The 60,948-nt window shown below is 43.9% G+C and overlaps 2 protein-coding genes across 5 annotated transcripts in view; both read right to left on the bottom strand.

Annotated features, from left to right (window-relative positions):
• Positions 1-5,463: 5,463 nt before the first annotated feature.
• On the bottom strand, positions 5,464-30,173 carry CASD1 (CAS1 domain containing 1). Its single transcript, XM_069959411.1, has 18 exons — positions 27,347-30,173; positions 24,368-24,464; positions 23,661-23,781; positions 19,618-19,662; positions 18,292-18,354; positions 17,552-17,596; positions 16,299-16,422; positions 15,417-15,631; positions 14,055-14,480; positions 12,456-12,545; positions 11,001-11,120; positions 10,496-10,652; positions 9,643-9,722; positions 8,892-8,993; positions 8,664-8,804; positions 7,714-7,791; positions 7,325-7,417; positions 5,464-6,390 (listed from the first exon to the last, which is right to left on the bottom strand). Exons 1-18 carry the CDS (start codon positions 27,753-27,755, stop codon positions 6,136-6,138), a joined length of 2,661 nt encoding a protein of 886 aa, XP_069815512.1. The 5' UTR covers positions 27,756-30,173; the 3' UTR covers positions 5,464-6,135.
• Positions 30,174-43,291: 13,118 nt separating this feature from the next.
• The window catches only part of SGCE (sarcoglycan epsilon), a 51,575-nt gene continuing 33,918 nt past the window's right edge, over positions 43,292-60,948 (bottom strand). For 3 of the 4 annotated variants that reach the window (XM_069959410.1, XM_069959407.1, XM_069959408.1), the window contains 7 exons: positions 57,617-57,815; positions 56,578-56,740; positions 55,987-56,198; positions 50,766-50,792; positions 46,467-46,655; positions 44,429-44,472; positions 43,292-43,760 (listed from right to left, as the gene is read on the bottom strand). In XM_069959410.1, coding sequence (XP_069815511.1) covers positions 43,744-43,760; positions 44,429-44,472; positions 46,467-46,655; positions 50,766-50,792; positions 55,987-56,198; positions 56,578-56,740; positions 57,617-57,815 — 851 coding nt within the window. In that variant the 3' untranslated portion in view covers positions 43,292-43,743. The remainder of the gene's footprint in view (positions 43,761-44,428; positions 44,473-46,466; positions 46,656-50,765; positions 50,793-55,986; positions 56,199-56,577; positions 56,741-57,616; positions 57,816-60,948) is intronic. The other variant, XM_069959409.1, reaches the window with a different exon arrangement.

Genomic DNA, 60,948 nt, shown 5'->3' with positions numbered 1-60,948 from the left:
GTGAGCCAAGGAGATGAGACGCTCCCAGTGGAAGCTGACAACTGGCTGCCCAGGAAGCTAAGACGGGGTCAGGTAAGAGTAGCCACCGCAATGTGTGTACCTCGTTGCAACATATCTTGTGCGATTCGGGTTGTGTGTTCTGCTGTCACTGCCAACTAGACCCCATAGAATGACCAAATTAAGGATGTCACCCCATTGATGTCCCTTTCTTGATGTGTTTGCAACAAAAAAAAAACGCAAAAGACTAAGAAACAAACAAAAAAAAGTTTACTTATGCTTTTAATCATGTGACAAAATTGCCCAGAAGCTGTAGGGTAATGCATCCTAAGGTTCTTCGGTAGACTAGGGTATGGGCAATGTCCAATTTCGTAGCAAAGCATTTAACTGGCGTACCATAGTAATAGGTAGTAGTCTTCCTTGGGAACTTGTGTAAGCCATGTGCATCAATAGTGATCCCCAAAAAAGTAATACTCAATATGATGAATTCACACTTTTGTCAACAAACCCCGGAGTCTGTACTTTTCTAATCACTTAAGGCCAGGTTGAGATTCAGTAGATCAGAGACGGGGAACGTTCGGCCCTACAGCTGTTGCCTGGACAGCCAAAACTTTAGCTGCCATAGATATGTTCCATTGGTTTCTCTGGTGTCAATGATGAAACCATTGGATCCTTGCATAATCTTGTAAATATCTGATTCACAGTTCTTTCTAGATAAGAGGAAACCACATACAACGGTCTGCTATAGGGACCGTCCTTTACGGTCTTCCTCCAATTCTACCCACAAGATTCATCAGCAATTTTTCTAAGACATTTCCCACCAGAAAGGTCCGTGAACACATCTTTGATGACTGGATATTGCTTTTTATTTGGATCACGTGTAGGGTTGTAGATTTACAGACACTGTTGGATGTGCCATCTTGCACCTTCTTAATAGTTTTTTTATAGGGAGGTAAGGCACCATCTGGAAGATTCTCCTTAGGCGTCTTTCTCCTGTATTTCTCCATGTTACAGCGTTTTCCTTCTGCATCCCTTTTCTTAGTTCTGTAACATCCACTTCTCCATTTCATACCATCGCCAATATTGCACCGCCATTGTATCCTTTTTGTCGTTTATAACTTTATGGTCACGTTGTAATCCGAGTCTGCGCATTTATCATTGTCAAAAGTTAAATTGACGACAAAACACCAGAAGGAGGTTAAAATGGATTTATTTCCTCATTGTTTCCCAGATACGTAATATACACTTCATAAAAGATAATTTAAATAAAGAATAACGCCAATCAGGGTGTAAACACATGCACACGTTTATAAATAACAGAAAATATTAGCACATCCTAAACTTTAGGCTTCACAAAGTTCATTCACAACAGGCCCAGACCCCGAATGGTATTGCGTGAGGAAAACCCGAGTTCCCAAAATCATCGACAGGCAGCAGCCGTCAAGTTCCACCACCCAAATGACTTAAATATAAAATGCATCGTCTATGCAGCGCACCCTAAGGAAATAGTGTATATGGAGTCTCCAGAGGGCTGCACTGGATACCTACATCACAGTCTATGCTACAGAACTAGAAAAGGGGTCCTTATATTGCTAGGCTTCACCTGGAGACCATCTTAACGGGGATCAGCTTCAATAGGATATTGTATCAATCATGTAAATAGAACCTTCTCAGATGGTCAACACTAAAGATTAGCGAACCTGAGAACACTCCGGTTTGTCCGAGCATTCGGCATTTGACTCTTGCTGCCTGGAGACGAACCAGAGTGTGCTTGAGGTTCACTCATCGCTAATAGACACCCATTAAAGCATTGTATCGCTACTTTGCCAATGGAACAGTAATAGACTTTCAGCAATGGCATTGGAAAAGACTGCCCAAATATCTGGACTAGAGATCATCAAACTTCCAATAGAAATGGATGAATCTCAGGCATTGGAGGTTGATCAGTTTTGTTTAGCAAAAGTTCCACTTCTAAAGGACTTTATCTGGAGTTCCAATTCCCTGGGAAATTCTGGTATGACTTTCTCGGGGAAGCAGCGCACTTGGAAAGCTCTTACTACTACTCTTATAGACAAATTGCCCACTAGAGATGAGCGAAACTCCAGCATGCTTGGGTCCATCCAAGCCTGAGCGTTCGGCATTTGATTACCATTGGCTGAAAAAGTTGGATGCAGACTTAGGGAGTCCGGGAATACATGGATACAGCCATAGGCCATAGGCTGTATCCATGTTTTCCCAGACTCCCTAGGGCTGCGGCCAACTTCTTCAGCCACCGGTAATCAAATGCCAAACGCTCCGAAACTTGCTTGAGTTTTGCTCATCTCTACTGCCCACCAATGCTTGGAGATTTGGTGATTGGACAGTACATTCACCCATCTGTAACCTAGAGCTTTTTCAACTCTTACATTAAGGGTGCATTCACACATACAGGATCCGCAGCAGATTTGATGGTGCAGATTTGATGCTGTGTTCAATTACTTACATGAAATCTGCTGCGGATCCGCAGCAGAAAATCAGCTGCAATGTGGTGTGTGTGTGTGTGAAGCTACCTTAAATAGTTATAATGCAGCGGACCGGCCCCTGGCGAAGTATAAAATATATACAGAACAGAGCAAATAACTTGTATATAAGCTGCCATTGCTGCATTTGTGTGAATGACAGAGTAAAATAAGGAACTTTCAGATCCCTTCGAAGCAAGTAGAGATGTAAGTGTCCATCACAGAGTTTCAGCTACTAAAACACTCTCAGGCCTAAAGGGGATTCCCATAGGGGAATCTGAAATCAGAAAACTGTATTACTCTTTTCCATAGGATGGGTTTGGTGTTGCAGCTTAGTCCCTTTACTTCCACGGGGATGAGCTACCAAACCAGACAGTGGATTGTTATTCGAGGGGAAAAAAAGGCAGACAGAATTATTTTTTTTTAATCTCCAAGAAGGTCACCGGTTTCTTTTACATAATTTCCTATATTGCTTTACACTTGATCCCTATATACAATACACATAATAAAGCTGGACATGGTCTTAAAGGGGTTATCTGGGATTACAAAAACATAGAAGATTTTTTCCAGAAACAGCACGACAGCTGGGAAGGGAAGCAAAGATGTATTACCACATACAACCTGAAAAGAGGGGTGGCGCTGTTTTTGGATGAAAACAAGTAAGTTTTTCTAATCCTAGATAAACCTTTTAAAGGGTTTCTCCAGCATTAGATAAATATGGCTACTTTCTTTCAGAGACAGCACCAGTCTTGTCTCCAGTTTGAAGAAAGTGGCCATGTTTTTCTAACGCTGGAGAATCCCTTTAAAGGAAGAGTTTGCAGAGAATTCTACTATTCCTTTAACACAACATCCTATCATTCAGAAATTCTTGTATAAGATCAGGCCTAAATCACATATAACCAAGGGAACCCATGAATGGCGGATTAAAGGGATTATATAGTATAATATATTCACTTCGGTGGTAAAACTAAGGGCGTGAATAAACTAGAAACATGAGTCGGAGTTTCTATTACGTTACGGCTATATCATTACATTACCAATAAACACACAATGTCTCGATATAGCCTAAAAGAAGAATAAAAACAGAACTTTGAAATAAATAAAACTTAGCTTTAAAATATATACATCATAAGATATCTATGTTCCTAGTTAACCAGTATTATACACCCAGACACGCTCACAGTCACGTCAGTACATCCAAACCTCAAATCATCAATGCCCAGGAAGAGAAGGACACCATATTCTAACCACAGGGGATTCATCTTCTCCAAGAGCTGAAAGTAAATGAACAACCAGAGAGTTCCCCAACCTATGGCTCTCAAGGCATGATGGGAATTGTAGTTCTGCAACAGTTGGAGGGCCGCAGGTTGGGGAATGTTGCTCTACTCTGATGTGTTGCAACTATTCCTATAGTTAGGAACTTTAACTTATTCCTAGTGATGGAGCAATGGTGACATACAGCTGGATTCCCAGAAATCGTTCGATGGTCAGGCCCTTGTGCGGAGACAAGAGTGAAGCCTGGGGGGTATATGCTTTATATAAAAGCAGGATGCGGAACCGCCAGCACTACAATTCCCATGATGCCTGCAGTAAAGCAGTGCTTATATTACACTGAATCTATTGCATTGTGTTATACTGTGTTGTACTATGGTGAATGGCTAAAAACTTGGATAAGAGGCACAAAGTATTTTATGTCTCCGTACAGAGTATAGATTTAATGTCTCTCTAGAAACATTTATGCATACAAAATAAAATCTACATTAGATGCTAGGTAATGATGCAAATACACTGTACTGATCATACTTCAGAGCTGCACTCACTATTCTGCTGGTGGGGTCACTGTGTACATACATTACATTACTGATCCTGAGTTACATCCTGTATTATACCCCAGAGCTGCACTCACTGTGGGGTCACTGTGTACATACATTACTGATCCTGTACTGATCCTGAGTAACATCATGTATTATGCTCCAGAGCTGCACTCGATGTTCTGCTGGTGGGGTCACTGTGTACATACATTACTGATCCTGTACTGATCCTGAGTTACATCCTGCATTGTACTCCAGAGCTGCACTCACTATTCTGCTGGCGAGGAGGGGTCAACATGTTCATATAGTACTGAGTTACGGCTTTTAGTATACCCAGAGCTGGATTCATAAACCTGTTGGCTGTAAATGGAAATTGTCAAAAGTTTTGGCTCAGTGAGTCCCTATAATAAAAGGCAGCTGCTTTTTACCAACATCACATAGCCTGTAAGCATAAGCCAGAAAAAAAAACAACGGCAGAACTTAGCTCTGAAACCTGCAGAATTGTGCATACGGCTCAACAAACAATAAGTAATATTTACTTAGTTACTCAACGTTGTATGTAAATTTATTTAAAGAAGTAGTTTACCCCCCAAAATTTTTCTTTCAAATCAACGGGTGCCAAAAAGTGCCAGGGATTTGAAATTTACTTCTATTAAAAAAATCTCAAGTCTTCCAGTTGATGTATGTCCTGCAGGAAGTGGTGTATTCTCTCCAGTCTGACAGTGCTCTCTGCTGCCACCTCTGTCCATGTTAGGAACTGTCCAGAGCAGGAGAGGTTTTCTATGGGAATTTGCCGCTGCTCTGGACAGTTCCTGACATGGACAGAGGTGGCAGCAGAGAGCACTGTGTCAGACTGGAGAGAATACACCACTTCCTGCAGGACATAAAGCAGCTCATAAGTACTTTAAGATTGGATATTTTTAAATAGAAGTAAATTACAAATCTCTGGCTCTTTCTGGCACCAGTTCTTTTGAAAAAAAAAAAATTATGGGTGAACTACTCCTTTAAGTAGAAGTACACAGCATCTTCTGCTGGGTCTGATAACCTTATGGATGATGACTGAATGATTGACATAGTGCAGGGATGGGGGAACCTTCGTCCCTCCAGCTGTTTGCAAAACTACAATTCCCATCATGCCTGTCAAGGTATGATGGGAATTGTAGTTTTGCAACAGCTGGAGGGACGAAGGTTCTCTATCCCTGACATAGGGGATAATAAAGAAGGTTTATATATACACATACATACTGTACATACACACCCACACACCCACCACATACACTAATTGCACAATACACAATTAAAACTCGTATTTTGACGCCCGTTTTGCACGCACCATATATACACTGTAATCCCCATACACCTGGACTCTCCTTTCTTCACAGCTTCAGTGGTCAGTAACACCTTCAAGGCTTTCGCTCCGACACTTATAGCAAAACACACGAGGTGGCGAGGACCATTCCGTTCCTTTGCGGAGAAACATGTAAACGGAAGTTATTCTTATTGAATTAAAAAAAAAAAAAAAGTTGCTGTCTGTACAGTTCCTTATTTTTCTTCATCGCCCGTCTTTGCTTCCTATAGCTCAGTGGTCTCCAACTTGGTGGTGCTGGGAGTGGTAGTGTTACAACAGCGGGAGAGACGCGGGATGCGGGCCACGCTTATAGATAAAAGTATTTACAACGATGACAGGGCCCAAGTGTCCTCCGGGGGCCCCGCACACTCATAGTTCCAGTTCTCATAGGCATCGTACCGTACAGGAGGTGACACCGCGGTCGCGTCCTCTGACGTGTCGCGATGTTAGGTAGACGTAGTTCCTGGAGTCCGACCTTCGGCTAATGTTGAACGGAGGATAAAAAGAGGAGTATAAAAAAGAAGCTGGTGATGCCCAGTAACCTCTTGGTGAGTGCCGACAGGTCCTTAGGGACTAAGATCTGCGCCAGGTCATTGGTTATGTGAGAGATTTCATGCGCTACGCACACGAATATGAAAGTGCTAACAATGATGTTGAGCATGGGGTTGCCGGGGATGAGAACCAGGATCCCCTTGGTGTCGGCCGCCAGCCATATGTGATACTGACAGATGAATAACTGCAAGATAAAACAAAGTATTATGTTATATACATTACATATACACGCAAAGTATGGCGGCCGCAGGACTGGTCACGACACGATCAGAAATTCTACTAGTCTGGAAGAATAAGGAAGGGAAACAAATCTTCTCCTTCCATAATAGGATAAAGTACACTAAGCTATAAGCATACCAAAATATTAAGGGGGTACTCACCCCAAAAAATTGTCTTTCAAATCAACAGATATACAGATTTGCTAATTACTTCTATGTAAAAGTGTCTAGTCTTGAAGTACTTATCAGCTGCTGTATGTCCTGCAGGAAGTGGTGTATTCTTTCCAGTCTGACACAGTGCTCTCTGCTGCTACCTCTGTCCATGTCAGGAACTGCTCACAGCAGTAGCAAATTCCCATAGAAAACCTCTTCTGCTCTGGACAGTTGTTTCTGACATGGACAGAGGTGGCAGCAGAGAGCACTGTGTCACACTGGAGACAATACACCACGTCCTGCAGGACATACAGCAGCTGATAAGTACTGATTTTTAAATGGACGTAAATTACAAATCTGTATAACTTTCTGACACCAGTTGATTTAAGAAAATAAAAAGATATCTTTTTGCTGTCAATGTGATGTCATAAATTAAGAAAATTAAATCAGAGATGTTACAACCAGGGATGGGGAACCTTCGGCCCATCAGCTGTTGCAGAACTACAATTCCCATCATGCCTGGACAGCCAAAGCTAAACCTCTGGTTGCCCAGCCAGGATGAGAATTGTAAAAGTTCATTCTCGGCACTCACCATCATTTTCTTACTGCGAGCACCACCCTAGACACAGAAGTGCCGTCTAAAAAACATTTTCCTAGGATGAGAAATGTAGCATAGCAGCAGATGGAGGGGCCGAGGTCTACCCATCGTTGTTAAGCACGATAAAATAATCACACAAAGATACTTACTTCCAAAGAAATTCTGCCGAACCAGGCAAAGAAAGAGCTGTACACCGAGCGGGCGTATCCGGGAATGTTCCTTATGAGAACGAACGCTAAAATCTGCACAAGATAGGAGAAAGGCATTAGTTCCTCCTGATTTCAGCCAATGTGTATAGGCAAAGCTGCAGTGTAAAGCATGGAGCAAAGATTTCAAACTAGGTCAGGAACAGAGTAAGACAAGAAAATCTGTAATCATGGCTGCGGCCAAATTTTGACACCCTTGTTAAATGTTAGGAAGGAATTGATAACTATTGGAAGCCTATTGGAGAGACCAAATAGACCTATGTAATCACCACAGTAGACATATTGTGAGGTTGGTATGTATTGGGTAGAGAGTTGTAGAGAACAGTCGGTACCTGGAGAACAGAGATTGACGGGTGCATCTCGTTGCATTCGGTCTTGTTTTTACAACTGCTGGCCCATATGGAGTAGGTCTGAGGAGAGAAGAAGAGGACACCTATTATCTTCTTGATCCAAAAAAACGTGAAATATCAGCCCCATAAATGTAGACTCTCTAAAAGCTTAGCGCTATATATTCTGCCCATACTAGTAACACAGGCATATTACAGCTATTTCCCAGCCTGAGGACCCTCTATGGAACAATATATTGTGATAAACACATTGCGCTAATACATCCTAAAAGATAAAGTAGCTTACAAAACAAAACAGCTCCTAAGCAGACTATTGATCTCCATGGTAACAGACTACAAACTAACTCTGTGTAGTCTGATCCTGCAATCATACCCTCATCTATCTACATACATCTATACACATATAACGGTCCATCCAATACAAGACTGCAGGGGCGCACTACTCAAAATCTATTGTCTGACACATTGGAGATGTATAGTCTGCACAGGCGCTATAGCACAGTTACCTTAAAGGGGTTTTCTACTTACAACTAGTTTATACCCTATCCACAGGATAGATTTGGGACCTCCATACCTCCCGGCTATCTTAAGATCGGCTCCCCAGCTCCTTTGTTTTGAATACAGCCTAGGATCTGCACTCAGCTCTTTCCAGTAACTCCGTACAAAATAAATAGACCGGGAAAACAACCCTTTAAATTTTTTCTCAGGATTGAACATCAACATCGATCAGATAGTCAGAGCTGGAACAGGTCTATGCACTGTGGCCATGGTGAGTTACTGCAGCTCACTGCAATGGGAAACAAGCTGCAGTTACTCAACATGGCCACTACACAATGCACAGAGCTGTTGGTGGGGGGGCCAGAAATTTATAGCCTATGGCGAGGATAGTCCCAGAAAACTGGCAGATTATCACAGAATGACCTGTAAGAACTTACTAGAAAAAGAACAACGGAAAAGAAGAGCAAAACATTGGAAACTTTGGTGGAAAACAGAGGTTCTCCTTTCCCCTCGAAGAGCACCTGACGCTTCTGTAACATCAGGTAGACAAATGCAAACAGCATGCCATAGAAAACAGCCTGCAAGCCAAAGGTGACATTATTAATAGGATTATGTGGTGTATTATGTCTGAGGTCACATTAGGGAAGCAGTAAGAAAGTACTTACATATCGGTCTAACTTCCACCTGAACCACCATTCATAGACTTCTCCATTTAACTCAAACAGCTTAGATATAGGCCAAAGAGAAAAGATATTCTCGAAGGAACCCTGGATGGAGAGAACGGCACGTTATCCTGATATACAATAGCAGCAACATGTTCCTGCAATGAGAGGTCCGCCTGAGGCCTAAGAACAAATTTTGCCATCGGATAGGGTTAAGTGGAAGTGTATCCAATCCATGTAGCTGACAATGGGGAAAAAAATGAGGTTCTCAACATAGTTTGGGCTCAGACAGAAGTGTTTCTCAGTCCTCATGGCCACCCACAGGTCAGGATGTAAGGATATCCCATACAAACAGCTGTGATACTACTTTATGCGCTGACTATAGTTCTATCACCTGTTAAATATTAAGGTAATTCTCAAAACATGACCTGTTGGTGGCCATGAGGACTGGAGTAGAGAAATACTGGCTCAGAGGATCAATTAAAATCAGTAGTGTAGCTACCATGGAGGCAGACCACGTAATTGCTATAGGGCCCGGGCGGCAGAAAGTGTGGCCTGCCTTCACATTACACTCGAGTCTTATGTTCGGCCATGTAGCAAAAAACACAACTGAACATGAATTTGTATGCAAAAACATTTGAGGGAAAAAATATCTATATATATATTTTTTTAAAACAACTGTTGTACAATGGCAATGTACGCCACTCTGTGCTTATACCCGTCTATTCTAGCTAAAATGTAGATTTAGCCGTACCTGAGAGCATGACAAGACGTAGATACACAGCAGCAGGAAAGCGAGCTTCAACATCAGGCCTAAATACCACATGTTATTTGCTGTAAGAGAGAAGAACCCCAATATGAACATATACAGAATAAGATATCCATATCCTTAAAAGACAACAACAAGACTTTGTTCAGCAGAGATATATACATAAGGGTCAGAAGTATTCAGCAGAGACTTAACTCCATCCACCCCAGTGTATACGTTCACAGAGAGATCGTCAGTAGGTTTATGGTGTCCTATTTCAGGGTAGTATATACTAGTGACAGAGAAGCTGAACAGAATAATGTATCACTTACATTTTTCTGTGCAGCTGATCCATAGATCTCCTGCTGAATAACATGGACAATAAGTAGTCCTCTCCATTATGTGCATAAGCCCAGTAGTCCTGGATATTCATGAGAAGCAGAAGACTCCGCCCACCAGCTGCTGATTGGCAGTTATCTATCCATGCTGTGTATAGGCAGTCACCTGTCATTTAGCAGCTGGAGGGCGGGGGGTGGGGCGTGGCAAAAATCCTATTCTACTGCACATTAGGAGAACAGCTGAACAGAACAAAGTTCTGTCACTAGTTTATAGCATTTCTGTCACTAGTTTATGCTGCCCTCATTTAAGACAGCATAACCCTAGTCACTGATTCCTGTAACATGGCCGAGAGATCATTCTTCAATGCAGAGAGAGGAGGCACGCGATCCCCCCATAGATGGCCAGTATGTCACGGCCGGTATGTCTAGATATAGCTGGGGGAAGAGTGTAGCTGAGTGCTTCTCTTCTTAGCTTGCTGTTCCAAATACACAAAGGTGCATAAGCCAGAGCTGATTCTCACCATTCGCCTTCTTCTGAGTAATCTGCGGCCATAATGCCAGTGATCCATAAATCACCATGAACCAGAAGGTAACCAAAGGGACAAAGTAGTAGAACTGGTACGGCCGATCCATCACTATACACAGGACCACTACCAGGAAGTTAAGGCGGAACAGGACCTAGGATGAAGAAAAAGGGGATAACAGGTTATATACTTAAACCTTCTAGAGCAGGGGGGTCACTGGAGGCTTTCCAGCTGCTGCAAAACTACAATTCCCATTGTGCCTAGACAGCCAAAGCGTTTTTGTCTTTTTCCCCAATATTTTTTTTTTTATTAATATTTATTCCTCTTCTTACAGGGCCTATCTAAGCAACGCCAGGGTTATATTTTTTTCATGCATGCTACTTCTGCAAATTCCTTGCGAAAATTTAAATACTAAAACACACAGCGCCCTCAAGTGGACAGAGGAATATCTACACAAGCATGGTTCATACGGTTACAGTGCTGTACATATCAGCAGAAATACCTGGGAAATGCGGTAGATTCCAAAATCCCCCTTCAGCCAGAAATAGGAAAAGTGTCCGTATCCGGTCTGGAATAGGTAGGCAGCCACCAGAACCCGAACGTGCATGTACACGGGCAGAAACTGCGAGGATGGGAAGAGAACAGTTACTGAAGGTTACACTGCATCATATCCAGGGAAAGAGATCTTCACCTCTTTGACAACAAATGACTTCAAAGGAAAGAATTGGATTATGATGTCCTGCAGCACCTGATGTGTATCCTGATGGTCTGCAGCACCTTACATGTGTATTATATCCTGCATCACCTTACATGTGTATTACAATAATACATTTACAGGCATTATCATTGTTAGGCTCAATTCACATCTGCATCAGTTTGGAGGTTCCACTGCAAATACCGTTTGGCAGCGGAGAATGGAGCGGGATGAGCCACAACACAACAGACAGAGCTAAAGACCCTATTGACTTAAAAGAGGCTATTGGGATTCTGACAGCAGGGGTAGGAGTCCTTGAGTTCTTCCGATGCAGCCTGTGGGCATGTGTGCCATGCACAGCACCCTCCTGCGTCCAGCAGGTGCTGCACATAGTACAACACTGAGTGCGGCAGCTGCCAGACACTTGCACTACTAGGAGCACCATGGGGGTTAACTACAATACTAGGGGCATCATAGGGGGAATAACTACAATACTAGAGGCATCATAGGGGGAATAGCTACAATACTAGGGGAATCATAGGGGGAATAACTACAATACTAGAGGCATCATAGGGGGAATAACTACAATACTAGAGGCATCATAGGGGGAATAAGTACAATACTAGAGGCATCATAGGGGGAATAACTACAATACTAGGGGCATTATGGGGGGAATAACTACAATACTAGAGGCATCATAGGGGGAATAACTACAATACTAGGGGCACCATTGGGGGTATAACTACAATACTAGGGGCATCATAGGGGGAATAACTACAATACTAGGGGCATCATGGTGGGCTAACTACAATACTAGAGGCATCATAGGGGGAATAACTACAATACTAGGGGCATCATAGGGGGAATAACTACAATACTAGGGGCATCATAGGGGGAATAACTACAATACTAGGGGCATTATGGTGGGCTAACTACAATACTAGAGGCATCATAGGGGGAATAACTACAATACTAGGGGCATCATGGTGGGCTAACTACAATACTAGAGGCATCATAGGGGGAATAACTACAATACTAGGGGCATCATAGGGGGAATAACTACAATACTAGAGGCATCATAGGGGGAATAACTACAATACTAGAGGCACCATTGGGGGTTAACTACAATACTAGGGGCATCATGGGGGGTTAACTACAATACTAGAGGCATCATTGGGCCTCCAATGCAAATGTGAACCCGGGCCCCAATGATGTCAATAGCAAGTGATTCAGTACAATGACTCCTCACACCACAATACTCACAGAACTGGCTCCGGAGATATGATAGATCAATATGACCAGCTGCATCCATCCCTTCCATTCATCAGTTTGGTCCCGATTCAGCAATTTAGTCTACAAAAAAAACAGGAGGAAGAAATTTAACAGCACCAAATACTATATGGATAAAGACCTCTATACTGCTCCTATACGTGATGTATGTGCTGGATCACAACCAAACTACTGAGACCCACCATGTGGCTTTCCCATAGATCGGCCAGTGGGTTATCTGTGTGTGAACACTCATCTAATATCTAGTTAACAAACCAGCAGGACAAAGCATTTATTCCTTTTATGTAGATTCTTCATCCTTTAGCTCGTAGATTCATATAAAAGCTATACGTATCAGAGAGTACAACGTGCAGCACAAAGTACAGCGACCACAGAGATTTCACCCTTTACATGACTGTAAAACTATGCTTATTAGAGCAATAAATAGCTATATCTAGGCTTCAATGACGAAGGCCGAACGCAGGTGTAAACCAACAATGGTGTGAGGAGCGTTCCTACACATCTACAGCACATACATAACGGCGGGTATAAATAACCAATATAGGATTACACCCGGTCATTACTGATCCTGAGTTACATCCTGTATTATACTGCAGAGCTGCACTCACTATTCTGCTGGTGGGGTCACTGTGTACATACATTACATTACTGATCCTGAGTTACATCCTGTATTATACTCCAGAGCTGCACTCACTATTCTGCTGGTGGGGTCACTGTGTACATACATTACTGATCCTGTACTGATCCTGAGTTACATCCTGTATTATACCCCAGAGCTGCACTCACTATTCTGCTGGTGGGGTCACTGTGTACATACATTACATTACTGATCCTGAGCTGCACTCACTATTCTGCTGGTGGGGTCACTGTGTACATACATTACATTACTGATCCTGAGTTACATCCTGTATTATACTCCAGAGCTGCACTCACTATTCTGCTGGTGGGGTCACTGTGTACATACATTACTGATCCTGAGTTACATCCTGTATTATACCCCAGAGCTGCACTCACTATTCTGCTGGTGGGGTCACTGTGTACATACATTACTGATCCTGAGTTACATCCTGTATTATACCCCAGAGCTGCACTCACTATTCTGCTGGTGGGGTCACTGTGTACATACATTACTGATCCTGTACTGATCCTGAGTTACATCCTGTATTATACCCCAGAGCTGCACTCACTATTCTGCTGGTGGGGTCACTGTGTACATACATTACTGACCCTGAGTTACATCCTGTATTATACCCCAGAGCTGCACTCACTATTCTGCTGGTGGGGTCACTGTGTACATACATTACTGACCCTGAGTTACATCCTGTATTATACCCCAGAGCTGCACTCACTATTCTGCTGGTGGGGTCACTGTGTACATACATTACATTACTGATCCTGAGTTACATCCTGTATTATACCTCAGAGCTGCACTCACTATTCTGCTGGTGGGGTCACTGTGTACACACATTACATTACTGATCCTGAGTTACATCCTGTATTATACCCCAGAGCTGCACTCACTATTCTGCTGGTAGAGCCATCGTTCAGCAGACAAGCAGCAGATCACGTTACCTCCTTTGTGTTCTCGTTGTAGAAGACTCCCAGCACCAGGATATAGATGATCGGTATGAAGAATGATGAGTGGGTATAAAACTTGTTCTCCTTCATATACAGATTGGCGCGATCACAGAAGTAGAAGTAGGCCATGATGAGGCCGAGCTTGGAAAGGGAGAAGAGGGCGACCTCCATGGTGGAGGCTGCGGGGGTGACGGTGGCCGGCTTCTTCTCCTCGCCGCTCTCTATGTCTGTACACATCTTGTTCCTTCGGTGCTTGTTCCTCTGGATTATGCTGATTGTCACGTAGGCTCCAATGGCCAAAGCAAAGAAAACGGCAGCTAACTTCTGTATGATGGTGAGTGGAGGGGTGGGCTGGCAGCACGAACCATCAATCGGCTTCTGGATTTTGTTGCAGTAGGAATTCATGAGGATCATGGCGCTCTGCGAGAGAGAAAGGAAATCCATGGGGGTATTATAGGAACCATCTAGAGTTATGAGGTCTGTAATAAGAAGAGCAGTAGAGCTCCATGTAGCCCACTGTGCTGTGGAGAGTCCCCATGTAGCTCACTGTCCTGTGGAGAGTCCCCCATGTAGCTCACTGTCCTGTGGAGAGTCCCCCATGTAGCTCACTGTCCTGTGGAGAGTCCCCCATGTAGCTCACTGTCCTGTGGAGAGTCCCCCATGTAGCTCACTGTCCTGTGGAGAGTCCCCCATGTAGCTCACTGTCCTGTGGAGAGTCCCCCATGTAGCTCACTGTCCTGTGGAGAGTCCCCCATGTAGCTCACTGTCCTGTGGAGAGTCCCCCATGTAGCTCACTGTCCTGTGGAGAGTCCCCCATGTAGCTCACTGTCCTGTGGAGAGTCCCCCATGTAGCTCACTGTCCTGTGGAGAGTCCCCCATGTAGCTCACTGTCCTGTGGAGAGTCCCCCATGTAGCTCACTGTCCTGTGGAGAGTCCCCCATGTAGCTCACTGTCCTGTGGAGAGTCCCCCATGTAGCTCACTGTCCTGTGGAGAGTCCCCCATGTAGCTCACTGTCCTGTGGAGAGTCCCCCATGTAGCTCACTGTCCTGTGGAGAGTCCCCCATGTACCCCACTGTCCTGTGGAGAGTCCCCCATGTACCCCACTGTCCTGTGGAGAGTCCCCCATGTACCCCACTGTCCTGTGGATGCACAAGGTAAGGGAATGCCGATCTGCTATAACAATCAAGCAGGCAGGGCTGTATGTATATCATTAGAGATGTCCGTGCAGCCTCTTACTTTAATCAGCTGTCTTTTAAGCATCAGCTATTGATCAGCCAATGATTTTTCTGACACACTGAAAGGAAACGATCAGCCAACAAGCGGGCAAATGGACGGCCCCACTTTCTGTCACTCACTATGTCTCTGCTGGTCTCTGGGATGTGCAGACCATCCAGGGATTGCTCTATGGTTTCTTCTGAGATGAGTCTAGAAACGCTGAATATTTTGATTTTCGATCTTGATTTTCTATTGGTGCCGTTCAATATGGCCGCAGCGACGTCATTGTAAGCGTCAATCCTCTTATTGGTGATCATTCTGCGACTTTCACTTAACAATTGTTCGTAAACGGGATCTGTCAACGACAATGTGATCAATAAAACCTTAGATTTATCCAATTATATTCTGATACACGTTATAAAAAGTGATTTACTGCAGCCCTAGTGTACGGAAGGGATCACGAAAAATGAAGAGCTCAGTTTCAAGCAAAGTTAAAAGGGTTTTCAAGAAAAAAAAAAAAAGGATCAGTGATCAGCAAATTACTAGTTAAATGGGAAATTCACAAAAAAAAATGCCAGAAAGTGTCAAAGATTTGTAATTTAATTCTATAAAAAAAAAAAAATCTCTATTCTTCCAGTACTTATCAGCTGCTGTATGTCCTGCAGGAAGTGGTGTATTCTCTCCAGTCTGACACACTGCTCTCTGCTGCCACCTCTGTCCATGTCAGGAACTGTTCAGAGCAGCAGCAAATCCCCATAGAAACCTCTCCTGCTCTCTAGACTGGAGAGAATATATATCACTTCCTGCAGGACATTCAGAAGCTAATAAGTACTGGAAGACTGGAGATTTTTTAACTGTAAGTAAATTAAAATCTCTGGCAACAGTTGATTTGAAAGAAATATTTTTGGGTGAACTACCCCTTTAATTCTTAGCACCACATAAGGAAGCCCTCCCCCCCCCCCCACACACATTGATCTGAATGAACCGATCAGGCACAATCCTATTCACATATATAAATATACCTTGTAAGATCCAGTAGACGTCACTGGAGTCAGCCAGCTTCCCAAGGACCGGTTCTGTGTCCGTCAGGTTTACCTTGTATTGGACAAGAGACTCTGAGCTGCCATTGTTCATCTTTATTGACCACTGGAAAAAAAGCAGAAATTATCTTATAGATTCTCTATCAGGAAGGGTTCACACTATGACTCTGACCTCTGACCTGTCAAAATCGACTGCGGGCGTATACCTGCAGAGTGCCTTTTACTTCAAAAGCCTAATCCCAGTTAAAGGGTTACACAAATCTAACCTGCTGATATGTCCCTACCGCACAGGAGACGCTGAGGAGGATGGTGTGTCTCTTATAGCATGTCTCTTACCCTCATCCTCGGATCCATTCCGATGCAGTTAGTTGTGTGCTTCACAGTCCAGTAAAACAGTCTGAGCACTGCCCGCACCCATAGTACCGATCCAGCCCACTCCATTAATGATTATTAGAGAGAGGTGGGCCAGCCGAGGATGGATCGGCACTATGGGGGGGCAGTACGCCTAACGGTCTTACCGGACTGTGGAGTACACAGCTAACTACACCAAAACTGCGCCGAGGAGGAACGTAAGAGACATACCTTCCTCCTCAGAGTTCAATAGATTTGTAATTTACTTCTATTAAAAAATCTCCAATCTTCCAGTACTTATCAGCTTCTGTATGTCCTGCAGGAAGTGGTGTATTCTTTCCAGTGTGACACAGTGCTCTCTGCTGTCACCTCTGTCCATGTCAGGAACTGTCAAGAGCAGCAGCAAATCCCCATAGAATACCTCTCCTGCTATTCAGACTGAAAAGAATACACCACTTCCTGCAGAACATAAAGCAACTGATAAGTACTGGAAGACTGGAGAATTTTTTTTTACAGAAGTAAATTACAAATCTCTGGCACTTCTTGCCAATTTTTTTTCTTGTAAACTTCCCCTTTAAACTCCAACAAATAGTTATCACCTATCTTGGGATAACCACTCTAAGTTTTCCCTTATCGATCTGTGATCATACTTTGGATGCAAATATGAGGTCATATAGTGCACATCTGTCTATACAATTTAGCTGGTGCCATTTTTGGTTTATATCAAAAGAAAAGAAAGCAAAAAGACCAAAAAAAAAAAAAAAAGACTCTCGCACAGATGAAAGTTTTCCCAATTACACGTAATAATCTCACTTAAAGGGGCGGTTTTATTAATCTCTGAAAGTTTCGCATCACATCAATGAGAGGGTTTATATCCGGCTTACCGTGGCGGCTCCAGCTATGACCATGTCGGGCTTTGATGATGGGTTCTAGAAGGAAAAATCACAAAGAAAACATTACAGGAAATGACTACACCCAACATGTCTACCTGAAAAAAGAAAATCTGCATATTTAAAGGTGGTTTCCTATCTGGGTTACACTAAACACATTTTCCATCTTTTACTTTCATGTGTCCCCCTAGGTCGGGGGTGTCAAACTGCGGCCCTCCAGCTGTTACTAAAACTACAACTCCCATCATACCTGGGCAGCCAGAGTTAAAGCTTTGTCTGTCCAGGCATGATGGGAATTGTAGTTTTTCAACAGCTGGGAGGCTGCAGTTAGACACCCCTGACCAAGGTGTTACTGGCCAGAATCAGCCTCCTTCCTCCTCTGGCAGCTAATAATATAGTCCCTTCTCACTTCTAGTCTTCTCAGCTGCACTACCATGTCACTACAGAAACCCCAGTGCACCCCTGACAAGCTGCTCTGCAGAGGAGAGGGGTCACCCTGCCGAGACCTGGAAGTGAGGACAGAGACTGAGCGTGTGTGTCCTCCAACAATCACAGTAGGTGGACGTGCATATTGTTATGCAGTATAAACACCAGGTGGTGCTAGACTAACTCACAGAAAATTACGCATCGCTTAGTAGAGGTCAGGGCCCATGAGCCGAGAAGCCCAGAGATCTCCACCTATCGTAATGACAGAACAGCCGTACTAGAACTAACAGAGAAATGGCGGCACTGACCTCGATGAGAGACTGGAAGCATTGTTTCATGGAGCCGTTCACCTCCGGATACCACAGGAAATCCTAGAAGAAAGATCAGCATGGCGTCACTTGTAACGTACCAATCTCTCACAGTCATTATAAACATAGACGTTACGTAAACCAGTGGTCTCCCGCCTGTGGCGACACTACTGGTCCCAGCAGGCAGTCAGCAGGTACTAGTATCAGGAGCCCTTCTAAGGTTCAGCTATAGACACCAACTGAACTGAAACTTAAAGGGGTTGTACACCAATTTTTTTTTCTTTAATATCAACTGGTGCAAGAAAGTGCCAGAGATTTTCTAATTTACTTATACTTAAAAAATCTCGTCTTCCAGTACTTATTATCTGCTGTATGTTCTGCACGAAGTGGCGTATTCTTTCCACTTTGACACAGTGCTCTCTGCTGCCACCTCTGTCCATGTCAGGAGCTGTCCAGAGCAGCAGCAAATTCCCATAGAAAACCTCTCCTGCTCTCCAAACTGGAAAGAATACACCACTTCCTGCAGGACATACAGCAGCTGATAAGTAGTATGGATTTTTAAATAGAAGTAAATTACAGATCTGTATAACGTTCTGACGAAAGTTGATTTAAAAGATAAAAAATGTCTGTCAGAGTTCCCCTTTTTAAATGGCACTGAAGAAGAAGAGGAGGATCGGGGGTTAACTTTCTGGCGTTGGAATATCCATTTGACCCCTTAAGAAGACACATTACTTTGGGCGTTAAAATTTTTTTTTGTCTTATCTACATAGATAGGACTTCCTGTTGTGTCTGTGATGATAAGAGGCGGCTGCTGTAAAGTGATCTGTACAGCGTCATGTGACACCAGTAGTAGATAGAGGGGACAATAGCAGCTTCCTGTGGAATGACCTCTTCACAGGTCACAGAGCACGCTCAGTAATGTCTCACATTCATCTCAAAGGGACAGAGTTTGTCTATTGTCGTCTATGTCCATGAGACTTGCTGTAAAGCAAGTCATTAAACGCTGTTAAGGACAACCCAGGCAAGATGGCTGCCCTCATAACAATGTACAAATAGTGAAATAAAAAAATTACAGTCAGAAAACAGAAACAGATTAGAATAAAAGAACAAGTTTTAGTATCTGACTCTAATCAGTAAAAGAAAATCTAGGTGACACTTTCCCTTTAAACTCAATGAGCTCAGGACAGGTACACTGCTGTAAATGGCGGCATACCGTTCTGCCAGTACGCCAAGGTACCTGCACATGTACGGCCATTATCAGCTGTACAGGCAGCGTTAACTCTTCCCATCCTGCTCTGGGTTATACAAGTAAGAAAATGCACTTACCACCTTGATGTTTTCCCTGGAGTGCTCGAACGGTATGTTCTCATGCTGCAAAGAGAGAACACGTATTGGGACAGATTTACAAACTCATATAAACAGTAAAAGTTTTCTACAGTGTATGAGTGACGGTAAAATGTCAGCCTGGAATCCAGAAGACTGAAGTCAGAGGGGTTTTACTGCGCAGTTACTGACCGTGATTTTATCTCACCTGTGATAACCCTGACCCACTGTAAAGTATAGTGATTCATGAACATGTGTTTTTGTTATGGCCTATTCTAGGGCACAGCGCCGCACCTTTGATAGTGGTAATGACTGGTACTGCAACTTTGGTTATAGGTGTACTACGACGAATATCTTTTTCTTATAAATCAACTGATCACAGAAAGTTTGTAATTTGCTTAAAAAGAAAAAAAAAATCTCCAGTCTTCCAGTACTTATCAGCTGCTGTATGTTCTCCAGTCTGACACAGTGCTCTCTGCTGCCCACTCTGTCCATGTCAGGAACTGTCCAGAGCAGCAGCAAATCCACACAGAAAACCTCTCCTGCCCTGGACAGTTCCTGACATGGACAGAGGTGGCAGCAGAGAGCACTGTGTCAGACTAGAGATAATACACCACTTCCTGCAGGACATACAGCAGCTCATAAGTAATGGAAGACTTGAGATTTTCAAATAAAAGTAAATTACAAATCTGTATAACTTTCTGAAAGTTGATTTAAAAGAAATATATTTTCGTCAGCGTACCCCTCTAAATAGGACTGAATAAGTTGCAATACCAGGTGCATCTACTAGTACAGAGCTCGTACTTAATGAAGGGGGTCCCTACCACTAGCTGTAGTGTAGGACCAACAATTTAGTATTCCCCTTTAAAGGAGTCTTCAGGAAATTTGGAATAAGCTGGGGAAGGAAAAGGTAATATACAACAGTAACACAGTCATTATCTGAGAATCACTATGAGAGTCATCACTATGGACTGTCAGCAAATACCAGGCATAAAGATGTCTACCCATCTCCATGACATGATATGTACCTATTCAGACAGCAAGATGAGATCAGGAAAACGGTGACAGACAAAGTTTATATGAGAATCGCCCCCTTTAATATACACAGTGAATCAGACCGGACTGTACAGGGACCCCGGCTGTAATACCTGCATTATACTATGTCACTTATATAAGTGGGGCCAAAGGTCAGACCGGCCTGTACAGGGACCTCGCCTGTAATACCTGCATTATACTATGTCACTTATATAAGTGGGGCCAAAGGTCAGACCGGACTGTACAGGGACCTCGCCTGTAATACCTGCATTATACTATGTCATTTATATAAGTAGGGCCAAAGGTCAGAGCGGACTGTACAGGGACCTCGCCTGTAATACCTGCATTATACTATGTCACATATAAGTGAGGCCACAGGTCAGACCGGACTGTACAGGGACCTCGCCTGTAATACCTGCATTATACTATGTCACTTATATAAGTGGGGTCACAGGTCAGACCGGACTGTACAGGGACCTCGCCTCTAATACCTGCATTATACTATGCCACATATAAGTGAGGCCACAGGTCAGACCGGACTGTACAGCGACCCCGCCTGTAATACCTGCATTATACTATGCCACATATAAGTGGGGTCACAGGTCAGACCGGACTGTACAGGGACCTCGCCTCTAATACCTGCATTATACTATGTCACTTATATAAGTGGGGCCACAGGTCAGACCGGACTGTACAGGGACCTCGCCTGTAATACCTGCATTATACTATGTCACTTATATAAGTGGGGTCACAGGTCAGACCGGACTGTACAGGGACCTCGCCTGTAATACCTGCATTATACTATGTCACTTATATAAGTGGGGCCAAAGGTCAGACCGGACTGTACAGGGACCCTGGCTGTAATACCTGCATTATACTATGTCACTTATATAAGTGGGGCCAAAGGTCAGACCGGACTGTACAGGGACCCCGGCTGTAATACCTGCATTATACTATGTCACTTATATAAGTGGGGCCACAGGTCGGACCAGACAATCTGCTGAGATAACAGGACGGACAGGTCGGGCACTCAGCAAAGAGTCAGCAGCCGCCTAGTAAACCCCATTGTCTTCAACATTAACATATACAACATTATGGTAGAATTAGGCTCATTACAATAATTATAGGTAAGAACCTTACTGGTAAGGTATAGGTAAGGACCATACAAGTAAGATATAGGTATAGGTAAGGTCCTTACAGGTAAGGTATAGGTAAGGTCCTTACAGGTAAGGTATAGCTAAGGACCATACAAGTAAGATATAGGTATAGGTAAGGACCATACAGGTAAGGTATAGGTAGGGTCCTGACAGGTAAGGTATAGGTAAGGACCATACAAGTAAGGTATAGGTAAAGACCATACAGGTAAGGTATAGGTAAGGTCCTTACAAGTAAGATATAGGTATAGGTAAGGACCATACAGGTAAGACATAGGGCCCTATTCCACTGGACGATTATCGTTTGCATATCATTAACGATTAACGATCGCAAACGACCACTATTGCGAAAGACCTGAAAACGTTCACTCATTTCCATTGAACGATAATCGTTACTTATGATCGTAATTGCGATCGTTTTTTCTTCGCTATTTATTCGCTATTGCATTCGTATCTATTGCGAACGACCGAACGATGTCTTATTCAACGCGAACGATTTGCGAACGAGCAACGATAAAAATAGGTCCAGGTCTTATAAAGCGATCAACGATTTCTCGTTCGGTCGTTAATCGTTAACTGCATTTCAACCGAACGATTATCGTTTAGATTCGAACGATTTAACGATAATCTGAACGATAATCGTCCAGTGGAATAGGGCCCTTAGGTAGGGTCCTGACAGGTAAGACATAGGTAAGGACCATACAGGTAAGGTATAGGTAAGGTCCTTACAGGTAAGGTATAGGTAAGGAACTTAGAACATCATTGCACAAGATACAAAAAGAAAAAAAAAAAGTATCTGCAATTCAAGGATTTTTTTTCTTTTAGCCATAGACAATTCCTTCAATATGAATTATGTCAGAGCACCCTCACAGCCATACAACCCACAGGTCCACAATAAGAATCTCTGCTGACCACAGCCTCTCAGTCAGGGATGGGGAACCTGCCGCCCTCCAGCTGCTAAAAAACTACAATTCCCATTATGCCTGCACAGTCAAAGCTTTAGCTTACCAGGCATGAAGGGAATTGTAGTTTTGCAACAGCTGGAGGGCCACTGGTTCCCCATCTCTGCTCTAAGTGGTTAGGGGTGCTACCTGTGTCACCCCATGAACCCCCTTACCCTTTGTCACATATTTGGGAGGGTGCCAATAGGTTGTTACAATGACCTATAGGTGTGCCATGTACACAAACCTGCTAGGCCCGGTCTACGGTGTCTATAGAACAGATGTCCTTAGAGAAAAACTTATCATCTACCCATAGGATAACTAGCTGATCGGTGAGGACCTGACCCACAGGGATCAGGAGAATGGGGGTCGCTTGTCCCATGCGAATGGATAGTGCAGAGCGAGCATTAAAGGGGTGCTCTGGGGAAAATCTTTTCCTTTCAAATCAAAGTTATATAGATTTGTAATTCACTTCTATTTAAAAATCTCCAGTCTTCCAGTACTTATCAGCTGCTGTATGTTCTGCAGGCATTAGTGTCATTTTTACAGTCTGACACAGTGATCTCTGCTGCCCCCTCTGTCCATGTCAGGAACTGTCCAGTGGAGCAGCAAATCCTCATAGAAAACCTCTCCTGCTCTGGACAGTTCCTGACATGGACAGAGGTGGCAGCAGAGAGCACTGAGTCAGACTGGAGAGAATACTCCACTTCCTGCAGGACATACAGCAGCTGATAAGTACTGAAAGACTGGAGACTTTTAAATAGAAGAAAATTACAAATCTGTATAACTTTCTGGAACCAGTTGCTCCGGAGTACCCCTTTAAGTGTTATCTCTGTTATGTGTATAGAAGCCTAACATGTAAGCGGCCTCCGCGAGGAGTAGAGGACATGATGACAGTCCTAATTGTCACAGTCACCTTGTTTCCTTGTTCTTTAAATTGTGGATTAAGAATCTTTACGAAAGCGAAGAAGAGCTGACGTATCCTGGAGTCTCCCACGAAGGTGACACGCTTGTCTCCCAGGCAGCTTGTGGCGTCACTACAGGAGAAGGACGAGAGATCACACTTACAGGATGAGGAGCAATGCATGAAGAAGTGACAGACGGAACGTCAACCCTAAGCCGGATATTAAACCTTAAAGGGGTACTCCAGTGAAAACCTTTTTCTTTCGAATTAACTTGTTTCAGAAAGTTTTATAGGTTTGTAATTACTATTTAAAAATCTCAAGTCATCCTGTACTTATCAGCTGCTGTATGCCCTGCAGGAAGTAAAGTATTCTTCCAGTCTGACACAGTGCTCTCTGTTCAGGAACTGTCCAGAGCAGGAGAGGTTTTCTATGGAGATTTGCTGCTGCTCTGGACATTTCCTGACATGGACAGAGGTGGCAGCAGAGAGCACTGTGTCAGACTGGAGAGAATACTCCACTTCCTGCAGGACATACAGCAGCAGATAAGTACTGGAAGACTGGAGATTTTTACATAGAAGTAATTTACAAATCTGTATAACTTTCTAAAACCAGCTGATCTGACAATTTTTTTTTCATCGGAGTGCTTCTTTAAACACTGGCTTCCTGGCCCCCCTCGGGTTTCAGAACCATCAGGGGTTACTCGCTTTCTTATCGGTACCTTGATCTGTACTTGTGCAGCATACAGCTGTACGGCTGCCATACGTTCTCCCCCAGGAAGCGGCCGCTGGATATAAGGTATCCGCACGTGTCATCTCCTAATGAGAGGAAACAGAAGGTGACGTTATTGTCCTGTGATGATATCCACCATGTCTTTCTATAATCATACGGGGCTGCGTATACTATTGTAGGCCTATACTGTGTCACACACCGGGGGTATACGTCTGCTAATCCACCCAATACCACACAGTGTGAACACAATCCTATGTGATATACCGCTATCCCACTGCACAATAACACAGGACAATGGGATAAAGAAATGTGATCAGCGGAGGTCCCAGAACTGAAGAAGTAGGGCAAGCTATATATATATTACAGAGTATATCATATAACACAGGAACGCCCATAGAAGTGCCCTGGGATGTGAGATCCTGGACGCTTTACAGTAATAAGGACACTTAAAACATTCCAGAGTAATGAACGGCGGCAACACCCACAAAGAGACGACAGGAACGAGAGATACATCATGTATCTAATCCACAGAGCCGACTGCAACTCCTGCCAAGCTCATATATATGTGTACGCTCCTATGGGCTGAGTGTATACGAGAGGCGAGAAGATGGCGCCAGGCGCTTATGGAAAAGGAGCGGACATGTTTAAATCCAAAGTCCCCGATCCTTAATCAGTCCGGTTGCCCCTATATGCGTCAGATAATCATCAACCCAAAATCACCTACATTAAAGGGGTACTCCGGCAAAAAGATTTTTCTTTCAAATCAACTTCTTTCAGAAAGCTATATGGATTTGTGATTTACTTCTATTGAAAAATCCCCAGTCTTCCAGTACTTATCAGCTGCTGTATGTCCTGCAGAAAGTGCTGCATTGTCTCCAGTCTGACACAGTGCTCTCTGCTGCCACCTCTGTCCATGTCAGGAACTGTCCAGAGCAGCAGCAAATCCTCATAGAAAACCTCTCCTGCTCTGGACAGTTCCTGACATGGACAGAGGTGGCAGCAGAGAGCACTGTGTCAGACTGGAAAGAATACACCACTTCCTGCAGGACATACAGCAGATGAAAAGTAATGGAAGTAATGGACTTGAAACTTTTTAATAGAGGTAAATTATAAATCTCTGGCACTTCAAGGCACCAGTTGTTTTGAAAGAAAAAAAATGTTGGTGAACAACTCCAAAATCTATGATCAGTCTCATGAGAAGACTAGGCCGCTTCCCTGTCCGCCATGCTTTACACTGCTAGCTCTGCTGTATGGAAGAAGCTGCCATCAATGAGGCTGGGATACAACTTCATGGGGTACAGATCAGTGTGTAATCCAGCTACTGAAAAACTACAACTCCCAGCATGCACTGCAAGACTTAAGCTCCTTCTTTGGCCTCTTAGATCAGCGATGGGGAACCTGCGGTCAAAACTACAACGCCCATCATGCACTGACAGCTTATGAATATGCTGGGAGTTGTAGTTTTTTAACAGCTGGAGGGCCACAAGTTGGACATCAATAGCCATCAGAGGTGATAAACTGCGGCCCTCCAGCTGGTGCAGAACTACAATTCCCAGCATGCCTGGACAGCCACAGCTTTAGTATGCTGGGAGTTGTAGTTGGGCACCAGCTGGAAGGGTGGCAGGTTGGACGTCACTTGTGTGAACACTAAAAAAATCAGCGTAAAACCTTCCAGCATATTTCCCACCGTGTCGCCAACCACGTGGTGTAACCTGTCATCTATAGGCGACAATGTATACAGATAAGGCCGGGTTCACATTGTGTTTTTGCAATCCGTTCAACGTATCCATTTTTAATTGGTTACTTTTTAACGGAAAAAAAAAACAAACGTAGTCAACACTATTAAAAAATTTTTTTTAAAAAAGCGCATCCGTCCGTTCTGTTTTATAATGGAAGTCAATGGAAAACGGATCCAAACGGATGACGCACAACCGCATCCATTTTTTTCCATCACGGATTGCAAAAACACAGTGTGAACCCGACCTAAGAAGAACCCAATTGTAGGTTAGACGGACGGGGTTTATACTGAGGTCTACGAGGACACCCGGACACAACCTTATCGTAAACAATGCATGTATGTGTAGGGGCCCCCTGTCCCCAGCATGTATGTGTAGGGGCCCCCCGTCCCCAGCATGTATGTGTAGGGGCCCCCCGTCCCCAGCATGTATGTGTAGGGGCCCCCCGTCCCCAGCATGTATGTGTAGGGGCCCCCCGTCCCCGGCATGTATGTGTAGGGGCCCCCCGTCCCCGGCATGTATGTGTAGGGGCCCCTCAGGATGTTAGGGCCCCCCGGTCACACACGATAGCGCTACAGTCGTGACAGGTGGAGGCCGCTATTCCCAGTCCCGATATGGGCGGAGGAGGAGGAGCAGCTGTCATAACAAAGGCACGGGAGGAGGCTGAGCCGTCCCCACAGTGGCGGGCTGAGCCGTCCCCACAGTGGGGGGCTGAGCCGTCCCCACAGTGGCGGGCTGAGCCGTCCCCACAGTGGCGGGCTGAGCCGTCCCCATAGTAGCGGGCTGAGCCGTCCCCATACTGGCGGGCTGAGCCGTCCCCATAGTAGAGGGCTGAGCTGTCCCCATAGTAGCGGGCTGAGCCGTCCCCATAGTAGAGGGCTGAGCTGTCCCTATAGTAGCGGGCTGAGCTGTCCCCATACTAGCAGGCTGAGCTGTCCCTATAGTAGCGGGCTGAGCCGTCCCCATAGTAGCGGGCTGAGCCGTCCCCATAGTAGCGGGCTGAGCCGTCCCTATAGTAGCGGGCTGAGCTGTCCCCATAGTAGAGGGCTGAGCTGTCCCCATAGTAGCCGGCTGAGCTGTCCCTATAGTAGCGGGCCGAGCTGTCGCGATACTAGCAGGCTAAGCTGTCCCGATACTAGCAGGCTAAGCTGTCCCGATACTAGCAGGCTAAGCTGTCCCCATACTAGCAGGCTGAGCTGTCACGACACGGGCGGGTGATGGGGAGCACTTACCGTGAGATGAGGAGCCCCAGAAGACGGCATGGCAGGCGGAGATGAGCAGCGCCGCCCCCAGGGCCAGCAGCTTGGCGTTCCTCACACTGAAGTGCTGGTTGATTTCCCGCTTGCCCAGGTTGTAGGCCAGGGCCGCCATCTTGGCTCCTCCATGACAGCAGCGTACAATGGTGCTGCCGGCCGCCTGGGGGCAGCAGAGCGGCTGGAAGGAGGAGGGGGCGGGGACTGCGGCGGGATCGGCAGCAGAGGGGGCGGGGTCTTCGGAGGTCTCTATCAGGGGCTGCTCCTCCTCGGGGGTCTCTGTCACGTGGTTTCGCTTTTTCTTGGGGGCTTCGGGCTCGTCGATGGATGAGGTGCGAATCCTCTGGTGGCCCGCGGCGGCGGCGGAGCCGGTGTCCGCCTGAGACATGGCGGGAAGCGGGAGAGACAGCTGTGAGGGAGAGAGACAGTCAGCTGTGAGGGAGAGAGACAGTCAACTCTGAGGTGTAGACAGTCAGCTGTGAGGGAGAGAGACAGTCAACTATGAAGTGTAGACAGCTGTGGGGGAGAGGCAGTCAGTCTCCTGTAGCAGAAGGGATGGTCACTTAGTTGCCCTTTGAAGACTCTTGGTTGCTCTCTAGTAGTGGCTGTCTCTCAGTTAGTGTCCAGTAGTGGCCGTCTCTCAGTGTCCAGTGGTGGCTGTCTCTCAGTTGCTCTCCAGTGGTGGCTGTCTCTCAGTTGCTCTCCAGTGGTGGCTGTCTCTCTGTTAGTGTCCAGTGGTGGCCGTCTCTCAGTTAGTGTCCAGTGGTGGCTGTCTCTCTGTTGCTCTCCAGTGGTGGCTGTCTCTCTGTTAGTGTCCAGTGGTGGCCGTCTCTCAGTTAGTGTCCAGTGGTGGCTGTCTCTCTGTTGCTCTCCAGTGGTGGCTGTCTCTCAGTTAGTGTCCAGTGGTGGCCGTCTCTCAGTTAGTGTCCAGTGGTGGCCGTCTCTCAGTTAGTGTCCAGTGGTGGCCGTCTCTCAGTTGCTCTCCAGTGGTGTCCGTCTCTCGGTTGCTTTCCAGTGGTGGCCGTCTCTCGGTTTCTCTCCAGTGGTGGCTGTCTCTCGGTTGCTCTCTAGTAGTGGCTGTCTCTCGGTTGCTCTCCAGTGGTGGCCGTCTCTCGGTTGCTCTCCAGTGGTGGCCGTCTCTCGGTTGCTCTCCAGTGGTTGCCGTCTCTCAGTTAGTGTCCAGTGGTGTCCGTCTCTCGGTTGCTCTCCAGTGGTGTCCGCCTCTCGGTTGCTCTCCAGTGGTGGCCGTCTCTCGGTTGCTCTCCAGTGGTGGCCGTCTCTCGGTTGCTCTCCAGTGGTGTCCGTCTCTCGGTTGCTCTCCAGTGGTGGCCGTCTCTCAGTTAGTGTCCAGTGGTGTCCGTCTCTCGGTTGCTCTCCAGTGGTGTTCGCCTCTCGGTTGCTCTCCAGTGGTGGCTGTCTCTCAGTTAGTGTCCAGTGGTGGCCGCCTCTCGGTTGCTCTCCAGTGGTGGCCGCCTCTCGGTTGCTCTCCAGTGGTGGCCGCCTCTCGGTTGCTCTCCAGTGGTGGCCGCCTCTCGGTTGCTCTCCAGTGGTGGCCGCCTCTCGGTTGCTCTCCAGTGGTGGCCGCCTCTCTGTTGCTCTCCAGTGGGGGCCGTCTCTCTGTTGCTCTCCAATGGCTTCTATCTCACTGATTGTAGTGGTCACTCAGGTTTTGTCTGTTTGGGGGTTGTCTCTTCGTTGTACCCTGTAGGTTGTCTCATTATAATGGACTCAGATTTGGTTGCAGTCTGTAGTCGTCACTCCGGTTCCCCCAGTTGTCACTCTTGCACTTGTTCAGAGACACTCTCTCGGCTGCAGTCTTTCTGTAGTTGTCACTCTTGCGCTTGGTCAGAGACACTCTCAGCTGCAGTCTGTAGTTGTCACTCTTGCGCTTGTTCAGAGACACTCTCAGCTGCAGTCTGTAGTTGTCACTCTTGCGCTTGTTCAGAGACACTCTCGGCTGCAGTCTGTTTGTAGTTGTCAATCTTGCACTTGGTCAGAGACACTCTCGGCTGCAGTCAGTCTGTAGTTGTCACTCTTGCGCTTGGTCAGAGACACTCTCGGCTGCAATCTGTTTGTAGTTGTCACTCTTGCACTTGTTCAGAGACACTCTCGGCTGCAGTCTGTTTGTAGTTGTCACTCTTGCACTTGTTCAGAGACACTCTCGGCTGCAGTCTGTTTGTAGTTGTCAATCTTGCACTTGGTCAGAGACACTCTCGGCTGCAGTCAGTCTGTAGTTGTCACTGGTGCACTCTGGGTTTCCTCAGAAGGAGACAGACCAGCTCAGTAGATAAGAGACAGCTCCCAGTCCTGTAGTCACCCTGCACACCGCTTGGTGCAGCGCTCTCAGACTTCTCAGAGCTGCAGGTTTGTGTCTGAGTCTCTTCTGCTGAATACAATGACAGGAAGCGTCAGATTCCAGGTCCACACCCACCGAGGGGACACGACCAGTCCTCGATCCCCCTGACTCCCGTCTCGTCTTATGTTCCTGATGTCATACAGAGAGGTGGGGTGGCTGGCAGCGGTCTCCAGGTCTCATGCACTTATTGGATTGGGCCTCTCATCTCTTATAGAAACTTTCCAAACTTTTTATCTGTGAGCCGTGTGGTTATTGTAGGTTCACCAGGATAGTGATCTGTCTGTGGTCCGTCCTGCTCACGGAGGAGGAGAGTGACAACCAGAACCGGCAAGATAGGGATCTGTCTCTGCTCCGTCCTTTTCACGGGACAAAAATGACAACTAGAACCTGCAGAATAGTGATCTGTCTCTGCTCCGTCCTGGTTACGGGGGAGGAGAGTGACAACCAGAACCTGCTGGGTGAGATCTAGCACTTGCTGGAAAACCAGACTTTTACACCAGTAAACTTTGCTCACGTTTTATCAGCCTTATGAAGCAAAAGGACATTGAACCTGCAGACGTTTCCGGCTTTCTGTTTATGAATTAGAAACGTCGGGTGTCTCCCAGGCCGGAGTTATTATCGGGTATGAGAGACCCCGAGGGCAGGGATGGGGAACCTGCCGCCCTCCAGCTGTTGTAAAAAAAAAAACAATTCCCATCATGCCTGGAGAGCCAGAGCTTTAGCCCCCAGCTTCAGCTTTAACTGCCCAGGCATGATGGGAATTATTTTGCAACAGTTGAAGAGCGTCAGGTTCCTCCCCCTTGTTCTGTGGCATGCGGAATTCCTTTAACCCCTTCAATACCAAGCCTATTTGCGCCTAAAAGACCAGGCTCATTTTTCAAAATCTGACCTGTCTCACTTTATGCGCTTATAGCTCAGTGATGCTTTAACGTATGCTAGCGATTCTGAGATTGTTTTTTCGTCACATATGGCACTTTATATTAGTGGCAAAATTTGGTCACTACTTTGTGTGTTTTTTGTGAAAAACATCAAAATATCATGAAAAATTTGCATATGAACTATGAAATTCTCTGCTTCTAAAAAAAGAAAGTCGTAGCACATAAATTAGTTACTAAGTCACATTACCGATATGTCCTCTTTATTCTGGCTTCATTTCATAAACATATTTTACTTTTTTAGGGTGTTACGGGGCTTAGAAATTTATCAGCAAATTACCACATTTTCGTGAAAGTTTCCAAAACTGATTTTTTTTAGGGACCAGTTCTTTATTTAAGTTTATTTAGGAGGTTTGTATACTGGAAACCCCCATAAGTGACCCCATTTTGGAAACTACACACCGTAAAGAATTAATATAGGGGTATAATGAGCATTTTAACCCTACAGGGGCTGGAGGAAAGTATTCACCATTAGGCCGTAAAAAAATAAAAAATTTTCCAATAATATATACGTTTAGATTAAAGTTTCTCATTTTCAAAAGGAACATGAGAGAAAAAGCACCCCAAAATTTGTAACGCAGGTTCTCTTGAGTACTACGGTGCCCCATATGTGGGCATAAACCACTGTATGGGCATACAGCGGGGCTTGGAACGGAAGGAGCGCCAATTAGCTTTTCCATTGCAGATTTTGCTGTAGAAGTTTCTGAGCACCAGGTGCGTTTGCAGAGCCCCTGTAGTGTCAGCAGAGAGAAAAAACCCCATAAGTCACCCCATTTTGGAAAGTGCACCCCTCAAAGAATTTATCTTGGGGTGTGGTGAGCATTTTGACCCTACAGGTATTAGAGGAAAGTATTCAAAATTAGACAGTAAAAATGAAAAACTTGAATTTTTCCAATAATATGTTCGCTTAGTTTGAAATTTTTCAATTTCACAAGGAACAGGAGAGAAAATTCACACCAAAATCTGTAAGGGTGCCTTCACACCTACCAGATCCACTGCGGATTCGAAGTGAGAACCGCTGCGGATCCGGTATCAATTCACCCCTATGATAGCACATATTTGCAGCGGGATTGACATCCCGCTGTGAATGTGCTTTAACTCCCTGGTGCCCGCAGCCCCGCCGTTGCTTCCCCGGCACATCCCCCCCCCCATCAGCCCATCTCCGGCCCGCATCCCGCCGACGAGAGCATACAGTACCTGCTCGGCAGTGAGGCTGCCGGCTCCGGTCCCGCTCAGCTGAGCGGGACCGGAGCCGGGAGCCTCACTGCAGCCGCGCCGTCGAGCAGGTAATGTATGCTCTCGGCGTCGGGATGCGGGCGGCGGCGAGCCGGAGATGGGCTCATGGGGGGATGTGCCGCCGCCGGGGATGGGGGATGCGATGGCGGGGTTGTGGGCACCAGGGAGTTAAGGCACATATTCACAGCGGGATGTCAATCCCGCTGCGAATATGTGTTATCATAGGGGTGAATTGATACCGGATCCGCAGCGGTTCTCGCTTCAAATCCGTAGAAGTGAGATCTGCTGTGGATCCTATAGGTGTGAAGGCACCCTAAAGCAGGTTCTGAGTAGAACGGTACCCTATATGTGGGCATAAAACACTGTATGGGCACACAGCCAGGCTCAGAAGGAAGGGAGCGCCAATTAGCATTTTCAGTGCAGATTTTTCTGAAGAAGTTTCTGAGCGCCTGGAGCGTTTGCAGAGCCCCTGTAGTGTCTACAGAATAGAACCCCCCCCAAAAGTCACCCCATTTTGGAAAGTGCACCCCTCAAAGAATTCATCTTGGGGTGAGGTGAGCATTTTGACCCCACAGGTATTAGAGGAAAGCATTCAAAATTGGCCAGTAAAAATTAAAAACTCAAATTTTTCCAATATGTTGGTTTAGTTTGAAATTTCACAAGGAACAGGAGAAAAAATATACCCCAAAATCTGTAACGCAGGTTCTCCTGAGTATAACGGTACCCTATATGTGGGCATAAACCACTGTATGGGCACACAGCAGGGCTCAGAAGGGAAGGAGTGCCAATTTGCTGGAGCAAAACCGCAGCTAGTAATAGTTATAAGAATAGCGCAGTTACTAAAATAAAAAAAGAGATTACAGGTAATGTGGGGTGGTTACGGACAGTCTGGGATGGTTCTGGGTAATCTGGACGTGGTTACGGGCAACCTGGGGTGGTTACGGCTAATCTGGGGTGGATACGGGAAACATGGGGTGGTTACAGACAATCTGGGGTGGTTACAGACAAACTGAAGTGCTTATAGGTAATCTGAGGTGGGTACCTGTAATCTGGTGTGGTTACGGGCAATCTGGAGGGGGTCATCGGCAATTTGGGGGGGTCAGTGGCAAGGTGCGATGGTCAGTGGCAACGTGCGGTGGTCAGAGGCGACGTGCGGTGGTTGCGTGCAATCTGGGGGGTTACATGTAATCTGGCATGATTACGGGCAACCTGGGGTGGTTATGCGCAACCTGCGGTGGTTGCGGGCAACCTGGGGGGTTACAGACAATCTGGGATTGTTACGGATAGACTGAAGTACTTATAGGTAATCTGGGGTGGTTACATGTAATTTGGGGTGGTTACAGGCAATCTGGGGTGATTACGGACAATCTGGAGGGGGTCACTGGCAACGTGCAGTGGTTACGGGGGGCGACTTGGGGACAGGAGACTTCACTTTTTATCCCGTCACCAATCATTTATGGTGACGGAATAAAAAGTGCCGATGGCACAAGCGATCAGCGGTATATAGTATATACCACTGATCACTTGTACCGGGACACGGGTGGGGGTGGTGGGACACGGGGAAGGGGGCCATTCACAGACATAACATACATTACAAAGTTGTATAACTTTGTAATGTGTGTTCTGTCAATAATTCTTTACCGCCGCACTGCCCCTTTAAGGGTCCAGCAGAGGGCTCAGTATAAGTAAAAGTCTATGTAGAAAGTATATGTAATGGAATTATCACCACAGACACAGGTGGCAGCTACTTTGTGTGTGTGTGTGTGTATGTATATATATATATATATATATATATATATATATATATATATATATATATATATATAATATAAAATTTTAAGATTTGCAGTCAAGCAAGTGGGTTAATACATTAACACAAAGTAACAATGAAAGGTCGGGGTGTGTAACGTTTACATAATCCACATTCATCTACATCAAGAAACTTGTATGCTCAAAAATGTGGAAACACAGGACCGGCAACACTTTCCAGTGATCCACATGAAAGCTATATATAGAGATACACCGTATATACAGTGCACAGCACAAACATCTATTCTATTCTATGACCATTGATACTTTTCGAGACAATACAACAGGATTCTGCCATCCAAATTTCTGGACAATGGGGGCAGCAGTGTTCTGTTTTTTCCACTGATTGGCTGAGTGGGTAATGGTGCGTTTACACAGAGAAATTTTATCTGACAGATATTTGAAGCCAAAGCCAGGAACACACTACAGAGAACAGGTCATAAAGGAAATACTAAGATTTCTCCTCTTTTCAAATCTATTCCTGGCTTTGGCTTCAAAAATCTGTCAGCTAAGTCTTTCTGTGTAAACATGCCATTAGTCGTGTGACCAAGAGCTGCCGGGTATCACTAGTATCATTAGTATCATTTTAGTGACTTGCCTATTTTGGGCCTTAATGACCAAGCCATTTTCATAATTTATTTCATTGCCGCCTTCCAAGAGTCACATTGTTTTCCTATACTTTTTTATTTTCAGATTCATAAAACCTATTTATTTTTATTAACCCTTTTTTGAAGGGTTAATAGAAAAAATATATCATTTATTTTCATACTTTAATATACTTGCGCTAATATACTGTGCGTTAAAAGAAACAAATGTATTCTCTGGGTCACTACGGTTACAGAGATACCAAATTTGTATAGGTTTTTTTTTAAACTATTACCACTTTGGCACAGTAGAAACTGAAAAGATCTATATGTGGTGACCTGGTAAGGACACCTAAACCTGTATTGCACCTGAGTAAGGTAACTCCCTCTGGTTCACACAAGTGGGATGAGGTATCCACGTCCGTTAATGATTTTCCCACTGAGTGTCACTAGAGTGTCTGTCGTTTATTATGCACAGCTAAAGAAGACTAAGGGTTAACTATTGTGTGTCATATGTCGTTCTTCAACCACTCACAAGTGCAGGTTCTTTCCCTCCTTCACCCTATCTTCTGCTCTCTTTCAGCCCCACCAATCATAGGCAGGATGAAATGGACAACTGTAAAAAGGACTTAGTTTCTGGTGGAAGGAGTTAGTCTGTATTCAGTGTGAGAGGGAGCAACACAGACAAGTCTTTGCTGAAACCAAGCCAGGGCCTGGCTTTGGCCAGGTCCTCTGACAGGGACACAACTAAACCAGCTACAGTTCTTATGAGCAACACATCCGAGATGCAGTGGTAAGGAAGTACCAAGGGGAGAGAAGCCATACAGGAAACACCTTGTCCATCCCACGAACTTCTCTAAAAATGAAGGGCAGTTACCTCAGCAGTCACAGGAACTGACCCCAGTGGAACAAAGGTACGGAAAGTGTACGTATTCCACTGCGCATTGCCAGATGACCGGGAAGTCTTGGAAGTCTGCTTAGCCCAGATAACAAGGCCTGGGACTCGTATTACCCACCTAGGACGGTTAGCCAGCCACTAGGGGGCAGAAGGCAGTCAGACTACAGTTCATCTTCATCTGTGAGTACGAGTATTCTCTATATCTCTTCTACGCACCTCTAGTGTTCCAGGCAGAGTACACTACTACATTGGACAAGGCCCTTCAGGCAACCCTCCTCTGCTCTCTATCTTCTGCAGCACTCTCTACTTGAAAGCACCTTGTCTCTACCTCAACTACAAGCACCTGAGTCACTCGCAAGTGTGTCAGCACGACAGAACCTTCTAATACTTTAGTCGTAAAAAGGCGTATGTATCAAAATGAAGCCCATTAGTGACTGACGTGAAAAGGCATATTGGCGGTCTTAAAGAAAATTTTGGATTCCTGGATTCCCCTTAATAATTGAGACAGCACATTTGCAACTTGGCAGCAAACTGATTATAAGCAGAAATTCGAGGAACTTTTCAACCAGAAAAAAAAAAAGCTAATTAGATTGACAACATGAAGAATAGTTTCTGGGAGAAATTTATCCAGGGCTTTGCGTCTATTTTTAGGTGAATAATTAGATTATTTGACGGGCAAATATTCTTTAGATGCAAATATTCTGTTTACAGATTTATGAGTAGTTTGTTGAATTAGGGCTGAAAATGAGTGAACGTTTTCAGGTCTTTCGCAATAGCGGTCGTTTGAGATTTTTAATCGTTAACTATTATGCGAACGATAATCGTCCGGTGGAATAGGGCCCTTACAGACAAAGACTCTAGAAAAAAACGCACGTTTTAGACTCAATAGTAAATGTCCCCTATGTCTTTATCCCATACATGGGATATTCCAATGCTGGATTTTTTTAATTTATTTCTGATAATGCTGCAAAGGGCCTGGCGGGGGTGACTTCACCTATAGAAGAAAACCATAAAACTGCAAGGTGTGGACTCGCCCTTCTGTTTCCTAGAGGGAAGAGTCCTCGCACCTTGGCGTGTCATGTTTCGCCAGATTGCTCAAGATTAAGTGTGCACCCAGGTTAAAAATAAATTTTAATTGCTCTGATTGATATGTAGGTTACCTATATACGGTATACACGTCAATCACTCGTCATAGAGCCGTCCTTACAGTAAGAAGTTGTAATTTCTTGGTAATAATTGGTGGATCTAAGAAGCGTTTAGGCTCCGTTCACACCACAGTCATGGCTTACACTGCAGCAGAAAGCCTCCCAGTGGGGCTGGACCCAACATATGACTGACAAACCCTGAAGTGAATGGAGCTGGATTGTAATACCACACACAACCTAAGGACAGGAGTGGCGCTGTTTTTGCAAAAAAACAACTTGAGTATTATTAATCCTGGATAACCCCCTTTTTTAAGGGTATGTTCACACGCTGCATGGGACAAGGATGCACAGAGCTACACATTACTTTCAGAGCCTTTTAGGGGAAAATACCCAATAATATGATAATATAAAAACGAAGGACATTCACTGGTGCAGTTGCGCCACATCAAAGTCTCAAGTTGTAATATAAATGGTCCACAAAGGACAAGGCCCATACTGTGTAGTCAGAGACTGGGGCGACACAGGTGACACGCTGCGTTTCCAGGTCATCTAGTTAATTATTAGCTCTCTCTCCATTGTAGCAAGAACCGGTCCGGTGACACCAGCTGGATACGGCTAATAAATGTTTTATTGTTCCAGATGACACTTATATATACGGATAAAACTGTGGGCCGGGTCACCTTTCTTCCACTTAACCCCTGGTGACAAAACCATATAATTTTATTCCCTCCTCGCCCTCTAAGGGCTATAACTTCCCTACATTTTATCATTAAATACGGATGGAGGTGGAAAAAATACACCACTTCCTGCAGGACATACAGCAGCTGATAAGTACTGGAAGACAGATTTTTGAATAGAAATAAATTACAAATCTGTATAACTTTCTAAAACCAGGTACATTTTCTTCTTATGGAGTTCCCCTTTAAGTGTACTATTGAACTGAAAATTAAAAATTGGCTGAAATTAAAAAAAATAAATAAAAACTTTGCGGAATTTCAAGGCATTTTCTATGCGCTAAAACTGACGTCTTCATTCTACAGGTCAGCACCGTTACAATAACATTTATTTAGTTTTTATGCTTTTATCAAATTATAATTTTTGTAAAAATAAAAATTTTGTGTCGCCTTGTTCGCCCTCTGTTAGGACTGAGGAATTAAGAGGAAAGTTTTTTTACTTGAAATTTCCTCTTCTTCAGCTCTGGCTGAATTTGAGCAGAAATTTGAAGCCCCAATAACTTCTATGGGACGTCTCTAGTAGAATCACCCCAAAGAAATGACGTGTAAGTTCTTTGGGCGGAAAGCGGATCTGAGGCTAAACATTCCACGTAGACGTTCAGCCGGGTGAACAATGGAGCGGAACTCCCATTGAACACAATAGGAAATTACTTGTATTTTAACAGGAGGAATTTCAAGCAGAATATGTGTCACCTTGTTGGGGCTGGGGATCAAGGAGCCACACGTGGTAACCCTGGTAAGGTAATCTTGATTGCATTCTAATGTCTTGATCACAATGAGGTTTCTTAAATTTATTTGCACAGTAAATATTTGTTGAGTCATGTAGATCCGGGTTTTTATTTCCGCAAAGTATTTTTTAAAGTGTTGACTGACAAAGCCTGACAAAGAATACTGAAACAAAAAATAGTCTGTCCAAATAAAACTGTGTAGTGTAATGATGATATATAGAAGTGATTACAGTATTAACCCCTTAAGGACCCAGGACGTACCAGTACACCACAGGGCCAAGGGGCTCTATGAAGCCAGCTCAGGAGCTCGCTGTCCAATTGGGGCCCCCCACACACACACAGTGTGATTGCGGGTGTCCCAATAGTATTCCCTGACTGTCGGAAGTCTCTTACCGCCATAATAGAAACAAAGAAGCGGGGAGCCTCCTAGTGTAATAAGTAGGGTGAGCTCTAAATAGTGAAACTTACTCACCTGATCAAGTGCTAAAGTATAGGCACAACTCTATGGAGCGCTTGGGTTTAGTGTCACCCCAGCCAGGGTAGGAGCATCAATAAATTGGTGTGTAGAAGCGAGAAGTAATGATCCGGAAGGTACCAAAGGACCAGGGAGATCTCCTTTCAAACCGGCGTTGATGCCCGAATCAACCAGATTATCGGTGCGCAAGTGTACTGTGTAGAGTAACACGTAGATGCACTTCTTTACCATAAGGTTATTCAATGCAACCCGTTTCGCCCCGACTAGTGGAGGAACGGGCCTTTCTCAAAATAAACTTTTTATATATCGTAGCATGCGTAATTGTCCTAATAAAATGTAGCAATGTTGTTCCTGTACGGTGAGCGGCATACATGAAAAAAAACGCCAGAATTGCTCATTTTTTGTTACGTTATTTATCAGAAAAAAATAAAGAGGGACCAAAAAGTCCCATATACATGAATATGGTACCAATGAAAACTAGAGATTGTGGCGCAAACGATAAGACCCCAAACCACCCTGTAGGTTGAAAAATAAAAGAAAAAAAATGAAATTACAGCTGTATATGTTGCTGCTGCACGGGGCAAATGTTCTTGTCGGTGAAAGAGTTTTAATGTGTGCAGGGCTGTTTCAATGCGATCGGCCCTGCACTCATTACTGCACCCAGAACCGGGCATAATGACAGGCAGCCGCGGTCCCTTAAACACCGCAATGCACAACAATCGCTGCATTTAAGGTAGTCAGTGACAGGACAAGGACCTGTCACTGACTGATCAGGACCACTTGTAAAGACAGGCAGGGGGCAAACCACTTACCTCCATCCTGTCGGATCAGCAATCTGTTCATAGAGTCTGCTCTCAGGCAGGCTGTATGTACAGATCGCCGATAATACTGATAAATACTATGCTATGGCATAGCATTCATCAGTATATGCAATCCTCAGTATATGCAAACCTAATGGACTTATATATGCAATACAAAATATGTTAGAAATAAGATCTGGACAGTTCCTGACATGGACAGAGGTGGCAGCAGAAAGTACTGTTTCAGAGCGGAGAGAATTTACCACTCCCTGCAGGACATACAGCAGCTGATAAATACTGGTAAACTGGAGCTTTTTTATTAGAAGCAAATTACAAATTTATATAGCTTTCTGTAACCAGTTGATTTGAAAGAAAAAGATATTCGTTGTAGTACAACTATAACCAAAGTTGCAGTACCAGTCATTACCACTATCAAAAGTGCGGCGCTGTCCCCCAGAATAGGTCATAACAAAAACACATGTTCATGAATCACTATACTTTACAGTGGGGCAGGGTTATCACAGGTGAGATAAAACCACGGTCAGTAACTGTACATAGTAACATACCGTGTTCGAGCACTCCAGGGAAAACATCAAGGTGGTAAGTGCCTGTTCTTACTTTCCAGAGCAGGATGGGAAGAGTTAACACTGCCCGTACCGCTGATAATATCCGTACATGTGCAGGTACCTTGGCGTACTGGAAGAACGGTATGCCGCCATAAACAGCAGTGTACCGTCGTGAGTTCATTGAGTTTAAAGGGAAAGTGTCTCCTAGATTTTCTTTTAATGATTAGAGTCAGATACTAAAACTATTTTTTTTTATTCTAATCTGTTTCTATTTTCTGACTGTAATTTTAATTTATTTCACTTTTCTACATTGTACATTGTTATGGAGGCGGCCATATTGCCTGGGCTGTCCTTAACAGCGTTTTTTTTTTATATGCTTTACAGCAAGCCTCATGGACATAGACAACAGTAGACAGACTCTGTCCCCTTGAGATGAATATAAAACATTACTGAGCGCGCTCTGTGACCTGTGAAGAGGTCACTCTACAGGGAGCTGCTATTGTCTCCTTTATCTACTGGTGTCACATGACATTGCAATGCTGTACAGATCAATTTACAGCAGCCTTCTCTTATCACCACATCAGCTTTGGAGCTGGGAGGTAAGTGCATGCTATGTTTTTCATCCTCCCTCTCCCCGGCACCTTTGAAAAAGAATCTCCCTGCCCAGACTACACCTTTAAGTGACAAGTGTAAAACCCCTGATGAAGTGCGGCATGCAGAAGGATACAAAGGAGATTTTCTAGGTAAATATTGGCCCGGCTTATGAGATTTTAAATGTCTACTTGCCATAATGTATTCAGTTTATGGAATGATTTGCCTGTAGCTATGTGTTTCTTAAAGTTTATAGAGGTAGAGATACAGTTTGCTTCTCGGGAACATTACCCTCTAGTAAGACTGTATAGTGTAGTGTCTCAGTACAGTTGTGCCACTACTCACTCTGGGATGACGGGTGCCTTTCCGCACTGTCACCACTTGGTGTCTCACTCTCCTCTATTCTTATTTCACAGCTGAACGTCAGTTTACTCTGTTTCTACTGTGTTTTATGTTATCCAATCACTGTCTTGGGTGCCTCACACTTTTTTACCTATCCCACCCTCACACCACTCTCTTTCTAGCACTTTCCCCACCAATAGGAGGTTAGTCCCAGTCATATGAAAATAGGCATAGACTCCACAGCTCCTAAAATTTAGAAGCTTTATTCTTGGTACATGGAACTCCATTGAAACCTGCTCGACCTACTCCAGGAACCTTGAGAGCTTAGCTATACCCAGTTGTTCAACCCTGGAACTCGTACTATCAGACCTGACTGTGGGCTCTTCTGGCATAATGCAGTCTTCTTCTTTCTTCTCAGTCCTAAAGCGAGATTCTTCACCACAAGTCACACATTACAAGTTCTAACAAAACAATCAGTGAGCTCAGGGAGATGAGCAACAACAAAAATCTAATGGAGTACTCATTCAAGAGTCTGATACATTGCCCCCCTATAAAATTTGAATATGCAAGAAAGAGGTCAGTGGTCACCCACACACACACAACAAGTTCTTCCTTTAACAAAGCCCATTGCCGGTATACCCAAGGGTGGACATTACCAATCCTGGCCACTGTGACAAGTGCCCAATCAAAACACCACCTAGCCCACTGCTACCAACACCTAGCAACCCCAGGTTACTGCATGAGCCCATCCAGAAATGGCTGATACCAGAGAGCTAGACACATCTATAGTGACCAAACACATCTGTATATTACGCACAGAGCCATTTTATTTCAACTTTCCTTGAAACTGGACTATCCCTTTAAGGACTCATTACAGCTGTCAGTTCTATAGCAACACAATAATGCCACCATTGTAGTGCATAAGCATTCCTCTAATCTCTCTTATGCCGCCAATAAAGTTTACAGTTTTTGTTGACTGTGAGATTTATGCCATTGAACACCTGTGCTCTTAGCTGTTTTATGAATAATATCGCCCTCTGGTGTCTGTTCAGAATGTGGATTTTATATTCCTGTATATAGAAAGCAGTATTATAGTAATTATATTCCTGTATATAGGAGCAGTATTATAGTAATTATATTCCTGTATATAGGGGGCAGTATTATAGTAGTTATATTCCTATATATAGGAGCAGTATTATAGTAGTTATATCCCTGTATATAGGAGCAGTATTGTAGTTATATTCCTGTATATAGGAGCAGTATTATAGTAGTTTTATTGCTGTATATAGGGAGCAGTATTATAGTAGTTACGGTTCAGGGAAGAAACAGAGTGCTGCACTCTGTTTCTTCCCTGAACCGCATTATAGTAGTTATATTCCTGTATATAGGGGGTAGTATTATAGTAGTTATATTCCTGTATATAGGGGCAGTATTATAGTAGTTATATTCTTGTATATAGGAGCAGTATTATAGTAGTTATATTCCTGTATATAGGAGGCAGTATTATAGTAGTTATATCCCTGTATATAGGGAGCAGTATTATAGTAGTTATAGGAGTTATATTCCTGTATATAGGAGCAGTATTATAGTAGTTATAGTCTTGTATATAGAAGCAGTATTATAGTAGTTATCTCTCCTATTTGTCCCATTCTATCTGCAGTAGCAATGGTGAGCGCAATACCTTATCCAGACTTGTGCTGTTTGGGGGCAGCTTCCTCCGCCAGTGGTGCTGGCTGGGAGTTTTTTGGGGGGGCATTTTGGGTCTGGTCCTGTGGCATGGGGGTTGCAGGGCCGTTCCATGGCCTCCCTTCCCTGACTGTGCACGCCTGCGGGGGTGGTGGTCACTGACTGGCACAGTGTGGACTTAGTGTAAGGACCCATGTGTATCAGATACCTGCACGCGGTACATGGGGCAGTGTGGCTTGATCAATTCATACACAAAATTCTGATGTGTTTTATGCAGCCGAGAGGTACTAGTGTCAGCCATAGGTGTGAGGTGCAGCACTCTTTTTCTTCCCTGAACCGTATTATAGTAGTTATATTCCTGTATATGGGGGCAGTATTATAGTAGTTATATTCCTGTATATAGGAGAAGTATTATAGTAGTTATATTCCTGTATATGGGGGCAGTATTATAGTAGTTATATCCCTGTATATAGGAGCAGTATTATAGTAGTTATATTCTTGTATATAGGGGGCAGTATTATAGTAGTTATATTCTTGTATATAGGAGCAGTATTATAGTAGTTATATTCTTGTATATAGGAGCAGTATTATAGTAGTTATATTCCTGTATATAGGAGCAGTATTATAGTAGTTATATCCCTGTATATAGGGAGCAGTATTATAGTAGTTATATTCCTGTATATAGGAGCAGTATTATAGTAGTTATATCCCTGTATATAGGAGCAGTATTATAGTAGTTATATTCTTGTATATAGGGGGCAGTATTATAGTAGATATATTCCTGTATATAGGAGCAGTATTATAGTAGTTATATTCTTGTATATAGGGGGCAGTATTATAGTAGTTATATTCCTGTATATAGGAGCAGTATTATAGTAGTTATATTCCTGTACATAGGGGCAGTATTATAGTAGTTATATTCCTGTATATAGGAGCAGTATTATAGTAGTTATATTCTTGTATATAGGAGGCAGTATTATAGTAGCTATATTCTTGTATATAGGAGGCAGTATTATAGTAGTTACACAAAGCACGACACTGTTGTAAAATCACTTTATTATAATTGTATATATAAACATCTTGTCGTGTAGACCGCTGATACTTGGCTTAGTCCTTCGCTCTTATATACAGAATTGTTTTTGCAGGTTCTTATTGCTGCTTTTTATACGTTTTATAAGTTCTCCCAAAACAGATTGACAAATGTTGTTTCATCCACTGGTGCCACTTGTGCCGGCTCTGGAACTTTCTCCGGTTTCATTGGTATTATCACAGGTATTATAGTAACAATAAAAAAATCCATACAAAAAGTTGGCGTAAAAAAACACAAAACAAAAACTTTTTGGAATTCCGTATAATCCCGTAGGTGGAGGAGTCCAGGGCGTCATGCAGGTTACGTCAATGAAAAGCTGCAAATCTGGAGATAGAATGGAGAGGCTTCCGATGTGTCCATCGATGTCTTATAAATTCATGGCCTCGGTAAGTTTCCGCTCCTCAGGTATACCATTGACCTGCAGAGAGTCAATTTTAGATCTTACTTTACTGTAGAAGAGGTTGTGATGAGGATCGCTCACTGTGGTCCTAGTTATGTCTGTTCCCAAAAATGCAATGCTCTATGGCTAGGTCATACGTGACTGGATTTATGGGGTGCTCCTCCTGTCCCTTTACCCCTCCCTGCACTTTTGAATGCACAATGCAGAACAAATGAAGCGCCCCCTAGTGACAAGACTGTACACTAGTCTAGAACAGATGTATAACCATGCACTATAGTCTATAGTTACCTTGTACCTCATCGGTGAAAATGGAAAATACAAGACACATAGGTAATACTTGCCTCAAATCTCTGAAAAGTTGTCATACGGAATTCTCCTGCATCCCGAAAGCAGCAATAGAGAGGAAGAGCGGAATCAATCCCCCAAAGCATTGAATCTCTACATTTACCAAGAGTATCCGATCATTTGGAGAAGAAGTTGGATGCAGCCCTAGGGAATCTGGGTAAACGTGGATACAGCCATAAGCCATAGGTTGTATCCATGTTTTCCTGGACTCCCTAGGGCTGCATCCGACTTTTTCAGCCACTGAGTTGTGCGCCTTTCTAATCCATAGACATAAAGTATGTATGAGGAGATGCTTCTTATTACCAGATACTCGATCCTCTATGGTGCTCGTCTCTACTCACCTGGGTTTTGCTGTTGAGGTATCTGAGTCTGATGCGATAGAGTCCTAGGAAAGACAAAGTAACCAAAGCTGAGAAATCTATGAGAAGACGTTCTGAACGTAAAGCAGGCGTGACCTCAAACATATTACCCTTTGGGGTCTACTCAAAATGTCGCAGTCATTTAGAGAAACTTTTGACTTTTCAAAGAGATGCACGTTTTGAATCGGGGTCATAGTGTTCAGACCACAGCTGGTTATTACAATGAGCCAGGAGAAGAGCACTTCACCCCAGAACTCACCGGGATCTCCATCCAGTTGCATTAGACAGACTCCATAAAAAGTCTAAACCTGTCTTGTACAACTGGATGGAGTTCACAGCAGGCCGGGGAGTGAAGAGCAGAGCAGCACGCTTCTCCCAATGGAGGTCCACACAATCTTTTGACATCTCTCTTTGAGTTTTTCCCAATGCCAGGGACACTTTGCAGTCAGCTCCACCTTTGACTAATATTTTGTATTTTATATCTAATTTGATTCTAATTTTTCTAACTTCTGATGATAAACCTTAAAATGATGTCATCACAAAAGGCGGGAATTTATGTATTTTTCTTCGGTCTCCCTACTTTTGGCTTTTTTAGGTGGGCTCCACTTTGTCAGAGCCGACTCATCTACAGTAACTCAGTATTATCTATTGATGGGCCATTCCATCCAAACGGAACCTTTTCGTAACACCCGTAACACCTAGTTAAACCTAGTAAAACTGCAATTTAAGCACCAAAGTTATAAATATACATTAAGAGTCTTAATGTATATTTATAACTTTTGTGGTTAAATTGCATTTTTTTAATTAGCTGTTAAAAAAATGTTTAATTAGGTGTTACGAAAAAGGTTCAGTTTGGATGGAATGGCCCTGATGCAAAAAATCCACATCTTGAACTTGGTTTGGTCAAGATAGAGACTAATGGCCCTATTACACGTTCGATTCGCTAAAATGATCGAGCGATCGATTCTGATATTACAATCACTAATTGCTGTTATAAACTATATAAACAATTATTTTTATGGTCGTTAATCGTTCCTCAGGACGACCCACACAGCATGTTTAATCTGCGAACGTCCTTAAAGATTAACAGATTTGCGAACGATCGGAGAACTACCAACAATATTTTTTTGGCATGTTGAAAGATGGCGATTAACGATTTTTGCTTCGTCATTTGATCGTTGGGTGTTACTATACAAGCAGATAATCGATCATTTTTGGTCGTTATAGTGAATTTTTTTACTATAATTGCTCACTGTAATAGGGCCTTAAGCTGCCTCATTACATGGGACAATTATCGTGTGAATTATCGTTTTATCCTTCAAATTTAAAGATAATCATTTTTTGTAAATTCAGGCAACAATCAAACGACCAATGAAAAAATTGTTCATCGTTCGTTCGTTCGGTGCTGACACTAAAATCACCGTACTTCATTTGCTGTAATTCCCCATTTCTTCACTAATCGTTTAGTGTAATTCCACATCGTTCCTTCATTTGCTGGGATCAGATGGAACAAACGATCGTAGTAACTAACGACTATCGTTCTATGTAATATGGTGAACAATTTTGCAATATAGCACCCCGATAAGGTTCATTGTTCTCACGCTATATTACTAGAAAAAGGGGCAAAAGAATATGGTAAATGGTATGAGTCATTACTACAGAACTGTAGAGACTGTGACATATGCACAAGCCCATATACCCTCACAGTCTCTAATGTTAACATAAAATTGCTTACAAGTTCCTGTACCAGTGTGACACTAGATTCGCAGCTCCTTACCACCTGGTCCCAAAATTGCCCCCAAATCACCCAGGACCTGCTTATGGTTCATGGGGTTGTCACTGCAATATTGGGACTGTTGCCAAGCATGAGTGTATCTGACTGCATCCCCATCCCACCACCAGCTATACCAGATAGAACTGAAGCATCACAACCTCTCCAGCCTCCCCCACACATATACACGTACACGACTGACAGAACTTTCTGAAAAAATTCCGGCATGTTTCTCTGCCGGATACTCACTGTTGTGTCTGCATCAGGGACATATTGGTGTTATCGTACGTGTCGGCATGAAGAGGAGGCACCATTTCCCCGGTCACTGGATGGAAAACTGGAAGTGTGGACAGAGGCCAGGCGATCTCTCGGTTTTTAGACATGTCCCGGAGCTCTTTTGTGGATTTCTGGATAGCGCTGTGATGAACCAGTTGGATGCTGTAAAAAAAAAATCACATAAAAAAAACACTTAAAATACCTCTTGTGAGAATCTCAGTAACATAACTGAGACGATGTTCAATATAATTTCCCAATAATTTACATCCAGGACTGATTTCTTATAATGTGCATGTGTATAATATCATTTCCCGATGTACAAAGCTTCAACATATTTTGGGGGAGATTTATCAAACATGGTGTAAAGTGAGACTGGCTCAGTTGCCCCTAACAACCAATCAGATTCCACCTTTCATTTTCCAAAGAGTCTGTGAAGAATGAAAAGTGGAATCTGATTGGTTGCTGGGGCCAACTGAGCCAGTCTCACTTTACACCATGTTTGATAAATCTCCCCCAATGATTGTAAATAGAACAATGGCTGCCATCCACCAAGCGTCTCTTCTCTTATTACACTACGAACTGACTACTGTATAAACGTATGTATAGAAAAAACAATAACCACCCATCTTTTATCAAAGGTAATTTTACTACCTCTTCACCTATTACCCTTATAGGCACACGTCTCTTTAGTAGCACTAGTCTTGACCTCTTTCAGTTTCTACCCCTTCATTCCTCACTCTGGACAGCCATGCTATTCCTCTCCCTTTGGCTCCTCCCCCCTTACTCTTATTCATTACATGTTTGACACTTTTATTTAACTGATTTATTTCACTTTTTTATCACCCTCGATGGTGTTATTCACATGGGTATGCACTATACTGCATGTTTTATGCATTCCTGGCTTACTGTTAATATAGTCCCTGGTCCAGGCACTCCATCTAATTTTGTTTAGGAAACCCTGTGGCAGTAAGCAGAGGCAATGCTGGACCAATAAGCGGTAAGTATGGTATTTAGTGACATAGTATGGGGGGGGGGCTTCAATATGGAGCTGCCTGATAAACAGCACACATTACCCAGTAGGGGCTTACTATTAGCCTGTAAAACAGCTGCCACTAACCCCCTCATTACTGCTCTGATACACTCCACCGGAAGGGGTATCAGGAAGAGTCGGGGGCTACCTGGCCCAGAGCATCAAAAATAAAGACCCGGCCTAGGGCCAGCCACAGGCTGGTGTTATTTAGATGAAAAGGGCTAAAATTCATGGTCCTCCCTACCCCAGGAATACTAGGCTGTTGCTGTTTGTTTTTTATCAGGCTGGTTACCAAAAAGCAGGGGGGCAGCAAGCATTCTTTTTTTTATGAAACCTGCTTGGATGCTAATTACATATGTAGGTATCATACAATACAGTTCCTTGTTTATTATATGGCACACGTGTTGTGTTATTGTATAGCATAGGTGTCAGAGCAATGTATGGCTCTATTACATATAAAAATATGTGTGGACAATATACTTACTGTATGGGGCATTGAATTAGATATGTAGTGTTATCTATGTAATAATTGATGTCAGTATTACAGTATGTGTGCAGCGTATGGCGTCGTCTGTGCAAGCAAAATAATTACCTGTATAGTGCTATGACTGGGGCATTAATAGACAGTGTTATGTGGCTACTGAATGGCTTTATTGTTTGGGCACTGGAGGCTGTTATGCAGTATAGTACTATGTGCCATGGGGTCCTGTGATTTCTATGCACACCCCCGACTCCCAAATTTCCCAGAAATAGATATAGATACCTAATACAGTTTGCCATTGAATTTTCGGTTGCCATATAGATGATTATAATTTTAGGAATTCTGCACAGTGACTATCACCTTCTAACACTATGAACAGACTAAAACCAGGACCCATTCCTGTGCTCGGCCATAGGTAGTAGTGTTATCACAGCAGAGCATGTATGTACCTATAGGTACATTCATAGCTGCATTCTGATTGTTGCTCTGAGGCATCACACATTCACATCTGCTCTGGAGGATCAGTTCGGAGCCCCTTTCTCAGATTCCAACATGTCTGATAGAGAACAAAACAATACTAGACAAACTATTGTTCCCATTAAAACAAAAGACATCGTGGCAGAAGCCAGCGGACTGGTGTCATACATGAGACATGTTGTAGCTTCCAGTATGAACTGAGGCCACAACAAAAATCTAAATGGAGCCTAAATCATGTGCTAGCCAACTTAAAGGGGTAAAAAGGGGCAAAATGTTTTTCTTTCAAATCAGCTGGTGTCAGAAAGTTATACAGATTTGTATTTTAATTCTATTTAAAAATCTCCAGTCTTCCAGTACTTATCAGCTGCTGTATGTCCTGCAGGAAGGGGTGTATTCTCTCCAGTTTGACACAGTGCTCTCTACTGCCACCTCTGTCCATGTCAGGAACTATCCAGAGCAGCAGCAAATCCCCATAGAAAACCTCTCCTGCTCTGGACAGTTCCTGACATGGACAGAGGTGGCAGCAGAGAGCACTGTGTCAGACTGGAGAGAATACACCATTCCTGCAGGACATACAGCAGCTGATAAGTACTGGAATACTTAAGACTTGGAAATAGAAGTAAATGACAAATCTATATAAATTTCTGAAACCAGTTGATATGAAAGATTTTGCCCAGATTTACCTTTTAAGACTATAACTTAGGCAAGATGTTAGCATATTTAGGGGAACAGAGGAGCTGTGACATGTTCAATGATACAATATAGCAGGGGATCCCCAGTGACTATGACTGGACCACCAATAACCATATAATCAACCAAGACAGGGCGTCAAACCAGAGGATTACCAAGGATTTAACCTAGTTTACAAGGGGACACAAACCACTGGATTATCTAGCACTCAAACTGGATTACATACTATCCAATAGATTTCTTAAAACTCAAACTGGATTACAAGACGCACCAGCCACCAGATTTCCTGCACTATGTATGGATACCACCTGATCTCTAGGTACTGCTAAGCATTATAGGATTGAATTAGTAGGGAAGGGATGGCACACCTGCCGCACTCCAGCTGTTGTAAAACTACAACTCCCATCATGCCTGGACAATCAAACATATGGATTTGGTTTCCTAAGCATGATGGGAATTGTAGTTTATCCACAGCTGGAGTGCGTCAGGTGCGCCATCACTGTACCAGGGCATGAATAAGGACACAGTGGCACTACAATTCTATAGGTAGATTAGTGAACTCGCTGGTTTTAGACATAGGACAGAAGATAGCAGGCTCTAACCTGCTGACACAGAGCTTAGAAAATAGCCCTGACACCAATACAGTATGTCCCACAATGCATCTGTTTCAGAAATTCATTGGTGCGTTTGTGGACATCACATGAGACCCAAGCGCTCAATTCCCAGTTATTCCATTAGAATTGCCAGGAAACAATCTTAAAGGGGTAGTTCACCCCCCAAAAAATTCTTTCAAATCAACTGGTGCCAGAGATTTGTTATTTACTTCTTTAAAAAAAAAAAAACTCAAATCTTCCAATACTTATCAGCTGCTGTATGTCCTGCAGGAAGTGGTGTGTTCTCTCCAGCTCTCTGCTGCCCTCTTTGTCTATGTCAGGAACTGTCCAGAGCTAAAGAGGTTTTCTTTTCTTTATTGTTGATTTTTTTTTTTAATATAATAACAACACAAACAGTACAATATAGGGAACAGGAAAGGTAAGGGTGGGGGGAGACCCCAGTGATACAAGGTAAAGGGTCTCAATGACCAGCAGGAGAGGTTTTCTATGGGGATTTGCTGCTGCTCTGGACAGTTCCTGACATGGACAGAGGTGGCAGCAGAGAGCACTGTGTCACACCGGAGAGAATACACCACTTCCTGCAGGACATACAGCAGATGATAAGTACTGGCAGACTGGAGATTTTTAAATAGAAGTAAATTACAAATCTCCAGCACGTTCTGGCACCAGTGGATTTGAAAGAAAAAAAAAATAGTTTACAATCCCTTTCAGTGTATCAAAAAACCCAAATATTTACAAATTCTAAACAGAAACCTTTTCCTACACCACAACCTTTTATTTGCACACACTGAAAGGCTTTAAAGCGAGGCGTCTCCTTCGCCGCACACCTATCCAACCTACGTAACCTACAAGCAGCGTTCACCAAAATAAAGCGATGAGCAGATGTGGATGAGAAGCGAGGAGCACATGGGTGAGGCATGACAAGCTACGGTGAGGTGAGGGGTTATATGACAACAAGGAAACAGAGAGAAGACACTTACTCTGGAGTTTGCATGTTTCTCTTTTCCCTAGAAACGAAACAAAATGAATGAATTAAATTGTAGCATTGATATTCCGAGCACTTCTTACGTCTATGGGTGAAGGATGGGACTAGGCGAGCCATAAATACTGCCGGAAGTACTGCCGTAAGGCCAACAGTGACGGGCGTCAGTATTTATCCATATGGATGATGGGATGGTACCACACATGGGATCCAGAGTGTCTTACCCATTGGTATAGCGCCCATTCTGGTAGTAGACACCACTACACCTCGTACCACCAGGACTCTTTGCCCCTACCAGTCTATTCCCTGTAGTCTCTGAGTTCATACCTCACAACCTTGTCGAGTTATCCCATTAAGGAGGAGAACCACCTTGGGGACCTGTAGAAGCTTCATAAGCTGCCTCTTTGCTATTGGTTCTACTAGAACATTAGATGCTTCCTCAAAGTTGCCCCTTAATGGCAGAAAACTAGACATGGCTACTCTGTATGGTGACCTGCCTACCCCTGACTTCACCATCATCCTAGACTCAGCTTTGTCTATGGTCACTTCTTTCTCCAAGAGTCCATCCAAGGTCCAGGAGCATACGTGGACATCTTCAGCTTTGGACTGACCCACCAGAAGACCGGAGGATCCTCCGATGGGCCCCCTAGCTTTAACACCTGCACTTACATTGACTAATATGTCGTTTCTCACTGGTTCTTTATTGGTGGGCCCCCAGGATGATTTCCTCTGGTGGGCCCCCGATACCCCAGTCCGACACTGGACATCTTCCTTGTTCGATCATCAGCGAGCCTCAAGCTTGTAGGGCTCCTGCACTATATGGTGGCACGCAGCAGCAGTTTATAGGCATTGTGTGTGCCACCATATGATGCCTTCCTAAAGCTGATGATAGTAGTGTTGAGTTAACTTCAGAAAAGTGGCCGAACACTCAACATTCAACTCTTCCGGAGAAATTGGATACCTCCTCAGGGCTATATCCATGTTTCCCAGGACTCCCTAGGTTGGCATCCAACTTCTCCAGATGCCGGAAGTTGAATGCCGAGCGTTCAGGTTTGGCCACATGGCTGAACATGGACACTTTTCTGAAGTTCACTCCACACTAGATGATACACAGTGTTAGCAGGACTGCCCAGTCATCTAATGTGTTTGGTGGCCTCTCGACTCTCCCAAGAGGATCTGGTATGTTGGGTTTCAAATGCCCAACCGGTCCTTCGCACCTTGTGCTAAAGAACCCCCACCAATCTTTTTGGCTGAACTTCTGATGGGTAAGGTGGCCATCTTGAGGCCAACAATGTGTTCTTGTGGGTTTCCAACCACCTAAGAATCCAGGATCAGGAGAATGAAGAACCCAAAAGGCAGGACTTCATTGCTCATCTTGGCAAAGCCGCCTTCTCTACGTGTAGTGCGGCTCAGCCCTTGTCGCCAGATTCAGGCTGAGCTGCGGGCACAGATGCACCACTATGTCTGAATAGACAACAAAGAGTCTTCATGCCACAGAAAGGGCTTCAACCCCCCTATGTTCTGCCCAAACATATCGGATATCAATGTGTGTGAGAGATTTCATTTGGCGATGCCACAAAGTAGACATTGTATCAATACTTTAGGAGAGTTTTTTGGGGCTTGATTTAAATATTTACTGGAAAAAACATCTAGCATATACTTCTGAGTGGCACCCCCACTGATCAGCGCCTGCAGGTGCCATGCTGCAGCATCTTCACTTCCTATAGTTCCATACACTGGGTAGTGGTTGTACCTGGTATTGCATCGCATTGCGTGAATGGGGGGGGGGCAGTGGTGCCTTCAATCTGCTGATCACCAGGGGCTCCAGCAATCATACCTCCACTAATAGTCTATCCTGGAAAAACCCTTTAAAGGAGAAGTCCCACCAAATTCATAAGGCAGACAGGCAGGGGGGGGGGGGGGGTGCAGAAAAATAATAAACAGGTAAACTCACCCATCCTGGTACCTCCATATTGCTGCTCCTAGGTCCTGTTGACAACCACTGGATTTGATTATCAGCTGGAAACTGGTTACGTCATGTACCCGGCTCTTCCAATTGCAACGTCGTGGTCCGTGGTGAGTGATTGCCCGCTCAGCCAGTAGGGTGCTGTCCCATCCCAGTCACTGATTGGCTGCGCAGACAATCACTCAGCCTGGGATGTGACATTGCGACTAGAAGAGCTGCAGGACACTGGCGGCTGTCAGCGAGACCCGGGAGCAGCGCTATCGGGCATGAGGATAGGTAAGTTCACTTTTTTATTATTACTTTCCCGCACCCTCCTGCCTTCCTCCCTTTTTTGACTTCTTCTCTAAAGGGGTTGTTCACCAAAAATGTTTTTCATTCAAATCAACTGGTGCCAGAAAGTGCCAGAGATTTGTAATTTACTTCTATTAAAAATCTTAAGTTTTCCAGTACTTATCAGCTGCTTTATGTCCTACAGGAAGTGGTGTATTCTCTCCAGTGTGTACAGCAGGAGAGGTTTTCTATGGGGATTTACTGCTGCTCTGGACAGTTCCTGACATGGACAGAGGTGGCAGCAGAGAGCACTGTGTCAGACTGGAGAGAATACACCACTTCCTGCAGAACATACAGCAGCTGATATATACTGGAAGACTGGAGATTTTTGAATAGAAGTAAATTACAAATCTTTGGCACTTTCTGCCAACAGTTGTTTTGAAAGAACGGTCTATGTGCAGGTCTCGTTGGTCCGTTGTCAGAATAGGAGGGGTCACTCTGGATCTCAGCGAGGAAAATGTTCATAAAACAAACCGCAAATACTATTTAAAATGGAAGGACGACAATGCAAAGACATGGTACTCATGGAAACAAAGAAATATATGAAGGTTAAGGCAACTGGTCAAAATAAACTGCATGAGGAAATGGAAGCAAAATGTACGAGGAATGGTTGTATCGCTGTTACTTGCTGCTTATTCTCACTCCAATGAGACTAATACAGACTGTCCCTTTAAGAACATCTATAACCATCCAGCCATCATACCATTTACCTTCTCCAGAAACGTGATGCCAAAACTCCAGCGGAGTAGTTCTCCCACAAATCACAGTAACAAGCCACTGTCTGCAGTTTGTTATCCTGGATGTTAGAGTGGCCGTGTGACTATCTATACCCGGCCATGTGCAGATGACAACATCAGTATCATCTTTGTGGTGACCCAATTCCCAGTACCCCGATGATCAGCTGATTAAAGGTGCTGGAGCACTCAAGTGGGATTGGCATTCCCTTCATTTTTACCTGACACCATACCTTTGGTAGTGGCCACACCTGGTATTGCAGCTCACTGCAATGCACTTGGGATTGAGCTGTAATACCGGGCCCAGCCATTACAAAAATATGGCGCTATGGCTGGTAAATAAAAAAACTGGGCGGTCAGCTGATCAGCAGAGGAGTCGGGACCTCCAAATAACCCATCAACACTGTAGTTCCAGAAAACACCTTTAAAGGGAATGTGTCATCAGAAAATGACTTATTGTACAAATAATGTTTTTATTTTAAACCAATTATTTAAAGAATTCTTGGTGACATTTTTTCCAATTTTCCATTTTTCTATCTATATTATAAAATAATCCTGATATCTTGCAGTTCTCATTCTCACCACTGGGACTAAAACTAAGCTGAGATTTCCTGTTGTGTCTGTGATGATTAGGAGGAGGCTGCTGTAAAGTGATCTGTATCGCACTGCAGCGTCATGTGACACCAGTAGATAGAGGAGACAATAGCAGCTCCCTGTGGAATGACCTCGTCACAGGTCACAGAGTGCGCTCACTAATGTCTTACATTCATCTCAAGGGGACAGAGCCTGTCTATTGTCGTGTATGTCCATGAGTCTTGCTGTAAAGCATGCTGTTAAAAACAGCCCAGGCAAGATGGCCGCCCCCATAACAATGTACAAAAAGACAAATAAATAAAAATTAAAGTCAGAAAATAGAATCAGATTAGATTAAAAGAACAAGTTTTAGTATCTGACTCTAATCAGTAAAAGAAAGTCTAGGTGTTACATTCCCTTTAAATAGTCCAGGTAGCTAGAATACTGGTTCTAATTTCCTTGCTAACTTGCTTTACTACATACATTGTGTCTGCAGAACATTCCACCAAGGTTCAGAGAATATTGGGTAACACATCGCTATTATTACTGCTCACAAAAGCATCGATAACACGGGACCCGAGCGTTGCCGGAAGTCACAGCACCCCATGGTCAATACGCATCAACATTAGCGGCTTCAACAAGTAGATGAAGAATCCCCTATCATGAGCAATGTGAATATTAAAGGGAATCTGTCATCACTTTCATGCTGCCCGAACCACAAGTCATAGGGCAGTCCTAGGTGGCTTCTTCCTGTCTCATCAGCCTTGATTGACAGGTCTCTCTCTATTCCGAAGTAGGGGGAGATCTGTCAAAGCTGGTGAGAGGGGAAGAAGCCATTGGGGACCACCTTATGGTTCGGGCAGCATAAAAGTGATGACAGGTTTCCTAAGAACATGAGGATTGTAGAACTGTTTGGACTTTACCCAGTGTCCATGCCATATTGTGGTAATTTCAGCTATATATACCCCTTATAATAAACCATTGCAGGATCCACTTATAGTCCCTTTAACGGGCATGTTCACCTTTTTTTTTCCTTTCAAATCAACTGGTGCCAGAGATTTGTAATTTACATGTATTAAAAAAAAAAAATCTCAATTTATTTAGTACTTATCAGCTGCTTTATGTCCTGCAGGAAGTGGTGTATTCTCTCCAGTCTGACACAGTGCTCTCTGCTGCCTCCTCTGTCCATGTCAGGAACTGTCCAGAGCAGGAGAGGTTTTCTATGGGGATTTGCTGCTGCTCTGGACAGTTCCTAACATGGACAGAGGTGGCAGCAGAGAGCACTGTGTCAGACTGGAGAGAATACACCACTTCCTGCGGGACATACAGCAGCTGATAAGTACTGGAAGTACTTTTTTTTAGATATAAGTAAAGTACAAATCACTGGCAACAGTTGATATGAGAGGATATTTTTTGGGGTCAACAACCCTTTTAAAGCCGATCATGTGATCAATACCTATGTGGCAAACGGATATTACTGACCAAATGTGCAATTTATCGCTAATACATAAGAAAGGGAATGTACAAACTACTACATGTCCATCCAGGAGTGACGTGCATAGAGGTGTATGCGGATATGTGTGTGTGATAGGGGTAGATAGAAGCGGGGTACTCACATGCCTTCCCTCCGACAGCACATGATGTACGCCAGTATGGCAAACAGCACCAAGGCTACGGCAGAGGGCACCGCCAGCGTGATGAGGAAGTCCGCCCGGTAGTCTCTGGCCTTCAGTGTTTCCGATGGAGGTTTATACTCCCCTGCGTCTGGCAGGATCCCCTCCCCCCGCGCAACCTCCTGAGTGATCAGAAATTGTTTATTTCTATCCACCTGAAAAAGACATAAATGTATAGTAATGAGCAGGTGTAAGCGGTGGGATAGGGAGGGAAATCAGCACTGTCTACACCCCCTCCCTATGTATTCTGTGTACATTGCCCGGTGACCACAGACAGGAGACTGTGACCTGTGAGCTGAATTGTAATACCACACACAACCTGAGGACAGCGGGGGCGCTGTTTGTGCAAGAAAGTAGATGTGCTTCTTCTAATGCTGGATAACCCTATCAACCAGTATGTGGATAACTCCTTCAGGGGAGAGGGGTAGGCAGATCACCAGTGTAGTAGGGACACCAGTGTAGTAGGGATCACGTATAATTTTTCTTGGAATGTTCCTTTAAATACCATCATAGTCACTAGGAATCTTCCCTTACCAGAGATATCTTACACCAGTCTATATGGAATTGTGCCCGGAACTTTTTATCACAACTTATGGCAGGTTCCATCTCCTGGCTGCACCTCAGCTGGTTCTGTGGGTTTTCAACTTCCCGCAGACAGGACGAGAACGGGACGTCCGCTCCAACCATAACATAAACACTGCAAGAGACAATTATATGTAAGGGGTGTTACATATCCTGATGGGCTCCCAGTTTGGCAAGTTTTAGAGGTGAAATCTCCTGATTATCTATCTATCTCCTATCTATCTCCTATCTATCTATCTATCTATCTATCTATCTATCTATCTACTATCTATCTATCTATCTATCTATCTATCTATCTATCTATCTCCTATCTATCTATCTATCTATCTATCTATCTATCTCCTATCTATCTATCTATCTATCTATCTATCTATCTATCTATCTATCTATCTATCTCCTATCTATCTATCTCCTATCTATCTATCTATCTATCTATCTATCTATCTATCTATCTATCTATCTCCTATCTATCTATCTATCTATCTATCTATCTATTATCTATCATCTATCTATCGTAAAAATAAAAAAAAATAAGTGACACTCACCTACCCCAGGCTTCCCTACAGCTCCTTGCCTTATGTCATCCAATCCTGCTGGTCGGTTTTCTCAGCAGGACCTGGTTCCCCTCAGTCACTGACTGACCAGGCTGGCAGATACTGCTGAGATGACTGATGCAGAAACAGAAGACAAGTGTAGGTGAGTATCACTCATTTTATATTTTTATGCTGTTTCCTGCCATATATCAAAACTAATATGCTTATAATTCACCCCTATACCTACACACAGCTCTCTGCTGAAGACAGAAGATTATTATGAAGCATATTAGTACTTGGTTAGTGGGAAACATGTGGCCCTCCAGCTTTTACAAAACTACAATTCCCATCAGAAAGCTTTGGCTGTCCAGGCATGATAGGAATTGTAGTTTTGCAACAGCTGGAGAGCCGGTTCCCAATCCCTGTGCTAAGGCAGCACATAGAATGATGAGTCTTACCCTTCCTTCATATCGTTGATGGGGAGCGGTACCCTTCCTCCCCTGTCCAGTGCTGATGTGATGTTGATAGCATTGAGGCGGTCAGGTTGCCAGACGTTTTTTACAGCCCCAAGAAAATCTCCCAGAATTTCACTGGCTAACATCTCTTCCACATTCATGTTTTTAATAAAGAATTCAGCTTGATAAGGAAGCGGGAAATCTGTTCATAGAATACAGAAAGCAAATAATAGTATATAATAATAGTATATACCAACAAAACACAGTAATCACTGAACTCAAGGAGATCAGCGAAAAAAAATTACAATAAATTACTCAATCCAGAGTCTCCACTGATGCCCCCAAAAATTTAAATATGCAAAACAAGAGTCCGTGCAGCCTCAGTTGCGAGTCTCAAAACACGGGATAGCCAGATATCTCTAGCCTGTTGCTGCAGGGTGCCTCCATGATGGGGAGAGCACCACACCACCCTGATACGTAGCCCCTTAAGTCCCACTCGGTTGCGAGTATTGGAACATAATTAGGGAAACAACGAGGCTCCACGGACTCCTGTTTTGCATATTAATGCATGTTAAATTTTTGGGGGCATCAGTGGAGACTCTTGATTGAGGACTTCATTGGAGTTATTTGTCACTGTTTTCCTTCAGTTCAGTGATTACTGTGTTTTGTTGGTTGATTTGTCATTGCCCCAACCAGCCAGAATCCTGCTCCACACTGACGAGGGGCAAATACCCCGAAACGGCTGTCTGTGGATGGATGCCTGCCTTGGCAAGCCTTTGTCATATCGCAATACTCGCACCTTGAGTTAGACATTGACAAAAAGGGGCCACCCTGGTATTTCCCTAATTATGTTCCAATACTCGCAACCGAGTGGGACTTAAGGGGCTACCTATCAGGGTGGTGTGGTGCTCTTCCCATCATGGAGGCACCCCGCGGCAACAGGCTAGAGATTTCTTGCTATCTCCTGTTTTGAGACTCGCAACCGAGGCTCCACGGACTCTTGTTTTGCATATTAATAGTATATACACAGTTACCCCACCAGCAGAATAGTGAGTGCAGCTCTGGGGTATAATATAGGATGTAACTTAGGATCAGTAATGTAATGTATGTACACAGTGACCCCACCAGCAGAATAGTGAGTGCAGCTCTGCAGTATAATACAGGATGTAACTCAGGATCAGTACAGGATCAGTAATGTAATGTATGTACACAGTGACCTCACCAGCAGAATAGTGAGTGCAGCTCTGGAGTATAATACAGGATGTAACTCAGGATAGTAGAGCACAGGTAATGTATGTACACAGAGACTCATATATGATATAGACTTAGTATAACCTATAAATCAATATTTAAATTTGAACAGGCTGGTAAAAGAAAAAGTTATGCAGATCGTTCCAGAGATTTGTAATTTACTTCTATTAAAAAAAATCTCCAGATTTCCAGTACTTATCAGCTGCTGTATGTCCTGCAGGAAGTGGTGTATTCTCTCCAGTCTGACACAGTGCTCTCTGCTGCCACCTCTGTCCATGTCAGGAACTGTCCAGAGCAGCAGCAAATCCCTATAGAAAACCTCTCCTGCTCTGGACAGTTCCTGACATGGACAGAGGTGGCAGCAGAGAGCACTGTGTCAGACACCACTTCCTGCAGTACATACAGCAGCTGATAAGTACTGGAAGTACTGCACTTTCTGGCACCAGTTAATCTGAATTTTTTTTTTTGTAAACTACCCCTTTAACCCCTTAAGGTCAAAGCCAATTTTCATTTTTGCACTTTTGCTTTTTCCACTTTATGTTTAAAAGGCCATAGCGCTTGCATTTTTTCAACTAGAGACCCATATGAGCCCTTATTTTTTTCAAAACCAATTGTACTTTGCAATGACAGGCATTATTTTTCCATAAAATATGCTGTGAAACCGGAAAAAATTCGTTTGCGCTGTTAAATTGAAATAAAAAAAGATTTTTTTTATTTCGGGGAGTTTTGCATTTACGCCATTCGCCCTGGGGTAAAACTGACTTGTTATATATGTTCCTCAAGTCGTTACGATTAAAACGATATATAACATGTATAACTTTTATTGTATCTGATGGCCTGTAAAAAATTCAAACCATTGTTAACAAATATACGTTCCTTAAAATCGCTCCATTCCCAGGCTTATAGCGCTTTTATCCTTTGGTCTATGGGGCTGTGTCAGGTGTCATTTTTGGCGCCATGATGTGTTCTTTTTATTGGTACCTTGATTGATTGTACCTTTTTGATCGCTTTTTATTACATTTTTTCTGGATTTGATGCGACCAAAAATGTGCAATTTTGCACTTTGGGATTTTTTTGTGCTGAGACCGTTTACCGTGCGAGATCGGGAATGTGATTAATTAATAGTTCGGGCGATTACGCACGTGGCGATAGCAAACATGTTTATTTATTTATTTATTTATATTTATAAAATGGGAAAAGGGGGGTGATTTGGACTTAGGGGAGGGGATTTTTTATTAATAAAAAAACATTTTTACTTTTATTTTTACATGAACTACATGAAGTCCCTGGAGGACTTGTATATACACAGCAATGATCCATCATATCGGTGATCCATTGCTATGGCCTGCTGCAGGCCATAGCAATGTATTGCCGAGCCGGGATCGGCGTCATTGCGATGCTGAGGCCCGGGCCGGCCAGAAGAATGGATCTCCCCACCGCGATCGCATCGCAGGGGCGAGATACGTCCCACTAGACACCAGGGACAGGGAGAACAGGTTTGACAGCTGCATTTAGAGGCTGGACCCCTCTCTGAACACCCCCCGCGCACCATGACGTATCAGATACGTCATGGGTCGCTAAGGGGTTAAAGATGGGTTTTCAGCTTTTAATAAATATAAGTTTTTCAACGTAAAATTTCCCAATTATGTAATATACGTTGTGGACCAGCTGCACAAGTTTAATATTCAATATAAACAATACCCCTTTTACTCAAACATTCTGACGTTTCCCTACTCCAATCATATTTCACTAAATTTATTTGGCAATCAAAGAGACCTCGTATTGCCTATTCCACTCTCTGTCTCCCTACTTCTAAAGGTGGCGCTCAATGCCCAGATATTAGATTATATAATTTAGCCGCTCTCTTTCGCCATGCTAAAGATTGGCTTATGGACACGTCATATTTCTCCAATATCTTAATTGAGAAAGCTTTAGCAGCACCTTGGCCTCTACCCACCCTGCTACATGCTAAATTACCAGAACTACCCCCAGAAATTAAGAGAAGTGTTATCTTTAAAGACACCATTGCCACATGGAAGGCGATACGAAAATTATATGGTTTACCCTTTTGCCTATCGAAAAGA

Source organism: Dendropsophus ebraccatus, chromosome 2 (assembly GCF_027789765.1).
Source record: "Dendropsophus ebraccatus isolate aDenEbr1 chromosome 2, aDenEbr1.pat, whole genome shotgun sequence".
NCBI lineage: Eukaryota > Metazoa > Chordata > Amphibia > Anura > Hylidae > Dendropsophus > Dendropsophus ebraccatus.
The sequence above is the reverse complement of the archived record's forward strand: the minus strand, read 5'-3'. Positions and strand labels throughout refer to the sequence as shown.

Bases quoted from the DNA above. Each gene is read 5' to 3' on its own strand.
- CASD1 (XM_069959411.1), bottom strand. From the start codon at position 27,755: ATGTCTCAGGCGGACACCGGCTCCGCCGCCGCCGCGGGCCACCAGAGG. The intron at 9,723-10,495 runs GTGAGAATCAGC...TCTCTCTTACAG, and splicing joins TACTCAGAAGAAGGCGAATG to CAAATAACATGTGGTATTTA. The intron at 8,805-8,891 runs GTAAGTACTTTC...TTTGGCTTGCAG, and splicing joins GGTGGAAGTTAGACCGATAT to GCTGTTTTCTATGGCATGCT.